We start from the raw sequence: 72,089 nt of genomic DNA on the forward strand, positions 1-72,089 counted from the left end.
CCTCAGATTACGCTAAGCATTTATCTACACATCCGTTGTATTTGCTGGAAGTGAAACCAGAACGTAACCGTTGTTGACGAGATCAAGAACATCTTGAGCGCCAAGCAACGCACACATCTGAATCATCCACCCATTCTAATTCTTGCCATCGTACACTGGAAGCTTAATACTCAGATTACTGTTTTCATTCATCTTATATCTTGTGCAATTCACTTAGATATCACTAAACATTGGTGTTTCCCAATCCCGCGGAATTAAGAAATGTGATTCTGTTACAATTCTGATAAAAAATTCAAAACGAATTCAAGAAACAAAATCAATCACACAACACCTTACCATTCACTAATGTTTCCCTATGTTTCCATATGGATTTGAATCAGGCTCTGATGTCAATTGTTGGTGCACAAGGTGATGAAGATGAAGATGGAAGAAGAGGGTAAAAGAGAGAATTAAAATAACAAACTTACACTACTCTTCTAAACGGTTACAACAAATGGTTTTGATCACCAACTATACATGCTCTACCATTGACAACTAAGCTACACTTATTTATATATACACAACAATAATGTCACGTAGACAAAAATGCTAACCTCCACTAACTAGGTTAAGGTTAACAAAACTAATACTACTAATACTAAATATGAATTACTTCTAACAATAATTACATATTCTTAAGCACAATTAAATGTGTTTATTTTAATTTATTAAGTATTTTTATATCCTTTGAGTACAATCGATTTATTTTATTGGTCTGTACATAACATAAGTACAATTATGTGTTTAATTTCCCATATTAAATCACACATGTATTTGCTTGCATAATTAGGATAGTTTAATAGTCGTTTGATTATTAAGTGATATAGATAAATATACAATTTTGACATTAAATTTATAGATAATGTTTGTGTGAATTTTAAGACATTCCCATTTAATTTATTAAATTAAAAAAGTCTAGTGATTTTGATTTGGTTGGTTGAAACAACAAGTTGCAAAAGTAACCCGTATTATGTAAATTTGATTAAATCGGAATCACAAAGAGATATAGTGTGTAATTGTTCATGCAAACTGTTATGATCGGGCAAAAGGAAAATATAGTTTAATCGAATAATTGCATACATGTGATGGTAAATATGTATTGATTATTAAGTTTATTCATGTAGCGAATGATTGATGTCAAATACGTCCATTATCTGACGAGACTTATTACTAATATTGGATCATTGCGTGAGACCTCCATTTACATTTAATTATTACAATCAAAGATCGAAAACTAATGATGTTTTTAGTATATTATTCATGTCTTAATTAATTTTCATATAAAGGATATTGTGCATATCTATATGGTTATTTGACATGCCTACTAAAGTTGTATGTTTGTTATTCTTTTCAATCTCTAGTTGTCGTTGCTACCACTCCAAAGTTTACTGCACAAATTAACTTTATCCCTACGATGAGTGGGATGAACTTCAAGCCCTGAAAATAATTTGTGGAGATCGTTCTTGGATGCATGGACTAAGACTCATCCATGAGGGAAGAACGTTCCACCACCACTAATGAGAATCCAAATGAAATTAAAATATAAAAATGAGACTGATCTAACCGAATGTGCTTCATTATGATCAAAAGAACCATACCCGAAATGCTAAGAGCAAAAGAGCCAAGAGGTTCCTCGAAACTATGGAGCATTTCTTTGTTAAAAGTAATAAGGTTGTGGAATTTTTCTCTCAAAATAAGAAGAAAAAAGAACAATCTAAGGAGTCCACTTGCTTCTTTTACAAGAAGGTTGGACACATGAATAAGGAATATTTCAAGTATGCCACATGACATGAAAAGAAGGGTAATTTTTACACTTCTGTTTGTTTTGAAATTAATTTAGTTTATGTACCTAATGATACTTGATGGGTAGATTCTGATGCTACTACTCACACAAGTATGTCTATGCATGATTTCCTGTGGAGTCATCCGTCAAATGATGCTGTAAGATTCATCTATGTGGGTGATGGAAACAAATTGCAATATAAGCTATAAGACTTTTAGATTATTACTAAAAAATGGTTTTCAATTGGATTTTGTTGAAACTTTTGTTGCATCGTCTTTTAGACAAAGTTTAGATTCTATCTCTATTTCGGACAAATGGTTTATTCTTGTTCATTTAGAAATAATAAATCTATTCTCTCATATGATTCAAATGGTGTTGGTTTCATTTCTTTAAATGATAAACTTTATATACTTTATATTGAATATCCTTATAACAAAAAAATAATACAAATAAAGTCAAATGGTGCATATTGAAAATTAAATGAGAATTCTGCCATTTTATGACATAAGCGATTAAGACATATCTCTAAACAGAGAATTCAAACGCTTATGTCAGAATGTATTCTTGGATCTCTTGATTTATTGGACTTTCAAGTCTACATTAAATGTATCAAGAATAAGTCGACAAACAAGAAAAATTTACATGCTAAAAGAGTTAAAAATGTCTTAGAACTAGTTCATACCGATATATAATCCTCATAAGGTAAAAGATAATGAGATTACATTATTTTACAATTCAACCTGCTATTTTAAGTATCATGCCTAGGAGAGGACCCATATACAATGAATGAAATAATGCATAATGAAGTGTCATGCTTATTTTAAAACACACATATGAAATGATGCATAAATATATAGTGCATCACCTATGATGAATAAGTGATAAGATCTCATTTCAATTATTTCTTCAATATCCCCTCAATGCACTCAATTCTAAGTCACACAAAAATAAATCAACTTGAAGATAGAGAGGAATTAGTTGAGTTCAATCAACTACCACCAAATCCAGGAATTATCCTAAAGTGAAGTCCAGGTAAATCCAATTGAAACGTTGAAGTTGATAATCTTGTGTCACATACTTTTACTAATTCAACATGTCAATCTCTAAAGCATAACATGTTGTTCTGCAAAGAAAAATTGCATCCACTTCTATTTGGTTTTAGGTGAGCATGATCTCTCCTCTTGATTTCTTATTTCTTCCAGCATTGTTGTTTTTGTAGAGCAATATTCTTTACTAATAAACGCATGTAGTAGGATTGATAGTGTTTGATGCGTGTTTAGTTTTTAGATAATTCAATTGAAAGGAAAAGAAATCAGATTGTAGGTATAGTATTGATTTTGTTTCTCATTAAAGTCCTAAGTTGATTATTTAACAAATATAGTTAGTATTTATATATAGCTCATCAATACATATCAATTCCCAATTTGGATATTGGATTAATGTTGGAACGAAATGGACTTGAGGCCTAAAATTAATTTCAAAATTTTAATTAAATAATAAAAAAAACTTAATTGAAGTTATTAAATAATCTCTATTAAATAATTTCCAAATAAAATAAAATAATTAATTTATTATATAAAAAATATTTAATAACAAATTATCCTAATAATTAATTCTACATTATTAAAATTATTAAAAATTAATTTTATATTTTGTCATCATATCCGCAAAATCGGAGGAAATCAATAAAATTTCATATGATATAAATTTAGGCAACAAAAAATTAATTTTTAAAATATAAAAATTAAAGATTATAAACCAGAGAAACAAAAATACATTTAAATCAATAATCTTTTATCAATATTAATTTTTTTTATCTTTTTAAAATAAAATTAAATACAAACTATATACTTCGTCTTCTCTATTTTCGATATCTATAACCAATTAAAATTATTTTTATATGTCATTGTAAAACTTATTTTAAAAAAACCAAAAATAATCTTAATACAAAGAGTAACAGGTAACCAAAAAATTAAAGAGAAATCGAGTCTTAAAAAAAAGTAGTTGGTTGAAAAAGATTTTAGACAATATGCACAAAATTAAGATAAAGACTAGTTGTTTAATTTTGGCAAAAATTAAAGATATAGGAAAAACGTGAGGCAGGGACGCTAGCTATTGAGACGTTACTGATGGCCCACGCCATCCTCACGCGCAACTTTCCCACGCGCCCACTGTTAACTCGCACGACTCACTTCGTTTTACACGTGCGGCTTCTTCCGTTTCATTTCCCTTGACTTGTTTACTCCCAAATTAATAAACAATAAATAAATCCAAAGAAAAAAATAAAAATATCGACTATAATTTTTATTTTAAGTTCTTGGTCTTATAATAATAAATAAATTAAATTTCATTTTGAAGAACATAGAGAGATGAACCAGAGAGAGAAAAAGGTAGCAGTTTAAAGCCAGCGGGGTTAGATGGATTTCGATTCTCATGTTTTTTTTTTAACATTTAAAAAAAACTTTTATTTTTCGGATTTTATGTTTATTATGTTCAGATCACACACAGAGAAAGCGAGCTGAAGAGAGAAAAGAAAAGAACAGGATTTATAAATTTGTCGCAGTAATTTAATTTAATTTAATTATTGTATTGCTTAATAAATAATTAAATAATTAGAGATAGATTGTTGAATGAGATCGAGTTTATGTAATTCGCGTGTGTATATATATAAGAAGTGCATGCTTTTTTCTCTTCATTTTTTCTGAACCCTTTGGTTTTTGAATCTTCTTCATTTTTTGCTTGTTCATCGCAGATACTTAAATTCAACAACGCAGATTTTCGCGACTCCAAATCAAATCCCCTTTGCTGAAGGTAATGCCACCGAGAGTTCATGGAATTTTATAATTAGGGTTTTTGATTTTGTTAATCCAATTTCCGTTTATTTTTTAAAAATCGATTCGTTTGTTTGTTAATTATTGAGACTGTTTTCGTTGGGTTGAGATGAATACATTGGCATACGTGATTTATTGTTCGTTTTTATAGGGTTAGGTAATTCACTGTGTTGTTGTTAGGTTAGGGTTTGATTTTCTCAGTGAAGGGGTTTTAATTTACTTGAATTAGGATTTGCAAATTTGATATTGCTGTTAGATTTTTGATTAGAGAAGTATTCCATGGATTGTTTATTGGATGATTCTATTGATGAAAATGTTAATATGGTTTGATTGTGTTGTCTGCATGTCATCAGTATTGAGGAGGAGTTTTTCCAGATGCTAATCGTTATGATGTGTGGGGTTACATGCTGAGAAAACAAGGTAATTCAATATATGTTTCTTACTGCTTTCCACTTTTTGTTTTCTTATTGTTATGAAGCTTTGAGATAATAGCTGCATTTGGTTCACATTGTTGTTTAATGAGATGGAACGATTGATTGGGAATATTAGATATGATTTTTTTCCTGACAAGTTGTCCTAATTCATTATTCTTTTAGCATTGAGCATGAATCATAGGAGTGGAAGATTGGAGGCACTGTCATAGTGTCATCTTTAAAAAAAGTTATAGGTACACTCGGATGAGTGGATTTTGTGTGCACATTGATTTTGGTAAATATTTTGGTTTGTTTGTTAATTATTTTGCGTTGTCCTAATTGAGAAGTGGCTGATCGATGCAAAGAAATTTCAGGGCTAAAATTATATTTTTATCTTTAGTATATGCGTATGCATATTGAGAATTAGGATTCCCCACAATGGAGGCATTTCACGGAAATGAAATGCTAGTCATTAGCTTAAAAGAACGGACTTTTCTCTGCAGATACAATTAACAAGCCTCCTAACAACATATCCAAGTAAGTCTGTGGTAGTTTCCACACATTATAGGAAAAATATGAACACTAGTCACTGCACTTCAAAGTAATGTTTAACGAACATACTAAAATAAATCTAGTTGCGACTTTTGTATTTGCTGTTAAGAGTCTCACATTGGATAATATGATAATAAATGGCTTGAACATATGTTTATAAGTGGCGGCAATCTCCATCTTACAAGTCGGTTTTATAAGGTTGAGTTAGGCCCAACCCAAATTCTAAGAGTTGTGATAAATTATTATTTGTATTAGTTCTATGTGATGACATGGTGAAACCTTGACATTCAAGGGATTCTAAAGAGTTGTTGAAAAGTTTAGTCAAATGTTTCATCTTTCTTTTTCAACTCATGCTTTGTATTCATTAGGTATCACTTGAATCTGGAAAGAAGTTTGTCTTACGTGATTCAGAATAGTAATATGAGGCTTGAATCAGGGACTTGTAATGTGTGTTCAGCTCCCTGTTCATCTTGCATGCATCTTAACCAGGCAGAAGAGTTTTCTGATGAAAACGGGCGCTCAGGGGAGGCTGGTCAGAGTTCTGTGAATGAGGGTAATGTACATTCTCTTAGTAGCAGAGCTTCTGAAAACTTGCAGCATGATGTCAGTGAAACCAGTAATATGCTCAGTATTAATTCAAGTCATGATTCTCTATCTGAAAATGCCGAGAGTAGACAGATCTTGATGAATAAGTATCAGGATACCAAACATTCAGAAGGTCACGATGACAACGCATCTTGTATCAGTAGAGCATCTGATGCCAATTTAGTAAATGATAGCCATCAAAGGAATGCAGACAGAATAAATATACCTTGTAGTTCAGCTTCAGCTAGTCATTTTGGGGTGGAACGGTCTGGAATTGCTCCATCTGTTGAGGAGACTCCGTCTTCTAAAGATGTAGAGACTGACCATAGTTCACCTACGATACAAAGACAGCATGGACAATCTCAAAATGATAAATCTCTTTCAGATAATCCAAGCTTAATTCACATGGAAAGGGACTCGAATTCTCAGATACCAGAAAAAATTTCAGAATGCTCTATAGAGAATTGCAATTCATCATTAACTAAAGAGAGTGCACCCATTGTTGTTTCTGGTGAGAAATGTGCTACAAACAAGGATAAACTTATTGACGACACTTCCAATGTTTCACTAAAAGTATGTCCAAAGTCACAAGCAGATCCTGATAATGATGTTTGTGATGCTAAAGTTGAAGACTGTAAATGTTCAGTCCATTATGAACATAACGAGAAAGGTGAAGAGCTGATTAAATCACCTGGCAAGCAGGAATCTCAATCTGAAAATGAGAGTGACGAATCAGATGTTGTTGAACACGATGTGAGTATCTTTTGTTTCCTTTATGTAGATCTTAGGCTGAAACTAAAATTGATTGAGATGAAACTGGGAGGAGTCGAATGTAACAGCATTTGTGGTGATGATTAACCTTAATTATATGTAATTGCGGCGATTGAAAAATAGGTGAAGGTGTGTGACATCTGTGGAGATGCTGGTCGTGAGGATCTACTTGCCATATGTTGCAGGTGCACTGATGGTGCAGAGCACACGTATGTTTAAGAAACTTTCCCCATATTTCTTATATCTATCATATTTCAAATTCATCTCAGTAAAACAAGCCTTACCATTATTCTTTCTCTGAATCAGCTACTGCATGCGAGAAATGCTTGAGAAACTCCCTGAAGGGGATTGGTTCTGTGAAGAATGCCAAGACGCAGTGGAAGCTGAAAACAAGAGGCCGGGTAAGAGTGAACTTGTATACATGGCTTTGACAAAAAATGTGTTCCGGGGTCAGACACTTTATTGTACATCATTTATGATGCCTGCTTCATGCATATGATTCTTTCTGAGTACTGAATTTGCATGCTGTGATGTTGAGGGTAACATTAGCATTTAAGCACCTATAGCTGTATCTATGGCTGTAATTGTATGCTGACATATTTTTACTACCAAACTTTTGTTTTTCAGATGCCGAAGAAAAAAAAATTGTGAAAACTACTTCCATGTCACAAGTTTCTGGCAAAAGACTTTCTGACAACATTGAAGTGGCTCCTCCAGCAGCAAAAAGGCAAACACTTGAATCAAGCAAAGGATCACCAAAGGCGTCAAGCCCCAAGAAATTGGTTCCACTGTCACGAGAATCTTCATTTAAGAGCTCAGATAAATTAAAAGGGAAGTCTGGTCTTCTGATGCCTCTCCGAAACCTCTCTGGTGGTGATGATACACATCCTGCTCGATCTTCTTCCATTGGTCCCCGGGGTCAAATTTCAAAGAGTATGTGTTTATCTTTCATCTGTTGTGCTTCACCGCAACTTTCTAGTGCATGGGTTTCATTTTTTTAAGCACAATTTTTTGTTTATATGAATAGGTATGTTGTTGAAGTCTAATTCATCCAATAACTTAAATTCCAAGCCTAGAGTCAAAATTGTTGATGAAATATTTCCACCAAGACCAAAAGGAGGTAGTGAACAAACTTCTAAGAATGTGGAGCCATCTCCTCGGATAACAAGCAGATCGACATTATTCAAATCCTCTAGTTTGGGGCGATCAAGTGCAATTGAATCAAAAGTTAAAATGCTTTCACCCAAGTCTGCAACTACTCAGGACTTGAAAGGCTCTAGACATTTAAAAGAATCAGGTGCATTGGATCGAAAGTATCTGTCTAGGAATGACCGGCATGTGGCTAGTTCTGCCGTTTCCACACCTAAGGGTGATCAGAAGCTTACACCTCGGGGTGAAGCCATTATTAAACCTTCAGCAGTTAATAATCGAGAGTTGAAGATTAACCAGGATGGAAAATTGAATGCGCCATCAAAGTCAATGAACAATATAAGCCGTAAAAGTTTAGAGCCTCAAGGTAGTTCAGGTGTGATCTCAGAGAAGCATATTATTCTTGCAATAGTATTTTCTTTTTTACTTTCTTTTTTGGGGTCAAGTAGCTGCTCTCGATATCTTATTTTCAGCATAATAAAGCCATCATCTATATTTTTCCCTTGTATTAGTTTCAGCTAGGGCATCTTTCAGTAGGGGATGTTGTGTTGGGAACTATCTTTTCTGCAAATAATATTATTTCTTGTTTTGTTTGTCTTGGAATTTTATAGAGAGAACATCATCCAGTAATGATGAAGCTGTACAGGATGCACTGCCTCGATCCCGAGAGACAGCAAATCAGGTTGAGAAATCCAGAGAGAGTCTTAGTAACCGTGTAAGACCAGTTGTTCCCACAGCACTAAAAAGTCCATTTTGTCAAAAATGTGAGGAATTTGGCCATTCTATAGAATGCTGCACAGCTGGTACTCTACAAGAATCTGGTGCTGAATTATCTCTCACCGCCTCAAGTATCTCAAAAGAGGAGGTGCATAAAGACAATAAATTGAAAGCTGCAATCCAGGCGGCTGCTTTACTTAAAAGACAAATTTACAGGAAGAAAGAAGTATCCAGTCAAATTGATGAAATTTCTACATTAGGCACAGAGTTGAATTGTGAAGTGACTTCACAAGACCAAGTGTTGGTTTCTAACACACTCAAGAATAGTATATCTACTGAAGAAACTCGTGAACAGCAGGAAGTCCTTGAAAATTCTACATCTGATTCTTCCAAATGTACATCTGCCGGCGATTTGAAGAAACTTAACTCTAGCTCAACTGATCTTTGTTCCCAACTAGGAAAGTCGGGTTTAGTTGATCTTAATGATCTAAAGCCTTTATTGAGAGACCTGTCTAATAAAGATCTGGCAATCTCAAATGTTCTTTCGAAGATGTTGGCCTTTCCTGAATACGAATACATATGGCAGTATGAAACATGATTAACTAGCTGTCTTTACTTCTGGATTTCCCTTGAATTACTTCATGTTTTGCGATGAAGTATGTTTGACATGAGCCTTTTCGTATGTATGCAGGGGTGTCTTTGAAGTGCATAGAAATGAGAAGTCTCCAGAATTATATACTGGAGTTCAGGCACATTTATCCTCTTCTGCATCTCCTAAGGTTCTTGAGGCACTGACCAAGTTTAGTTCCGAAGTTTCTCTCAACGAAGTTTCTCGCTTGAGCACATGGCCGTCACAGTTTCATCATGGTGGTGCTAGAGAAGATAATATTGCTCTTTATTTCTTTGCCAGGGATGTTGAAAGGCAAGTATATAAATACCATTCTTATATTTACCGTCCGCCATTAGATGCAAATATTTCTTTCTGTTGTATTAATCAACTTTTTTGTGATGTTTTGATACAGCTATGAGAGACACTACAGGGGACTATTGGATCACATGATTCAAAATGATTTAGCACTTAAAGGAGTTTTTGATGGTGTTGAACTTCTCATATTCCCATCCAATCAGCTTCCGGAAAGTTCACAACGTAAGGAATCATTCTATGCTTTTGCCAAACAAATCAACACTTTAAACAACTTCTGAGTGGATGGTTTTGATTTTGGGGATTGCGATAGTATATGCCTAGATAGTGTTCATGGGTTTGTCAAAATTAGTCAGTTACAAATTTGATATATCTTGAGGAAAAATGGTTTGAGATTTCACTCTTACAAAGAATGGCATGCTTCTATGTTAGTAAATGTCTTGGAGAAGGACAATTTGAGATTCCACTCTTACTAAGAGTGGCACGCTTCTATCTAAGTTCACCTGATAGTGTACTTTGTTTAAATAGTTACGCATGCCTATGTGTTAATCCCCAATGATCTTGATTCAAAATTATAGTTTATGCATTGCTTCATAAATGTCATACTTGTGAGTAAGACTAATGGTGATGAAAGGCACTGGGGTTACAAAGAAATAGAATGTTCTATGTTGAATTTGGATCTTGTTAAAAAATCAATAGTTTGACCATGGTTCTCCTTTTAACCACCAGTGGTTTTACATCGCCTATTAGCTTATTTTATTTTATTGCGGGTGTGTGGGTGGTGGTTGACAGCTCGTATAACTGCTTTTAATCACTATGTTTTGAACAAGTAAATAAATTGTTTCAATTCATTTGCTTCTACATGTGTTTAGATTGTTGACCATCCTATTATTTGGCAGGCTGGAATATGTTGTTTTTCTTATGGGGTGTATTTAGGGGGCGGAGGACCAATCATTCAGGTTCTGCAAAAAAGATCTGTATTCCAAGTTTGAATGTACTGCCAGTTGAGGAAAATTCTTCAACTGCTGATGTGATGTTGTCTGAGCATTTTTTGTCAAAGGGCATCAATGAAAAATCAATTAATTCCGACAAAGTATGCAATGCACTTCCTTCGTTCACTTCCATAGATCGATCTCCTTTTACTGTGAGTAGGAATACTGATATCAATCGCCAGACACATTTGTATTCACAACAAGTAAGCTTAGAGAAGCCAGATGGTAGAATCGATAGCAACACTATATCAAGGGTTCCAATAAGCTGTAACCATTTATGTCAATCAACGAAATCCACTGGTTCATCCCTGGTATGGTTTTATCCTCAAATGTTCAACTAAATATACTAATATATGTCTTTAGTTACAAAAATATGCTTAGATGCACTCGTGATGTCAAAATTATTAACTGATCATGCCCCTCTTCCACTATTTAAGTTAGAAACTCTAGATAGATTGTGGATATTGATTTGTACATGTTCTGTTCAACTTTGTTGGTCCAAAATTGATACTTTTCACTGCTAAGTTTAATTGCCTGAAATGAATGTAGCTTTTGCAATATTTCATGTCAATATTTCCATGTTAGCAATATCTCTACCATGGCGAAAATTAACAGGGTTGTCGAGTACATGTGTAGCAATGAAAGGGCCAGTTGAGATCAATTTGATGATTAGTTGAAAACTTGTGTGTCAGGATGAAATCCCGTTAGTGAATGCCCTTGTATGTGTATAACTTATTATTTCTTGTTAGCTGTGCTGCAAAGTGAAAAACTGTACCTGTCACGAGATTGCTATTTATAAATCAGTTTCATGAAGATTAGGCGTTATCTATACTGCAAGTTGTCTCTTGGTTTCTTGAATGATGTACTGGCTTGATGCAGGAAGCTAGTGTACTAGAGGATGAGCGGTGCAGAGAGTCTATATCTCCTGAAGAATTGGGAACAGGTGTAAGTAGCAAGATGGTGGAAGCAAAAACTGATTCTGCTATTTCTGACAAGACAGAGAAAACCCTCTGTTGGGAAATTCCTTCTGTTAGCCAACAAGAAAGAGATGCTGCCTACAATATTAGTAAGAATGAACTTATGGAGAAAACGAAATATGATGAAGATCAGCAAAGGACCAGGAGGAAACAGAAAGAAGATTGTCGCTATATTGATTTGGAGGAAACTATCGAGAATTACGAAACATGTGCTGCAAGAAATATTGTTAAGGATAAAGCTTCTGAAAGATTGAACATTGATGAAGATCAGCAAAGGCCTAAGAGGAAACAGAGAGATGGTCTTTACATTGACTTGGAGGCAGCTGTTGAAAATCAAGGAATAGATGCTGTAATCAATATAACTAAGGATAAACTTTCAGAGAAGAAGGAAGATAATGAAGATCAGCAACGGCTTAAGAGGAAAGCAAAAGATCGTCACTATATTGACTTGGAGGCTCCTCTACAGGAAGACATGTCTTCAGAAGGGGTCGAGTACCATCTACCCAATGATAAAGAAGTTCATCATGTTGATCTATCAGTAGTTGGCTGTCCAAAATTGCTTTGGAATGAGGTAAATGAGAAATTAGAAGATGGAGAAGGTTCCAGAAAGAAGTTAAGGACAAGTTTTGGCGGGACGTCTGGACTTTATAGTTCTGCAGGAAGAGACTCATTTAATGACAGTTTGACATCTCTTGGAAATGATCTTGGTTCTTGTTCTTCAGTCGAGGACAAAGGATGCGAAGTAGCTTCCAATGAAAAAATAATCCGTGAGGACTTTGGAACGATGGTAAGAACCTTCTTTCCCGTTGATACACAGAATACCAATGGCTCACAATTGGGACAGAATACCATGTCATTGAAAGGGATTCATGTCCGTGAGGGTGTGATTCCAAATCTAAATCTTGCTTTAGGGGAAGAAACAGAACTGCCATTGCCCCATCCTCCTCCTGCTGCCCCTAAGGGTATGCTGCCGCCTTTTCTAGTTGGGGCTGTAGACAAGAAAAATAACCGTCCAGATAGTTTGACAGAGGACGACGTTGCTGCTGCTTCACTTTCCCTCTCTCTATCGTTTCCATCTTCAAACAAGGAAAACACACAAACTTCTTCAAAAGCAGAGCTTTTACCTGATGGTCACAGTGTGAATCCCCCTTTTCTCCTTTTTGGGAGATACACTGACAAATAAATCGTCTGCTATATATTTCCTGTTTGTCGTGTAAATTATCTTGTTCAGCATAGCCCATCGTGTATGATAGATAATCTTCAAGCACCCGTTCAAAGGAGCCATCATCCAAACAACAAAGAGTCAATAAGTTTTCTTTTTTAATAATGTCAAATACATGTTTTTATAGTAGTAGCTTTTTGTTGTCACAATATAGTTACGGCTGTTTTTGTAAATAGGGAGAATTCAAGCCGGCATAATTACTGAATTTTACTAGGAACTTGCGGATGACTTTTTTATGGCAGGATTTCCTCTGTTCCTGGCTCCTTTTTCTGTGGTACGCCTGGTTACGCACTTTTTAAACAAGTTTGCTATCTGGTAGTATTGTATAATCTCTGGTTAGAATAGTTTGGTGAAAACGAGGTCTATGGTATGGGAGCTTGGCTGTACCTTTCGATGTATGATCAATTGATTATGATGGGCACATCGGAATGGCTGCAGCTGGTGCCTTTTCCTTGCAATGTTTTGCAGGGAATTGAAGGGGAGTGTGCCCGAATTGCACAACTGATAAATCGATGAATGTGAACAACGCACGTGAATGATTGTTAGACTAAAATCAAATCGATACAAATGGAGCCCCACCTCTTCCTTCCCTACTGCGGCAAAGAGACCTACCATATCTTTGTGGTTCATCGTTACACATTCGCTAAAAATGATTACTTCCTATATTGCAATGTGAAGGTTTATCAAACCGAAAGAGTTGGAATTGGATCCTCTGCCTCTGCTGGGCAGAACTCCATACCTCAGATATTCAATTATGTTGTGTGCATCCAAAGTCACTTCGTCGGAATCACCTATAAGTTGACCTTTTAAATTCAGATTTTAAAAACTTTTTCAACGGCGACATTAGTTTTTAAATAATTACATGAGTCACGAGTATACATTAATTATTTATGGGTATTGATGTTAAGAAATCCAGATTCGTGTTGAAAAAAATAATTAAAAAAACAATTATAAATTTTTAATAAAATCAAATGTATAAATTTCAATTATTTTAAAATATATATTTAACTTTTAACTTGTACTCCCTCGGCCTTATTTATAAGGAAAATTTTTCTAAATTTTTTGGTCTTAAATATAAAAAAGTCAATAAATTTAGGTGTTTTTATTCAAAAAATATCAATGTATTAATTATTTAATATTGTTAGTAGAAGACAATTTAATTAAGAGTATATTAGTAATTGTGTTATTTTTCTCAAATGAAATCAAAAAACTTAGAGACATTTAACTATATTTCTTAACAAGTGTAAAACTTATTTTTTTCCTTATAAATCAGACCCACATAGTATATTTAATGCACCTATTAGCATTATGTTTTATTGCAACAAAAACAAAGGTAACATGAATACAAAAGACAACATGTCAAATATCATAACTTCTTTTTCCATCTTACAAGATGAAGAAATATATGAAGTTATATATTGCTTATCTGAATATGTAAAATGCACTATTAAGGTGACGTTTTAATAATTCATAAATTTACCAAGTTTTATAATCAAATATAAACTAAAATTTATTGTAAAATCAAATCATAGGTATAACATACCAATCATCAAAGATTTTCATTTGATATATGTAAAGTCAGGATAAATTGATAATAATGTATCAAATTTAATAATATGACATTTTTGATAATTTTTAACCGCATATTCATATAATAAAATTTTTTGTTTGATTGAAAGTTTATTATCATATAGGTTATGTCTGTAAAATTTGATATCAATCAGAAATCATTTGTTATGTTAACAAGATACATAAAAATTACTGTCTTATAAAATTTCATAAAAATCGTTAATTTTTATCATTTTTTTAATATATTAAATGATTTTTGATTGATGTGAAATTTTATAAACGTTATCTATGTGATGATAGTTTTCAATCCAACAATGAATTTTTGTTATACAGACCTATGGTGAACAGTTAACGAGAATAACATTTTATTAAGTTTAACACATTTGTGTCATATGATCCTGACCTCTATCTCTCTCTCTCTATCTATATATATATATATATATATATATATATATATATATATATATATATATATATATCAATTGAATTGACTCCACAAAACATATATAAAATAATATTCCATTTATATTATAAAGTAATTAATTTTTTGATTTTTAATAATTTATAATTTTTTATGGATATAGTCATTTATGCATAATGTCAAAAATACTACTTTTAATTTTCATCTAATGTTTTATCTTTTTATATGCCATCTTAAAATAAAAATATATGAATTTAATTTTTTTCTTCTTTCTATCATGCTTTATTTAACTGTGGTAAACATGAGTTTAATGTCTTATGTATTATTTTGGTTACGATGCCAAAGTAATTTGAGGAATGGGCTTTAGAGGTGAGATTTCAATTTAAATCTTCTAGGGAAACAATTATGACGTCGACAAAATGAAGAATTTTTACTACTATGTAAGGTTTGGAAAAGTAAGTACTACCTAAATTGTTTAGTCCATGAGGCATGTTTGGTGCATGCTCCTAGTTTTTCTTGGTGCAGTGTGTGGAGCTCTAAGGAGCTGGTCATGAAGGGTTCGAGATGGAGAATCGAAGATGTTAAGAAAGTGCGTATTTGGGATGACAAATGTCTGCCAGAAAATCTAGGTTTTAAAGTTCTCAGGGGACCTAGATGGTTGGATAAAGATGCAAAAGTTAAATAATGGGTTAAATCCATTAAATTGAATATAGCATCAATGACAATGCTAGATTTGCTCGATCTAAATTTTGTAACCATTGTTGGTGTACATACTCAATCCATGTTTTTAAATTAATAAATTATTATTATATTTGGGTCATTTTGAAAATTAAAAAAGATTACATTTCCATGAGTGAGACCAATCATTGAAGTGTCAAACAAAAATAGGTGGATATGTAATATGAATTGTTGAATAATAATTTTTTTTTTTGGATTAATTGTTAAAAAAATATTTAAAAATGAATAAGCTATATGGACCATACAGAAATTTATGGTAAAGACCACACAAAAAGCTAACATATATGATTATACCAAACAAAAATACTCAAAGAGTTGTAGTGGTTATGTATACAAAAAGACAAGACATATGCATATGTGATTTCACATCATAAAATAAATAACAAAAATGTACTAATTATGTTAGGTGTATGGGTTATTCAATATCACAAGATATTTAATATCTATATATAACTACTAATTAAATTGATTATATAAAATAATATTATAATATTATAAGATAATAATATTTCATTTCTATTATACAGTAATTAATTATTTGAGATCTTTTTAAATAACTTATAATTTTGGATGGATATAGTAATTTATACATAATGTCAAAAATATTACTTTTAATTTTCATCTAATATTTTATCTTTTTATATGTCATCTTAAAATAAAAACATATCAATTTAATTTTTTATTTTATTTTCTTTCTATCATGCTTTATTTAATTGTGGTAAACATGAGTTTAATGTCTTATTTTGGTTCAAGCATGCTCTGGCAGAAAAAAATATTCATCATTATTTTTGTTATTCATTATCAAAGCTTCATAATGATTGATACTCATTGATAGTTGTTATTCCCTGAAATTGGATTCACTCATTCACTCAGAAATAACAAGGACACACCAAAAGTAATTCAACACAAGACTTTTGCTTAAGCGGTTGTTTGCAATATTTCGTTGAGTCAGTTGCTTGTACCCTGTGTCAAAGGTGATAGAATAAAAATCTTCATACCTGAAGATGAGTATCATATTGGTCTTGAAGCGTGCAAGCATAATCTTCATAGAAGAATCATCTGGCCTAAGGGTTCTACTCCACTCAATGTTGTTAGATTGCGAGCCAAACTAACTGAGCAATGGACTTCCATTGGAAAATGGGGAACAACCTCTCTTAGAAAGGGCTTCTTAGAGTTATCTTTTTCTTGTATTGAAGATGTTCGAAGCATTAGGTCAGCAACCTCTTGGAACCTGTATCCAGGAACCCTCAAGTTATTCTCTTGGACTAAAGACTTTGTTCCATCAAACATAAATCAAACTTCGGCTCAGGGTTAGATTCATATTCATGGATTGTCTCAAGAGTATTTGAGACTTAAAATTATGTTTGCAATAGCAAGTAGCTTTTAGACGGGGCTTTTGGACACTATATTAGAGTGTTAGTGGATTTGGATCTGTTGAAGGAACTTGCATACAAAGTGTTGGTGCAATGTGTGAATTTTGCCTTTTTTGGTTGATGTAGAATATGAAAGGCTACCTGACTTCTCCAACTATTGCAACTGTATAGGTCATGCCATCAAAAATTGCAAGAGAAAAGCTTTACAGGATCAGAACAATCAAAAGAACAAACCTAAAGAGGAGCAGAAAAATGTATATATGGAAAAGAAAAAGGACATTGAGGTAGTTAACCTCACTAGTAAGGAACAAACTAGTAACTTGCCTAGCAAGAATAAGAGGGAGAAAGGAGAGGCTAATGGATTGCAAAAGAAAACCATACCTGTTTTTCAAGACACTGAAAAATTGTTGTCTTCTACTGATTCAGACACAGATTTGAAGTTTGTAGATTCGTCTCACCAAAAGGAAAAAGTTAAGTAAACACAATTAGAAGATGAGCAAGTCAATGTTCAGGAATTCTCAAAAGATTTCAGGGCTAACATGGTTGAGCATGAAAAGGAACAGGACAGTGAAGGCTTCAATTTGGTTGCCTTAAGAAAGAAAACAATAAAATCTAAGAATAAATCCATAACTAGATTCAACCCTAATCTTACAAAGCCTTCTTTATGAAGTGAATTTTCTGGAATATAAGAGGTATTGTCAATAACTCTTCCAGATTGGCCCTCAAAAGGTTGATTTTTGTCAATAAACTTGACATCGTGATGATTGCTGAACCATGGATGGATTTTAGTAGTTTCCTTAAGAGGTGGCTAAAGAATTTGAATCTCAAAATGTTTGCAATGAATGATAGACAAAGTTTTCTGCCTAACATATGATGTCTTTGTAAAGTTGAGCTTAATCCAATTGTTTTGATGAGGGATGACCAACACATTAATTCAAAATTGAAAATACAATTTTTTTTTTTCTATTGTATATGTTTCCACCAACTACACCACTAGAAGAAACTTATGGAACAAGCTTTCTCCTTGTATTCCTTATTCTCCTCGGTGTTTCATTAGAGATTTCAATTCAATTATTGAAGTTGAAGAATATCAATGTGCCAATACTTCAATTGGATTTACTTGCTCTTGAACCTCCTATCATACTCTTATCAAGAATAAATCTGATCACTACCCTTGCCTTTTGAACTTCATGTTTAAGGACATTAAGTATGTCTCTCAATTCAAGTTCATGCACATGTGAACTTTGCACAAAGAGTGTAAAGATATCATTTCCCAGGGTTAGAGTACCAGCATTAATGGATTCCCCATGTTCATCCTTGACAAGAAGTTAAAAATACGAAAGGAAAAACTTAAAGAGTGGAACAAAAGATGCTTTGGTAATGTTCAGGAAAATGTGAAGAAAGCTGAGGACAATTTGATAAGTATTCAAAAATCTATTGGGATTCATGGCAACTCTAACTACCTTAAGCAACAAGAAAAGGAATCCCTACTCAATCTAGATGAAGTTCTCAATCTTGAAGAAGCTTTTTGGAGAGAGAAGGCTAGAATCAATTAGTGTATTAATGGTGACATAAACACAAAGTTCTTCCACAAATATGCATATATCAAAAGGGACACTAATTTGATCAATCCTTTAAACATTAATGATATTGTAACAACCGGAATGAACAATATTAAAAATTACATTCTTAGTCATTAAAAAAATCTATGTAACAAAATTGGTGTTTTGCAGGATAATGGGCTGGTGGAGAAGACAATTTCTAACTTGGTCTCCGAGCATTCCAATAGGATCCTCACTCTCATTCCCACTGATTTGGAAATCAAAGATGCATGCATGAACCTTAAAAGAGAAATTGTGCCTAGCCCTGATGGTTTTAGAGCATCTTTATTTCAATTGTACTAGGACATTATTGGTTATGATGTTATAAAAGTTATGACTCAATTCTTCAAAAAGGATTGGATTATGCCTCATTATAACTCCAACACCATAATGCTCATTCCAAAAATTAAAGATTTTAGAACTATAGATTATTATATGTGAAGAAGATATTCATCATCTATCTTAGCTTAGTTTTGGTGAAGACAAAGGCTAATCAATTGAAAAAATATCAAAGAATAAAAAGATTGAAATCAAGTATAAAGATTGCATAAGCTTTAGAAATCAAAGGATTGAATCATGAAGATTAAGGTACAATGGCAACCCATATGCATATAAGCTTTAGGTGCTCAAAATATTTTCATCTAAACCATTATATGTTTTATAAACATTCATGCATGATTTCCATTCAAAGAACTTTTAAAAGGCAAAATTTCAAGTTTTTAAGAAAGTCAATCGATTGCTTCTAGCACTCGATCGATTGATTGTATTTCTGTTTATGAAATTTCAAAAATGTTGAAGCATCAATCAATTGACTCATTATGTCAATCGATTGACATTGTGCAAATTTTGATATTTTTTTAACGTTGGAATTGAGTCAATCGATTGACATCCTAGGTCAATCGATTGAAATCCTGAAACATTTTGAGAATTTTGAAACATTGCATACCTCTTCGTTGCATATGTTCATGATACATTTTCCAAAGCATTACAAATTCTCATGATCATTTTTCAAGCATTTCTACTCATTCAAGAGGCATCTTGTGATATATTTAAAGTAAGAATTTTCAGATTTCAAAACACCTCTTTCATCATATTTTTTCAAATAATTCTTACTATTTTTCAAGTGTTCATACACAATGTCATATAAATTGTTTACTGCATAAATTTCATTCATGTGAAAAAAAGTTTCATAAGTTATATACTAATAATAGGAGGATTTGACATTGAAACAATAGGTTAAGGTTCCTTATTGGAAGAGATTGAATCAAAATGCTAGATTTACGCCTTTCATTTCTATGGATTATATATAACCCTATATTATCGGTCTAAATCTCTATCTTTCTCATCAAGTTCAATTTCCTCTTTCTTTCTGGTAATTCTTTGGTTTTCCTAAACCTCTACTATTTCCGAAACAATTCTTACTATTTTTCAAGTGTAATGTCATAGAAACTTTTTACTGAATAAATTTTATTCAGGTGAGAAAAAGTTTCATAAACCACTGAGCACTTAAATGTTTATATATTCTTATATTGTTCATTGAAAAAGAAGATTAAACTTTCAAGATATTAGAGAGCATACAAAGTTGTTTATATTCAATTTATCTATCTGCTGAAATTATTCACCAAGTGCGTGGTGATTTTTTTTATAAGGAAAGTGGTTGTACTTTTTACAGGTGTTTGAAAATAAGAAGTGTTGTTCTTTCTGTTTGTTGAGAAAGTTCCTTTAAATTGGGGATATTCAAAGTCTACCATAGGTTTAGTGTGTTGTGTTAGAATATTATAGGATAGTCTTGGTATGAGGTTGTATAAAGATCTAACATAGTGAAATACTTCACGGGTGTGGAGGGACTGAACTATCCTTGTTTGGAAAGGGGAACTAGGATATATATTTATGTTCTTTATTGTTTTTGCATTTTTATTTTTATGCATGTTTATTCATATGTTCATCATTGTTCTACCAGAAAAATAAAAAGAAACGAAACATCTTCAAAATAACGAGAAATATTCATAAAACCTAATTCACCCTCTCTCTCTCTCTCTCTCTCTCTCTCTCTCTCTCTCTTAGGTTGCACTCTATACTCACAAATCATTTTTATGCACTTTTATCATAACTGACATCAAATCATTGTGAATAAGATAAGTATTTTTATATATGTTGTATAATTTCCCTTATATATTATGTTTCTTTGGATTTTACTCTTTTTCTTTTTGATAATATCAAAAAGAGGGAGAAGAAAGATGGTTGTTTATTTTCTTCAGGATATCAAAGACAAAGGCATAAATTACAAAATAAAGAGGGAGATATGCAAGATAGGGGAGATATACAAGATAGGGGGAGAAATTAAGTGTCAAGCAAAAAAATTCCATAAATATATTTTGTCATCATAAAAAAGGGGGATATTGTGAATAAGATGTTCATCATCTATCTTAGCTTAGTTTTGATGAATACAAAAGCTAATTAATTGAAAAAATATAAAAGAATAAAAATATTGAAATCAAGTATCAAGATTGCACAAGCTTTGAAAATCAAATGATTGAATCGTGAAGATTAAGGTACAATGAAAATTCATATGTATATATGTTTTAGGTGCTCAAAATATTTTCATCTAAGCCATTCGATGTTTCAAAAATACTCATGCATTATGGTCACTCAAAGAAAAACTTTTTAAAGGAAAATTTTCAAGTTTGTAAGGGAGTCAATCGATTGCTCCTAGCACTCAATCAATTGATTGTATTTCTGTTTGTGAAATTTCAAAAATATTGAAGCATCAATGAATTGACTTATTATGTCAATCAATTGACATATAGCAAATTTTGATTTTTTTAACGTTAGAATTGAGTCAATCGATTGACATCCTAGGTCAATCAATTGACATCCAAAAACATTTTGAAAATTCGGAAACATTGTGTACATCTTCATTGCATATGACCATGATACATTTTCCAAAGCATTGCAAAATATCATGATCATTTTCAAGCATTTCTAGTCATTTAAGAGGCATCTTTTGATGTATTTAAGGCAAGAAGTTTGATATTTCAAAACAACTCTTTCATCACATATTTTCAAACAATTCTTACTGTTTTTCAAGTTTTCATATACAATGTCATAGAAACTTTTACTGTAGAGTTTTTATACATCAAAGAAATTTTTTAATAAACCTTTCAGCACTTAATGTTTACATATTCTTGAATTGTTTTTGGAAAGATAAGATTACATTTTCATAATATTGGAAAGCATACAAAATTATTTGTACTCAATTTATCTTTCTGCTGTAAATTATTCACCAAGTGTGTGGTGAAATTTTCTGTAAAAAAACTGTGTACTTTTTATAGGTGTTTGGAAATAGGAAGCAGTGTTTTTTCTATTTGTTAAGAAAGGTCATTTGAATCGGGGAGATTCAAAGTCCACCGTAGGTCTGGTGTATTGTGTTAGAAAATTGTAGGATAATCTTGTTATGAGACTGTACAAAGATCTAACATAGTGAGATCCCTCACTGGGTGTGAAGGGACTAGACTACTCTTGTTTAGAAAGGGGAACCAGAATATATCTTTGTGTTATTTATTGTTTATGCACTTTTATTCATACGTTCATCATTGTTCTACCGGAAAAATAAAAAATAAACATAATATCTTCAAAATAACAAGAAATGTTTATAAAACCTAATTCCCCCCACCCTCCCCCCTCAGGTTTCACTCTATACTTACATTATATGCTAATTTACCTTTCCAATTTTAAGCACAAGATAATTACAACAAAATTGGCTGACAGATTAGCTTGCTTGCTCCCCAAGATAATCTCCAAGGAGCAAAATGGTTTCATAAATGGCAGAAGAATCAATTGTTGCATTTGTCTCGCTTCTGAAGCTAAAAGTCTTATAAACAAGAAGACCTATTCAGGGAATATGGCTCTCAAAATTGATATTTCAAAGGCTTTTGACATTCTTCATTGGCCTTCTTTCTTAGGGTCCTTGAGAGGTTTGGCTTTGACTCTAAAATTTATAAGAGGATAGATACTAATCTAAACTCTACATATCTCTTTGTTGGCATCAATGGGAAGCAAGTTGGTTACTTCACTTGTAAGAATAGGGTGAGGCAGGATGATTTCCTGTCACCTCTTCTTTTTTGCTTGGTTGAGGAGGTTTTGAGTAAGGGCATATCATATTTGGTTGATTCAGGAATCATTAAGTTGATAAAGTGTGTTGGAAATTGTCAAGTTCCTTTACATAGTCTTTTTGCATATGACATTATGGATTTTTTCAAAGGTGTTGTTAAATCCATAAGGGCCATAACCAATCTCCTCAAGAGATATGTTGATTGTTCAAGGCAACTTTGCAATACATCAAAATCTCTCATTTATGCATGGGCCATGGCTTAGACCAAGCATAACTTATTGGCCTCCATCAATGGATTTATAGTTTATCATCCTCCTTTCATCTATCTTAGGGTGAAAATCTTCAGAGCTAGACCAAAAACTAAGTACCTTTAATATATAGTTGATAAGATCAAAACTAAGCTAGAAACTTGGAAGGCTTCTCTTTTATCCATGATAGGGAGACTCCAACTTGTTAAATTTATGGCCTATATAATGCTCCTTCATTCCATCCAGATTTATGATTGGCCTATGAAACTCCTCAAGGACATTGAAAAATGGTTCAGGAACATGTTTTCAAGATTACCAATAGAGAATCCCAACTTACATTTGTTTATCTTTGTCGAAGTTTGTAGCACACTGAAATGTAACAATGTTGACCCTTCCACTATTCGAATCAGGTTAGTTCCATTCTCTTTACGGGATAGAGCCTGTGAGTGGGTACAATCCCTGTTAGAAAACTCCATTATAATTTGGGGTAAGCTAAAAGTTGTATTTCTAGCGCGATATTTCCCGTCGATCAAGATGACACAAATTAGGAGTGAAATATATAAATTTAGGAAGGAAGAAGGGGAATCACTATTTTATGCTTTGGAGTGTTTTAAGGACTTACTGAGGTTGTACCCATTTCACGGGCTTTAAAAGTGTCTCGTCATCCACACCTTTTATAATGGTCTCCTTTATTCCACAAGGATGACCTTTGATGCGACTATCAGTGGCACCCTAATGAATAACTCTAAGGACATGGATTATAATATGATTGAGTACATGGGAAAAAATCACCACTCATGTGAAAGTGACTACACCCTCACTACAAAAGCCCCTCAAAAGGGTGGACTTTACGAAGTCAATCCCTTTGACCACATGAATGTCAGGGTAGTTTCCCTTTATCAAAAGATAGAAAACTTAAGTATTACCCCATCAGCTCCAGTAGCTCCCACGGTTTTCTCCTGTGAGATTTGTAGAGTCAAAGGACATATGGCCAATGATTTCCAAATAGTACTCAACGGAGGAACCATCCAAGATAGTGTTAATTATCTTAATAATAACCAGAGCAGTAATCCATACTCAAACACTTACAGTCTAGGGTGGAGAGATCACCCTAACTTTTCCTATAAGAATAACTAACCCCAATCATCTATGGGACCTTCGGGTTTCCAAAAATTTGTTGTTACCTCCCCTAAGAAATCAAACCTATAAATGTTGATGGAAAATTTTATAGCCACCCAAACTCGCCAAAATAAGGATATTAGGAAGAAAAATTCGACACTAATGAGGTTCTTCGGCAGTTATCCAATAAGGTCCATTTCTCCCCATAACAAAATGTTGATCACTCAAATCTACAAAGTTTCACAACAAAAACTTCATCATTTGTTCCTCTCAAATCCTTTTCGAATAGCCTAAACAAAGTCCCAAAAGACATATGAATGTTGTAACAACTAGAAGTGGTAAGCAAATGAAGAGTTCTAATGAGAAAAATGTAGAGGTAAAGTAGAGTGAGCGGACACCACCTTAAAAGGAGTTTATTGAAAATGAAGAGAAGGAGGAACCATATGTTGCTTAACCTCCCTATAAGCCAATAATCCCATTTCAACAAAGGTTTGCAAAAGAAAAGATAGAATCCAATTTAATAAATTTGTGGAGATACTGAAAAATCTCTACATCAATTTTCCTTTCACCAATGCCCTATCCAAAATTCTTACATATGCTATGTTCTTAAAAGGGATCCTTTATTACAAGCGGAAACTAGAGGGTAATGAGACCGTGGAAATGACTGTTGACAATAGTGCAGTGATCCAAAATAAGTTGCCACATACGCTCAAAGATCTATGGAGTTTCCCAATTCCATGTGAGATAGGTATCATGAGCTTCAAGAGAGCATTAAATGATTTAGGGGCCAACGTTAGCTAGATGCCCCTATTTGTGTGTAAAAAGCTAGACCTAGGTGAGATAAAACCCACCAACATCTCTATGTAGCTTGCAAATAGGTCAGTTAAATATCCCGTAGGCATTTTAAAGTATGTGCCCATAACGATCGGGAAACTCTATATACCTACTGACTTTGTCATTATGGAGATTGAGGAGGATTCCCAAATCCCCATACTCCTAGGTAGACCTTTTCTAGCTATGATTGGAGCCATTGTTGATGTAAAAAGGGGAAGGTTGACCTTTCAGGTGTGAGATAAGAGAATTGAGTTTATATTATCAAAAATCATGAAGAACCCTTCACTAAGGGGTTCTTGTTGTTTGGTCGATATTATAGACGATGGAAGCATGCCTGATTGGTAGCACATACACCAATAGTGAAAATATGAAGTAACGGTCTATAGGAAGGTATTGGAAGAAAGTACCACTTCTAAAGATCTAAACTTTAAAATGATTTTGACACAAAGCGACAAAACCGAACAACAAGAACCTAAAGTAGAACTAAAACAGTTACCCCAGACTCTTAGGTATGAACTTTTGGATGAAAGGTCAAACCAACCTGTTATAGTCAATGTTAGTTTAGGAGAGTTTGAAACTGTGCAACTCCTTATTGTCTTAAAAAATACTCGAAGGAATTAGGTACACTATAGATGATCTAAAGGGTATTATCCCCTTTGTATACATGCATAAGATTTTGTTAGAGGATGGCTATAAGCCCTATAGAGAACACCACAGGTGGCTAAACCCTAATATGAAAGAAGTGGTAAAGAATGTGGTGCTGAAACTCCTTGAGGTCGGCGTAGTTTATCCAATCTCAGACAGTAAGTGGGTGAGTCATGTTCATGTGGTACCCAAGAAAGGAGGGGTAATAGTGATTAAGAATGAAAAACGTGAGTTGGTAGCCACTAGGACAGGGTGGAGAATGTGCATCAATTATAGGAATCTTAAAAAAACTACTAGAAAAGATCACTTCTCACTACCATTTACTGACCAAATGTTCGAGCGTTTAGCTACACACTTCCATTTTTTCTATCTTGATGGTTATTATAGATTTTTCCAAATCCTCGTTCATCTGAGTGATCAGGAGAAAATGACCTTCACTTGCCACTACGGTACATTTACCTACCAACGAATGTCGTTTGGACTTTGTAATACGCCTGTGACTTTTCAAAGTTGCATGATGTAAATTTTCTCTGACTTCCTAGAGGATATCATGGAACTCTTTATGGACAATTTCTCGATTTATGGGTCTATTTTTTTATTATTGCTCAACCAACTTAGAAAGAGTTCTTGAAAGATGTGTAAAAGTCAACCTAGTGCTAAACTGGGAGAAATGCCACTTCATGGTGAATGAGGGCATAGTCCTTGGACCTTTAGTGTTTAAAAGAGGAATAGAGGTTTATAGAACTAACATAGAGGTTATAGAGAAGTTGGCACCTTCCACCAATGTGAGAGAGGTCAAAAGTTTCTTAGGTCATGTCGTCTTTTAATGTCACTTTATTAAAGACTTGTCTAAAATTTATATGCCTCTAACTGGGATGTTGGTGAAAGATGTGGAATTTAACTTTAATGAAGAATTCCTTAAATATTTCTTAACGTTGAAAAGGGCACTGATCTTTACACCTGTTATGCAACCTCTTGGTTGGAGTATATCTTTTGAGATCATGTGTAATGTCAGCGACTACGTAGTAGGCGCTGTGCTGGGGCAAAAGATGAATAAGAAAATGCATGTCATTTATAATGCTAGTAAGACTCTATATGAGGCAAAAATTGATTATGCGACAATAGAGAAAGAGCTTGTGGTCGTGGTCTTTGCTATTGAGCAGCTTCGTTCCTACTCGGTAGGTTAAAAAATAATTGTGTATACTGACCATGCAACCATTAGATACCTCTCGAGTAAAAGGGAAACTAAGCCTAGATTGATTCTTTGTATTATTTTGTTACATGAATTTGACATTGAAGTAAGGGATACGAAAGGGATAGAAAATGTGGTTGTTGACCATTTATATAAATTTATTGATGTTAGGAAGGAAAAGTTATCCCTTTATAACTCTTTTCCAGATGATAAGTTGTTTGCATTAATTCAAACTAAAATGCCATGGTATGGTGACTTTATCAACTACCTAGATGTCATCTTACCTCCGGATATGAATTACCAACGTAAGAAAAAATTCTTTTTAGATCTTAGGCATTACTGTTGGGATGATCCTCTGCTTTTCAAGATACGCACCAACGAAATTATCTAAAGGTGTATCTTGGAGGAAGAGTTTGAAAGTGTTATGGCTCATTGTCATGCTTCGCCATACGGTGGACATACGAGTACCGATAAAACTATAGCAAAGATTCTCTAGGATGGCCTTTACTGACCTTACCTCTTCAGATACATGATTACCATCAGATTCTGGATCATCATCAAAATTTGGATCAGAATCAGATTCACCTTCAGAGTCATACTCGCCTTCAGACTCTTCATTAGAATCAGAGTCACCTTCAGATTCTGAGTCATATTCAAACTCAGAATCTCCTTCAGAGACTAAAATGTCTTCAGAAGTTAACTCAGGTGTTAACACTACACCAGAGTTGGATTGAAATTTGTTCCAATCCCACGCTTCTGATTCTTTCAGAATGACAACTCTGCTAAATTCAACTTTGTTAGTGACAGGACAATAGAGTTTATAAGCACATATATTGTGGTACCCTAGAAGAGACATAAGTTTGCTTCTGTCATCCAACTTATTTCTCCTAGCATCTGGGACATGTGATGGGTGTATTCTACAAGTGTACGAAATCAGCTGTAGTTTTAAAAAATATTGAACCCACAGGGACTAATAATCAACCTTATCGTTATCTATTGATGCTGTGTTTATCTAAGTCTAAAAATTAAGAATGAAATAGATCTCAGAAAATAATTAGATAAGAGATACTGGAAGATGGTTTCCAGTGTACCTCTAGGACTCAATAAATTCTTGGTATTTGTTATGTTTAAAATACTTTTTGGGAGAAAATAATAGTTTTAAAAACACTAGACTCACAGCGTCGTGCTATTGGCTTGTGTTATACTTCGGAACCATAAATGTCATGTTGTCACTCCACACTTACTACTTTCGAACTACTTTTTGAAAACTATTAAGTCCTAATAATAGTCTAAAGCGTTGTCGTTGTTTTTAGAAATTAAAGATCCATTTTTAATTGATTGGATACCAATCTCACATTGTCGGTCTATTGATCAGTACTGGGGTGTTTTGAAATCGCAGGTGTAGAAAATTTATCGGTCTCACTGTCGTTCTATTGATCGGTATTAAAACGTTTTCACTTTCATGCAAAACACTTTGAATATTAAATCTTAAAAACCAGAACTAGAAAAATATCATAGGTTAAAACTTAATGCCATAACAACTCACCGAGTCCCGTCGGAATGACGATCCTCACATCCCAGACTCTAGAAATTTAGTCAGACATGATTGCAGAAATAAATAAGCAATTCTGGATTTTCAAATTAAATAAAGGCATAATAATTTAAGGCAATGTTCAAAGAAAAAGGTAAAAGCTTAAGATTATAACAATGGCAGAAAAATAGAGCATAAATATAAAGGTTGCGGAAATAAAAAAGGCGGAAAATAAAGGTTGCGAAAATAATATGCGGAAAATAAAGGTTGTGGAAATAAAAGGCAAGAAAATAAATGCGTAAAGGTAAATAAATCTGAAGATAAAAGATGGAATATAAAATTGAATTAAAACTTCAAATGATGGCGAGATTGATCCAAGCGTTACATAAATTGTAGGCCTAAACACTAATGATGTAGTAGTTCCCCAATGTGAAAAATCTACTACTTTTAGAATGGTGATTTATGCCTAAAACTATGAAAGAATAAACTGCAGAAAAATCGTAAAAAACGTGGACACATAAATCTTATAAAAACTAATAATTTATAGTGTAATAGGTTTTCAACTGAGTCCTGGTCGTGTAAACTTCGTGGGAGAAAAATATGAGGGAATAGGGAAAGACTGATTCTTTTTGTTGCAGTTTTTCAGGGGCCGAACTACATGGCGGACGCCATGAAGCTTGTGGCGGTCGCCACAAGTGCAAAGTTTTGATTTTGGCCTTTTTGATGTGCATGGCGATTGCCATGATGCTTGTGGCGGTCTCCACGAGCCTTTGACTATGTTTTCTGCATTGTTATTTCCTCTCTAGTGGGCTCCATGACTACCTAGTCATGGCAGGGGCCATGGCGGGTGCCATGGAGGTGACCATCATTGTATTTTTGCCATTTTTCTCCATTTTTTGCCGTTTTCGTATGGTTTCTTCATAGATCGACTCTTACTCGTAAAGTACCTGAAACATGTATAAACTACCAGTATAACACTACAAAATGCAACAAAATGATACTAAAACATGTGCAAATCGAGTCAAAATAAACTATGTGTTTTGGTGTTATCAAACTCTCCCACACTTAAACATTTTCTTGTCCTCAAGAAAATGCTACACATATGAAAAAGACTTTTGAAAATTATGCAACATGTAGAAATCTTGACTCATGAAAATAGTTGCAATTGTATACTCATTCTAGGCTAAAACTTAATTTAGGTTAGAATTAATAGGTACTAACTTCTTCACTAAGGATATTGTGCGAATACAAATTCGCATGGTGCAGACATAAGTCTCCCCGTATACAAACCAATCCAAATCATGTCGTCATGTCTAAGCCTAATTTACTCATTCTTCTCTCTATCCTTTTTCATTCAGTGCAATCATATTAAACTCGTTATCCTTCCACACTCATAGCAAGATAATCTATTAGTGACTATGATCCATATATATATATATATATATATATATATATATATATATATATATATATATATATATATATATATATATATATATATATATATATATATATATATATATATATATATATATATATATATATATATATATATATATATATATATATATATATATATATATATTCTTTTCACACTTTGGCTTGATTAATATAATCAAAAGAGGGTTGTACCATTGGGTTAAATGACCAGGTTAGGGTCACCTAACTTAGAAGGAACATCCTTATTAATTTGGTCTTTCTTTTTCTCTTTTAAGCTTAAGATCATACACTTATTTAAATCGACTTCTTACGTAGTGTGTGTTTGTGATGATGCTGACTGCTGAATAAACTACTTAAGGAAAATTAAAGGATGAGAGTTTAAGGTTATGACATGACAAGTACTCAAATTGATATCCATATTCGGGAGATTCAAGGTGTAAAAACAATACTGATCTTGTAAAGTTTTCCCAAGTTTCTACAATCTATCCTAAATATTGCCTATAGCCTAAAACTTTCAAAATATGCATTGTTATTCTAAGTCGAAAAAACTTGTATGGCTCAACAAAGTGGGGGAATCAATAAGCAACAGAAAACCACACATAAAGATTCGATAATACATGCAATGACTCTACTAACAGTACTAAAAAGTAAAAACAGATAAAATCCTAAAATCATGAAATAGACTAAAAAACTAATAAATATAACTAGAAGGCAATAAAAATGAAAGGATAAAGTTCCTCTCTCACACTTAAACCAAACATTATCCTCAATGTTTTGATTAAAGTGAGAAAAAAGAATGAAAAACCTGGACGATAGGAATCAATATCCGCCTTGGCCTTGGCCTTGCCACCAACCGCCTTGTCCACCTCGACCATATCCACCTCAACCATGATCTCCGTATCTGGACCTCTATGTTATCCAAACACTCAGATAAAGAGTCTAATTGGTTGTTATGGTGATCCTTGGCTGCTTGTGAAAACTAGAGATGCTCTAGCATCTCTTGGTGGAAGTGGTCCATGGAAGTCTAAAAGGCTTGCAACTGTTGGGCCTGATCTACCATGGCGATTTTTGATGTCTGAATCTGCATGATATTACCGGTCATGGTGTCTTGTGTGTGCCCTTATGTGACGTAGACGCCCTAGAAGTGAAGCTTGGGTGGCTTGGATCATTTGCACACCATTTGTCATATTTGTCTGAAAGGCTTGCATCTGACCCATATGCTCCACCATTGTTGATTTTCATCATACCCGTTTTTTGTTGATGCATAGCATAAATCAGGATATCTCTCTCAGCATCAGTGGCGTTCCAGGAACGCATCTCATTGAGTATATCATCAAGTCTAGCATGCGTAGCTCTGGAGGAAGTACCTACAAAATGGTTAGAAAAATGTGTGGTGTGTGCTGGTGAAGCAGGAATATATGGTGACTGATGTGGTGGAGACTGGTGTACATAAGAGAATCACTATATCTGATCATACTCATCATCAGTAGCGCCATCAGCAGGGACATTCTCGTGAATGTCCATGGGTTCCGGTCCGGCTTCAACACCGACATTCAGGTTATAGATCCAATTTTCCCCCACTCGCACATCGATGCAGTTTGGACAAGGTAAGATAATACTAGACACGTCCCTGTTGGCTATCATCAGTGAATACCTTTCATCCCTCTTATTCTTAATTAACCACATATGGCGACATACATCAATATCTAGGGAGAGCATGGGTAGAGGGTCAAGCATAGCAAGCTCCCTGTGTAGGCCTAGGGCATGATCTATGGAGGTAATAAGTCCTCCAAAGGAAATGTTCCCCTTTTTAGCGGTGCAAACCTCTTGCATGTGGGCCAACAAAAACGGGGTTGAATTAACTCGTATATGCTCAAAAATAGAGTGTATGTAAAACAAATCCTTAGCATTAGTTCTACTTTTATTTTCCCAGCCAAAAATGGTGTGCGCCAACATTTGACAAAAATAATATATGGTCGGGTTATGGATTTGTGTCGCATTGTTGCCCTCAAAACTATTAGCTTGGTTTTCAGTTAGTTGTTCCCATAATGGACCAACTTCATGTGGCCAATCAGTATCTGGTGTTTCACAAATAACACCCTCTTCGTTAGGAAACTGTAGCAAGTCAGCCATTTGGTCAAGATTAAACTCATATTCTTTGTTGAACATACGGAATTTAATAGTGCATACTGTGCTGGTAGTCCAACTTTGTGTAGTGTATGCTAAAGAGCTAAGAAACTCTAAGGTTAAACTAACATAAGTGGGATCTCTGTGTGCATAAAAATGTGTCAAACTTAATCTATCTAGCATCCAATATACATTGTCATATAATCCTAGACTACGCAGGCAAGAGTCATCCACATACCTTGTTGGAAAATATCCCGGTTTAGCGGAGCTTCGTAGTAATTTTGCTGCTTCCGACCATCTCTTCCTTCCCGGAAGATTATTCCATTGAAACCATCTTCTCCTCTTTGAGCCATTGTTAGAGTTTGTAGATGAGATATGGTGAAGATAAAAACATGTAAGAGTGAGAGTGGTAAAAATGGTGATGGTAGGTGTTGGTTTAAATAGTAATGAAAGTGGAAGGTGAAAAAGTGAAGAAATAATGAGGGATTTTGGGGAATATGGAGGAATTGAATATGCTAGATGAAATGGGTTAATGGATGGAGGGAATGGGATAGTTTAAAAATTGAGAGGATGAAGTGGAAAAGACAACAATTGAGTTTAAAACTGGTTTTCTCGTTTCTGGAGTTCGTGGCGACTGACATATGGTGTGTGGCGAACGTCATGCTATATAAATTTGGATTCTCTAGATTTAGTGTCTGTGGAGAACACCATAATGGGTGTCGCGAATGCCATGCCCTCTAGTGCATTATGGCTTGCTCTTTTGGGCTTCTTGACTATTTTTGGCTTGCATCATTATTAGTGGTGCAAATTTTTCTTTTTGAAAAGTAATGGATTTATGAATAATTGAAATGCATAAAAACATAATGGAAAAATATCATAACATAACATGAAATAGAAAATGGAAATTGTGGGTTGCCTCTCATGCAGTGCTACGTTTAATGTCGGTAGCTCGACTAACAAATTATCAGTTAACATATAAAATGAAATCCTAAGTACGGGAGCAGAACAAAAAATGAGAACAAAACAAAAAATTATGAATGATAAAAACGGGAAATAGTTCCCCTCTACACTTACACAAAGCATTGTCCTCAATGCTTAAGAGTAAAGATGAAAGGTAATAAACTAGAGAAAAGATCAATCTCAAATGGGCTCCATATCTGGCCTTAGGAATCTAATAATGGTGTAGATTTCCTGGTATATATGATCCATCTGTTCGACCATCACATCAGTATAGTCCATGAAATTGCGGTGGAGAGTGGTCAGGTCAGTCTGAAGTGTAGTAAGATCTGTTTGGATGGTCTGTATCTTTGTACGACGCTCTCCAAGAAGAGGTGAACCATTTGAGGAGGAAGAAGAAGAATCAATAAATGGAGTAGGGTGGTACTCAGGGGCAGGTGGTGTCAGAGGTGGTGTTGAAGACTCATCCTAAATATCGAGAGGGTAACGCCAGTTGTCACGATTGTGCACACTAGTCCTCTCAGGATTAAGAAGGGAAAACTGGTGAACCACGTCACTCACGATTACTATTTTATACTCACTCAGTCCCTCATGTCTTACTAATATCGAATTTAGGCAATGGTCTATGTGACTCAAATCGTTCCCACATCAAGGGGTCAAGAGATCTATCCGGTTACGTAGGCCTAAGGTTATAGTTATGCGGGTCACGGTATCACCTACGTAGATATTCTCTATTACTTGATTTTCTACCCTGTCTAAACCAGCAAGCAAGAAAGCAGCAAAGTTGATAGGTCTGGATTGTAAGATACTAAACATGAATAATAACTCTTCCCTACTTACTGGCCATATGTTCCTAGCTTTCCCAAAAAAGTTATGGGCTGCAACCATCTGGAAGTACCTAATGGTTGGGTTATGAATCAGGTCCTTGTTCATTCTGAGGTGGTCTGGTGGGTAATCTTCTATAATCCCACCCCAAAAATAGTCAAGATCGAACTGTAAGTCATCATCGGTGGGTACCTCATAATAGACATGGGGGCCATGTCAGAATGCCAGGATCCAGGATAACTCGCCGTTGTTAAGGAGGTACCTTCTCCCAAATAGTCTAAAGGAAACTATGCCTCTAGCTGGCCTTAACCCTAGGTTAGGTCAGTAGTCAAAAGAGCTAAGGAATTCTAAGGTTATGTTCTTGTAGGTGGGGTGTTTCGCAACAGAGAAACGGTCCCAGCTAATATGTGTAAACATAAATCGCACATTATTTGTGAGGCCTAAGGCTACCAACATGGGAAAATCAGGGTAGCAGGTAGGTGAGATGATCCTTTCAGCTAGGACTTCGAAACACCTTCTTTGGGCGTCGTTTTTGAAAATGACTCGCATATTATCCTTGCGTTTCATTCTCTAGTTAATTAGTAAAAGTTAGTCTATGAGTCTGACCTGAAAGAAAATAAAATAAGTTAGTACCTATCAATAAGTTAGTATACCAGTTTAATATATCGAGGGGAAAATGAGAGTAATATGAATTAAAAATGTGTGGGTTGCCTCCTACGCAATGCTATGTTTAACATCGGTAGCTCGACAAAATTTCAGGTGCATCTAATTTTGCAAGGTGACATGCAACTCTTCTAAATTTAAGCTAGTATAATAATTCGCTTCTTCGGCATAATGATAGTGCTTGAGTCGCTGCCCGTTTACAATGAAAGGCTCGTTGAACTTGCCTAATATTTCAACAACACCATTATGGAGAACTTTAGTTACTTTGGAGGGTCCTGACCATCGAGAGCGGAGTTTTCTAGGAAAAAGTCTTAGTCGGGAATTGAAAAGGTGAACTAATTCCCCTTGTTTGAATTCTCTCATTGTTATCCGCTTATTGTGCCATTTCTTAGTTATTTCTTTATATATTTGGGCATTTTCATAAGCGCCTAACCTTAGGTCTTCCAACTCGTGTATGTCAAGAATTTTCTTATTGCTGACAGCCTCGTAGTCCATATTCAAAGTCTTTATGGCCCAATAGGCCTTGTGCTCGAGTTCTAAGGAAAATGGAATGACTTACCATAAACAAGTTTAAATGGTGTAGTTCCAATTGGTGTCTTGAAAGCTATCATATAGGCCCACAAAGCCTCTTGCAGCTTTGATGACCAATCTTTCCTATATATAACAACTTTCTTCTCTAAGATTTGCTTTATCTCCCTATTGGAGACTTCGACCTGTCCACTAGTTTGTGGATGGTATGGGGTTGCAATGCGGTGTTTTACTTCATACTTAAGTAACAATTTTTCAAATATTCTCGATATAAAATGAGATCCACCTTCACTAATGGCTAGTCTCGGAATACCAAATCTAGGGAAAATTGTGTTTTTAAACATCTTTACCATAACTTGTGCATCATTTGTAGGTGAAGTTATTGCTTCGATCCAATTTGATACATAATCTACTACGACGAGTATGAACTTATTTCCAAATGATGATGGGAAATTCCCCATGAAATTGATCCCCCATACGTTAAATATTTCTACTTCTAAGACGTTCTTTAGAGGCATCTCATCGCGTCGAGAGATATTACCAGTGCGTTGACACCGATCACATTTAGGAATGTGAAATGGAAATCTTTCCATAGGTGAGGCCAATAAAGGCCTTCTTGAAGAATTTTTGCACAAGTCTTAGAGGTGCTAGTGTGCCCTCCATATGGAGCAGCGTGGCAGTGGGTTATGATGTCATATATCTCTTCTTCAAGGACACAACAACAGAAAATACCATTGGTGCCTCATTTGAATAGGAGTGGTTCATCCTAATAATATTGTTTAAGTTCATGGAAAAACTTCTTTTTCTGTTGATATGTTAGGTTGGGGATAATACTTTGGCTGCTAGGTAGTTGATGAAGTCAGCATACCATGAGATTGTGGACTGTAGTAATATGGTTTCAACATCTCCAATGTTTTCATCACGAGAGACGTCCCCTTCAGAAGAATTATCCAGTTGAGAACAACTGGGTGTGTCATTTCCTAAGCATGCTACAAGTCTTTCATATGGGAAGTCATCGTCAATCGGCACTTGTTCGGTCTTGACATTTTCCAGCCTAGAAAGGTGATCTGCCACCATATTCTTTGTTTCCTTTTTGTGTTTTATTTCCAAAATCGAATTCTTGTAGCAGCACGATCCACCTAACGAGTCTTGGTTTGGCATCTTTCTTACTCAGTAGATACCTAATATCCACATGATTTGTGTAAACGATGATTTGAGCTCCTACTAAATAGGAATGAAATTTGTCAATCGCGAAGACCACATCTAGGAGTTATTTTTTAGTTGTGGCGTAGTTCATTTAAGTTGTGTCCAAAGTTCGACTAGCATAGTAAATGACGTGTAACTTCTTTTCCTTTCTTTGGTGTAGGACAGCTCCTACCGCATAGTCACTTAGGTCGCACATGATTTCAAACGGCTGACTCCAATCTGGACTTTGTCAATCAACTCAATTTTAGCTTTGCCCACTTCTATCCCCCTGTCGGACACTATATGTCCAAGAATTATTCCTTGTCTTATCATAAAATGGCACTTCTACCAATTCAGCACTAGGTTTACCTTTATTCATCTTTCTAAAACCATCTCCAAATTAATGAGACAACTCTCGAAACTCAGTCCGCACACTGAGAAGTCATCCATGAAAGCTTCCATGATGTCATCTATAAAATCTGTAAATACTGCCATCATGCATCTCTAAAAAATAGTGAGAGCGTTGCATAATGTGAATGACATTCGTCGGTAGGCGAATGTTCCATAGGGACAAGTGAAAGTGGTTTTTTCTTGGTCGTTAGGATGGATTAAGATTTGAAAGAATCCTGAGTATCCGTCTAGGTAACAAAAATGGGAGTGCCGAGCTAAACGTTCAAGCATTTGGTCAATGAAGGGCAGAGAAAAATGGTCTTTATGGGTAGCTTTTTAATTTTCTATAGTCTATGCACATTCTCCACCCTGTTTCTACACGTTTGGCTATAACTTTGCCTTTCTCATTTTTTACAAATGTAACACCTCCTTTCTTAGGTACGACGTGTACGGGGCTAACCCATTGGCTATCGGATATCGGGTATATGATGCCAACTTCTATTAGTTTTAGCACTTCCTTCCTGACAACATCACTCATGATAGGGTTGACCCTCCTTTGATGCTCTCTAGAGGTTTTGGAATCCTCTTCTAACATAATTCGGTGCATACAAATGGAAGGATTGATTCCTTTTAGGCCAAAGATGTTATATCCCAGGGTTGTGGGATATTTCCTTAAAACAATCAATAGTCGGTCGGTCTCATCTGGGCCAAGGTCTGCATTGACTATCATTGGGCGATCAAGTTCCTTATCTAGAAATTCGTACCTCAGGTCCTTAGGCAATACTTTTAGTTATAAATATGGTTATTTTGGGCTAGGCATATGATTAGGGGTAAGTGTGAGACATTCTCTCAGGTTTTCATCCACATATGGTTCACGCCATTGATCATCTTCTAATATAGGTGGTGTCGGAATTTTTAGGACTTCAGTGTCTAGAGGTGTTTCTTTCTTAAATTCCTTTATACACTTGTCAATTATGTCTATAAAACAACAAATGTCATCTATATCAGGTGCTTTCATAAACTTAGAAAGAATGAACTCAATTTTCTCCTCTCCTACCTCAAAAGTTAGTTTCCCTCGCTTAACATATATTATTGCCCATGCAGTAGCTAAAAATGCTCTTCCTAGCAAAATTGGGATACTTGAATCTTCTTTAATGTCCATTACTATAAAATCTGTAGGAATATACAATTGACCAACTCTTACGGGGACATTCTCCAAGATGTCTATACGGTATTTGACTTAGCGATCGACTAATTGTAATGACATTCTAATAGGTTTAAGGTTTCCAAGGTTCAGTCTTTCACTAATTGATAGGGGCATTAGACTCACACTACCTCCTAAACCACACAGTGCTTTATCAGTAACAAATTTTCCTATAACGCATGGAATTGAAAAACTTTCTGGGTCTTTAAGTTTTGGTGGAATCTTGTTTTGTATTATGGCATTGCATTCTTCAGTAAGCTCTACTGTACTATAATCATCTAACTTCCTTTTATTGGACAAGATTTATTTAAGAAACTTAGCATAATTGGGCATATGGGTTATGGCTCCTAATATAGGTATAGTTATGTCGATTTGTTTCAACAACTTAACAAATTTCTTGAATTGACCTTCAATTTTTGATTTTGTTAGCCGTTGTGGAAACGAAATGGGTGGATGATATGGAGGTGGTGGAACATAGGGTTTCTCTTGGACCTCTTTCTCTTTAGGTTCAGATTAATTTGTCTTCTTTGGCTTCCCTATAGGGTCATTTTCAACCTCTCTCTCTCTGGATCCTTGTCTGTCTCATCATCTTTCCTAACCATCATCAGATCTTTATCTCTTGGATCGACTGGGCCCTCCAATTCTGTCCCACTTCGCATTGTGATTGTGTTGGCATGCCCTTTTAGGTTTGGTTGTGGTTGGACAGGAAAAACGCCAGGTGGGGCTGCTTGTTGTTGTGCCCCTTGGGAGATCTATGTCTCTAGCATTTTGTTATGCGTGGCTCAAATGTCCACCTTATTTGCCAATTTTTTCACCAACTCATTGTTATGAATGTTTTGATTCATGAATTCTTTATTCTGTTGATTCTGGGATGCAACAAAGTTTTCCATCATTATTTTTAGATTTGACTTCTTAGGTGCTTGAGGAACAATGGGTGCGGATATTTGATAACTAAGAGGATTAATAGTTGATGGGCTATGAGCAAGCAACGTATTATTGTTCTTATAGGAAAAGTTATGATGCTCATCCAACCAGGATTGTAGGTATTGGAGTACGGGTTTCCTTGGGCATAATTCAATTGGTCGGACGAAATTCCATCCAATAATTGACAATCGGGGGTGTTGTGCCCAGGCGCTCCACATAGCTCGCAATTAGGTGCCACAACAGCCACGACGACTGCTGGAGTTACGACCAAACTTTCGATCTTTTGCGTAAGGGAGTCTACCTTGGCATTGGCATAGTTTATGCCATTAACTTCATACATACCTCCCCTTGTCTGAGGTGTTTCTACTGGAGTTCGCTCACCTCCCCATTGGTAATGATTTTGCGCCATTTTTTCTATGGGTTGATAGGCGTCTTGATAGGGTTTGTCCATTAGAGTGCCGCCAACTGCAACATCCAAGGTTAGCTTAGTGTTATACACTAGACCATTGTAGAAGGTATGGATAATTAGCCATTGTTCAAGTCCATGATGAGGAAAAAGTCTCATCATATTCTTGTATCTTTCCCATGCTTCAAAAAGTGATTCTCCATCTTTTTGTTTGAATTAGTTGATTTGACTTCTTAGTGTCGCTATTTTACTAGGTGGGAAATATCCAGCTAAGAAGGCTTTCTTCAATTCATTCCATGTCGTGATAAAGTTTGATGGTAGAGACTGGATCCAAGCTCTAGATCTATCTCTCAAAGAAAAGGGAAAAAGACGTAGTCGTATGACTTAAGGATTTACACCATTAGCTTTCAATGTGTCTATGTACTGTAGAAACACTGACAAATGAAAGTTCGGGTTATCTCTGGAATTACCAAAGAACTGGTTTTGTTGCACAATTTGCAACAAAGCAGATTTCAACTCGAAATTGTTTGCCTCGATGGCAGGGGGTGCAATACTCGAGTGTGGTTCCTCTTGAGATGGAGCAACATAGTTCTTGAGAGGACGATTTTGGTTTGCAGCCATATCAGGAGTTGGGATATTGTATTTTAAACAAAGTTATCTAACTCGACGTCTTGGGATAAAACGCGTGATTTCGTTAACGGGTTGTACTAGCTCGTCCTCTGAGGAACGAGTGTTTGACATACAATCAATTAACTTGTATGGAAATATAACTAAATTTCTCCTTAGCCTATACGGTGCAACAACGGAGTTACGATATTGACTAAATTAGTCCCCGACAACGATGCCAAAAACTTGATGGGTGTATTCCGCAAGTGTACGAAATCAATTGTAACTTTAAAAGACATCGAATCCACATGGACTAATAATCAACCTTATCATTATCTATTGATGCTATGTTTATCTAAGGCAATAAAATTATAAAATAAGGGGGAACTAAAAATTAAGAATGAAATAGATCTTGGGAAATAATCAGATAAGAGAGACCGAAATGTGGTTTCCAGTGTACCTCCGGGACTCAATAAATTCTTGTCATTTGTTATGTTTAAAATACTTTTCGGGATAAAATAATAGTTTTAAAAACACTAGACTCACACTGTCGTGTTATTGGCTCGTGTTATACTTTGCAACCATAAATGTCATGTTGCCGCTCTACACTTATAACTTTCGAACTACTTTTTGAAAACTATTAAGTTCTAATTAATGTCTAAAGAGATGTCACTATTTTTAGAAATTAAAGATCCAGTTTTTATTGGTCGGGTACCGATCTCACACTGTCGTGCTATTGATCAGTACTGAAGTGTTTTGAAATCACAAACGCAGAAAATTTATCGGTCTCATCGTCCCGCTATTGACCGGTATTAAAACGTTTTCACTTTCATGCAAAAAAATTTGAATATTAAATCTTAAAAACCAGAACTAGAAAAATATCAAAGGTTAAAATTTAATGCCATAACAATTCACCGAGTTCCGTCGGAACAACGATCCTCACATCCCAGACTCTAGGAGTTTAGACGAACATGATTGCAGAAATAAATAAGCAATTTTGGGTTTTCAAATTAAATAAAGGCATAATAATTTAAGGCAATGTTCAAAGGAAAAGGTAAAAGCTTGAGATTATAACAATGGCGGAAAAATAAAGCATAAATATAAAGGTTGCGGAAATAAAAATGGCGGAAAATAAAGATCGCAGAAATAAAAGGCGGAAAATAAAAGTTGCAGAAATAAAAGGCAAGAAAATAAATGCGTAAAGGTAAATAAACCTGAAGATAAAAGCTGAAATATAAAATTGAATTAAAACTTCAAATGACGTCGAGATTGATTCAATCGTTACATATATTGCATACATAGACACTAATGGTGTAGTAGTTCCTCGATGTGAGAAATCTACTACTTTTACAATGATGATTTATGCCTAAAACTATGAAAGAATAAACTGCAGAAAAAGCGTATAAAACTTGGACACCTAAATCTTCTAAAAATTAACAATTTATAGTGTAATAGGTGCTGAACTTAGTCATGTTCATGTAAACTTCGTGGGAGAAAAATATGGGGGAATAGGGAAAGACTGATTCTTTCTGTTGCAGTTTTTCAGGGGCCAAACTGCATGGTGAACACAATGAAGCTTGTGACGGTCGCCACAAGTGTAAAGTTGTGATTTTGGTCTTTTTTATATACATGACGGTCGCCATGATGCTTGTGGAGGTTGCCACGAGCCTTTGACTGTGTTTTCTATATTCCTATTTCTTCTATGGTGGGCTCTATGACTGTCTAGTCATGGAAGAGGCAACAGAGGGCGCCGTGTAGGTGGCCATCAATGTATTTTTGTCATTTTCTCTGTTTTTCGCCGTTTTCATTCGGTTTTTTCATAAATTGACTCTTACTCGTAAAGTACCTGAAACATGTATAAACTATCAGCATAACACTACAAAATGATACTAGAACATGTGCAAATTGAATCAAAATAAACTAGGTGTTTAAGTGTTATCAACATGTTTATGACAAACAAAATCAAACACCTTCATATGGCTCACACTTTGCTTGTCTCCATTCCACTTCTCAAAAGGAACAATTTTCTTCAGCTTCTTAGTTGGACATCTATTGAGCATATATCCTGCAGTAGCAAGAACCTCTCCCCATAAGGTGTGAGGGAGTTTCTTCTCTTTCAGCATGCTCCTTGTCATATCAAGCAAAATTATGTTTCTTCTTTTAGCAAGACCATTGAGGAGTGTATGAAGCAGTTACCTCATGCTCAATTCCATTCTCCTCACAGAATCTTCTGAACTATGTAGAGTTGTACTCATCTTCACCACCAGTTTTGAGAATTTTTAGCTTCTGACCACTTTGTTTTTCCGCCTTCACCTTGAACTTCTGAAACTCAGTAAACACCTCATTCTTAAACTTGATGAGTGCTACCTATGTAATTCTTGTGAACTCGTTCAAAAATGACACAAAGTACTTGTTTCCTCCAAGTGAAGGTACTTCAAACGGTCCACATACATCATAATGCACTACTCCCAAAGCATGTTTTGCTCTTGTAGCCACTTCTGATGCAAATGGAAATCTAGGTTGCTTACCTTTCATGCATATCTCACTTGACTTCTTAGGCTTCAAAATCTTAGGAATACCATGAGACAGCTTCTTAGAACTTAGATGCCCTAAGCTTTTGAAGTTCATATGCCCTAATCTCTTATGCCACAACTCGTTGTCACCTTCAACACTTTCTGCACTAAGGCATTTAGTGTCAGTTGTTTCCACATTCACCTTGAATGTTCTATTTCTTCCCAGTTCAAACTACATAATCGACTTCTAATCATAATCATACAACTTCAAGAGATTGTCCTTCATAGTAAATGAGAAATCTTTCTCAATTAGATGACCTGCACTCATCAGACTGCTCTTCATGCCATGAACATCCTTGATTAGAATAGTTTTTCCATTCTTCACTCTGACCTTGACATTTTTCATTCCTTCAGCATTCAGATATATATCATCAGCACATCTGATATTTGTCCTCTTTCTAGAGTCAAAATTAATCAGCCATTCTTTGTTTCAATTAGGTGATTTGAGCAGCCAGTGTCCATATACCACCAGTCTACCAAATATCCACCATCAAATTTAGAAGCCATCAATAACACATGTTCATCATCCGACTCTCCTCTGGCTATGTTTGGTTATATTGATTTCCTTTCCTTGTTTGACCAGCAATCAACAGCAAAGTGACCAAACTTCTTACAACAGTAGCATTAAACCTTCTTCTTGTCAAATTTCTCCTTTCCCTTCTGATGTTTCTTCTCATCATAGTTGGAGACTTCTGACTTCTGATAACTGCCACCATGTCTCTTATTGACCTCTAACCAAGATTGCTTTTGATTCTTCTTACCAGAAGACGCCTTCAGAGCCTACTCTACCTCTCTTTAAGAGGTTCCCTCAATCAGGCACAACTCTCGTGCCTCTAGACTGCTATGCAACTCTTCATTTCTCATGGTGCTCAGATCCTTAGAATGTTCAATTGCTACAACAATGTAATCAAACTAAGGAGTAAGTGATCCCGATACCTTTTCAATGATTACTTGTTCAGAAAGAGTCTATCCACAAGATTTCATGTCATTTATGATCCGAATCACTTTGGAGATGTAATCTGATACATTCTCATTGTTCTTCAAGTTGAGGTTCTCATACTGCTTACATAGATATTGAAGCTTCACCTTCTTCACTAATGCATCACCTTCATAACAACGTATTGGTATGTCCCACGCAGCCTTCAGCGTCATTGAATCAGTGATTTTCTCAAACAGATTCACATCCACACACTGATGGATGTAGAACAGAGCTTTCTGATTCTTCTTCCTCAACTCTCTATACATGTTCCTTTGCCCTTCAGTTGCATCTGCTGCAACTACTGCATAACCGTCATTGACGAGATCAAGAACATCTTAAACGTCAAGCAATATCCATTGATTCCAATTATTTCCATAAAAAATCGGAAGTTTTGTATTCAAGCTACCGTTTTCACCGTTCATCTTCGATCTTGTGCAAGAATTCACTCAGATCTTACCAAACGCTCGTGTTTCCTAATTCCTCTTAATAAAAAAATGTGATTCTGTTACGATTCTGATTGTAAATTCAATGTGAATTCAAGAAACAAAATCAACCACACACGCATCTCTAAATATTTTCCGTGGATCTAAACTGGATCTCTAAATATCAATTATTGGTGCACAAGAGAAAGAAAATGAAGATGATAAAGATGGAAGAGATAAGAGAGAAAAATTATAACTAACTCTAGAAAAAAAATAGAATTTTGTTAGGGATCAATTTAGTAAAACCACAATTGATTTATATATTAATCAAAACAAATTAAAATGCAAGTTAAATTAAATTCAAATATAAGCTGAAACGAATTATATTTAACATAAATTTAGTACTTTATTTATACATTAAAATTTTAAAAACATATTACAGAAAAGTAAAGCAAATGAAAAAAAAAACATGAGTTTTCTTTTGTTAAAAGTGTTATATAATTTTTGTCTAATAAAATTATGATAATTAAAAAATAAAAGAATTAATAAAAATAATTAACGGAAGTAAATTTAGTTTTTTTTACTAATTAACTTTTTAAAATATATCTACTTTTAATATATAAAAGTTAATTACCACCATAATTACTTAATTACCCTAATTACAATCCATAATACAGCTACTTTCATGTTCCTATAAGTAATTTCGTACTAAACTCTATTTATACTACTAAAAAATATTACCCTTATTTTATTGTTGTTGCAATCTTATCATTCCAAAATGAAATCAATATTCTGAAATCAAATTAATTATTATTGTAGTTTTTTTGCCAAATATTATCGTTACTTGATTTTCTTTAAATGACAAAATGAATATTTAATTGTATAATTATATGTTATTAAATTATAACTTTAAAATTAAAAATAACTATTTAATATAGTTGATTAATATTAATTGAGTAATTTAATATTATTGTTATCTTTCCACTAACATATTTTATCCTTTCAACAGAATAACTATAGTAAATACGTACATTATGTATACCGAATTATAATAAAAATGTATTAAAATCAAAAGCAATAAAACTGTTTACAGTAAATAAAAATATAGAATAACATCTTAAAATTCTATTCTATTTGATTATTTATTTACTTATTACTAATTTATTTATTATATAAAAATATATCAAATAAAATTTTAAATATATGTTCTGTCATTAGCATTTATTTCAACTTTTGATTTATTATTGATTTTTTATTTCAATGAATTTTTCTTTAAATATTTATGATCATGAAGAAATTAGACTATATTTTTATTTACTGTAAACAGTTTTATTGTTGAGTAGAAGATAACAGCGGTATAAGATTCAATATGCCAGCGTGTTATTGCAAAATTACATCTATGTAAATTTCAATTAATAATAGATTGACATTGGAATGACCCTATATTATTGTTCATAATAAGTAACCGATTTTAATTTATAGAGTTTGGATCTCAATTAAATTAAATCAAATCAAATAATAAGTATACTGTTTAAATTTTACAAATATTCTTATCATATATGGCGGGTAAATATCAATAATAATAATAACAATAATAATAATTAATTGGTAGGTAAATTAACAATAATATTAAATTACTCAATTAATATTAATCAACTATATTAAATAGTTATTTTTAATTTTAAAGTTATAATTTAATAACATATAATTATACATGTGTAACATCAAAGGTTGGATCCTTTTCAGCATTTTGTCACACACCTCTATCAAATTTATATACTCTTTTTTTTCCAGGTTATTAGGTTTGTAATTTTATAGTCATCTAAATTTGCAGTTACATTAATTTTTGAATTTTTTTCCAGTGAAAATGAGTAGAAAGGTTGATTATGTGAAAGACATCAATGACTCAAAAGAAACTTGGCGTCTTGTTGTTCGAATAATGGATGTTTGGAGTGTTGTGAATAATAAGGGTATTGAACATTTGGAGATGATTGTTATGGATTCCTTAGTAAATTGCTTTTCTTTTTTTAAGTATAGATTTTTGTATGATAGTTAGTAATTACACCAAAATGCTTTTTTGTATAACATATAAAAAGAAGATTATTTTCATTTTGTTAGGGTGGTCGAATTCATGTCCTTATTCGTCATGACCATTTACTGAAATGGAAAGAGGTCATTAAGGAGAATATGACCTGCATTATAAACAATGGCAGTGTCTATAACAATGATTTTCAGTGGAAGGTATGTGATCATTCAAAAAAAATTGTGTTTCTTGGTGGTACCACAATGAAGGCAATCGAACTTCAAAATATTCCACCTAAAGGATATTTCTTTAAAGATTTTGGTGAGATACTTCAAGGTAAATGCAAAACCGATAGACTGGAAGGTAATTTAAATTCTATTATAACTTATATAACTTATATATTTGCAAACACATTCAATAATGAAACCTTACTTTAATGTAGATATTATTGGTGCTGTTAGTGAGATAAACCATATCCGATCCAACACTCCGGGGAAGAAAGTTGTTGTTTTTGTTGTGCTGAAAGATTTGAAGTAATGCGCATTGTTTTCATAACTTATGTGTTTGATAAATTTATATATTTTGCATCACTGAATCCCATCATATAATATTGTTTATTTATATTGCAAAATAGGGGTAATTGCATAAATTGCAATTTATGGGAAATCTATGGATCAAAATTTTTGGCTTACTACAATGATCCTAAAAACAATGGAGCTATTGTAATTCTGCTCACTCATGCAATGGTAAAAGATGGTCAAGGTATTACACTATCAGACTTTATAAATACATAGCTGATTTGTATTTTTCATTATACGTTCAATAATTTTTATATTAATTATACAATTTACAGTGTCAAATGCATGGAGTGGTTCCAAATTGTTGATAAATGAAGATATCCCTGAAATTCAAGATTTTATGTCTAAGTATGGATTTTAATTATACAATTTTTAATTTTTAATTTTAATAATTATGATATTAACAAATCTTATTTACTATACATATAATTGAAATATTTGGTATAAATGAGACAATTATCATAGATAAATACATAAACTTTTTTTTTAATGAAAAACAAAAATTATGATTGATAAATACATAAAAAAATCATGCTAAAAAACATGAGACAATCACGAAAAAATATATAAGACAATCACGAAAAAATACTACAAATATCTATTTTATAAAAAAAAATATAAGACGATTATGATTGATAAATACACAAATTTCTTCTGAAGAACAAAAATTTCTCATTGAAAAACCAAACATCAATAAATATATTATATGATTGGATCAACGTACACAAATTTATTGCATAAGAGTTTTTTTTAATGTAATGGATGTTAAATGATCAATAAATGGGTTCAAAAAATTTCCACAAATAACTTTTTCCACTTTGGGACATAATAAAGTAAAACATTATTAATTTATAGTAATATAATTTGCTTAATTTTTTTTGCATAAGAGTTAATTACCACCATAATTACTTAATTACCCTAATTACAATCCATAATACAACTAATTTCATGTTCCTATAAGTAATTTCGTACTAAACTCTATTTAATACTCTATAATTTTGATTTGGGATAAAAAGAGAATTTTGAAATCTTGAATTATGGTGTGGATTTGGAATAAGAGGTGGATTTCCAAAATATGGGGTGTTTTGTTGATTTGGGATACAAAGAGGACTTCCATCATTTTGCATAAAATTGGATCATGTGTTATGTTGATTGAAGTTCATTTTCAAATGAAATGTGTACACAAAAAAATTAAAATTAAATAAAATAAATTGGTCAAATTTAGACTAGATGTGAGTGAAAAATGTGATAAAATAAATTACCTATTTATACTACTAAAAAATATTACCGTTATTTTATTGTTGTTGTAATCTTATCATTCCAAAATGAAATAAATATCCTGAAATCAAATTAGTTATTATTGTAGTTTTTTTGCCAAATATTATCGTTGCTTGATTTTCTTTAAATGACAAAATGATTTTTTTTTAATAATAAATATTACCGTTATTTTATTGTTGTTGCAATCTTATCATTCCAAAATGAAATCAATATTCTGAAATCAAATTAATTATTATTGTAGTTTTTTTGCCAAATATTATCGTTACTTGATTTTCTTTAAATGACAAAATGAATTTTTTTAATAATAAATATACTGATTTTTTAAGTGGTCTTTCTGAGATGTCAAACCGAGAATATGAAAAGAGGGAGAAGTAATATGAAACGGTTTGATGAAAATTAGGATTTTATTTAATTGAATAAATTGATGTTATTATTATTATTAATATTGTTATTTATTAATATTTATTATCATCGTTATTAATCCCATTTACCCAATTAATAATCCAAAACCACTGACAATATTATACCATTTTAACTAACTCTACCATTTTACAATTTAATAAATTTGTCTCGACAACATAAAAAAACGCCTTTTCCTATTACTTGCACGCCGACAATTTCCTTGGGAACACAACAGTCTTCACGCCTTCTTCTTCAAGAATGCTGCTAATCAATTCGATGTTATATATGTGTAACATCAAAGGTTGGATCCTTTTCAGCATTTTGCCACACACCTCTATCAAATTTATATACTTTTTTTTCCAGGTTATTAGGTTTGTAATTTTATAGTCATCTAAATTTGCAGTTACATTAATTTTTGATTTTTTTTTAAGTGAAAATGAGTAGAAAGGTTGATTCTGTGAAAGACATCAATGACTCAAAAGAAACTTGGCGTCTTGCTGTTCGAATAATGGATGTTTGGAGTGTTGTGAATAATAAGGGTATTGCACATTTGGAGATGATTGTTATGGATTCCTTGGTAAATTGCTTTTCTTTTTTTAAGTATAGATTTTTGTATGATAGTTAGTAATTACAACAAAATGCTTTTTTGTATAACATATAAAAAGAAGATTATGTTTATTTTGTTAGGGTGATCGGATTCAGGTCCTTATTCGTCATGACCATTTACTGAAATGGAAAGAGGTCATTAAGGAGAATATGACCTGCATTATAAACAATGGCAGTGTCTATAACAATGATTTTCAGTGGAAGGTATGTGATCATTCAAAAAAATTTGTGTTTCTTGGTGGTACCACAATGAAGGCAGTCGAACTTCAAAATATTCCACCTAAAGGATATTTCTTTAAAGATTTTGGTGAGATACTTCAAGGTAAATGCAAAACCGATAGACTGGAAGGTAATTTAAATTCTATTATAACTTATATAACTTATATATTTGCAAACACATTCAATAATGAACCTTACTTTAATGTAGATATTATTGGTGCTGTTAGTGAGATAAACCATATCCAATCCAACACTCCGGGGAAGAAAGTTGTTGTTTTTGTTGTGCTGAAAGATTTGAAGTAATGCGCATTGTTTTCATAACTTATGTGTTTGATAAATTTATATATTTTGCATCACTGAATCCCATCATATAATATTGTTTATTTATATTTCAAAATAGGGGTAATTGCATAAATTGCAATTTATGGGAAATCTATGGATCAAAATTTTTGGCTTACTACAATTATCCTAAAAACAATGGAGCTATTGTAATTCTGCTCACTCATGCAATGGTAAAAGATAGCCAATGTATTACACTATCAGACTTTATAAATACATAGCTGATTTGTATTTTTCATTATACGTTCAATAATTTTTATATTAATTATACAATTTAAAGTGTCAAATGCATGGAGTGGTTCCAAATTGTTGATAAATGAAGACATCCCTGAAATTCAAGATTTTATGTCTAAGTATGGATTTTATTTATTTATTTATATTCAGATTATTATACATAATTTTTAATTTCAAAAACAATCTTATTTCTATAGGTTGCCTACTAATGAACAGAAGGAGAAGCCTACTCAATCTGCAAAAGCCAGAATTTATAGAAAGAGTGTTATTGATGACAAGAAATCTAAGAGGTTGAAAATTGCTCTAAAAGAAAACGGTACATTTGATAAAAGACGCGGCAATGACTTAACAGCTTTGAGGATACCACTATCAGAACTTTCGCCAAACATACTAAATGACGGTCGTGGTATAGCCAACGTTGAAGTAAGTCGTCAACTTCATTCGTCCTTAAAGACTAAGCCAAGTACCAATAATAATATCAGATAAAAAAGGATATCAAGCAGAAACATTACCAAATTAGGAGTTAACTTATCTAAGAGGTTTGACAATACATTTGCTGCAACAACATCAAACCAAGATCCAATACCAGAATTGCAACTCAATGAGCTTTTTGCATCTGATAGTGGAGACGATAATATGAATGATGAATCTGACGGTATATTCTTAATTATTTTTCATTTGAGTTAATTTGTTTATGATATGTCATAGAATATTACAATATTCTTAACACAATAAATGTTATGTCAAAAGGTTACAGTTCAGCAACAAATTCAAGTTTTGATGAAGATGAAATGTCTAATGGAACAGATGCTATGGAAACTTTTGAAATTACATCAGGTATTTTAAAATGATTTACTATAAATAATATTTTATTATTATGAAATACAACTCATTTAACATATGAATTAAATACTATTGATGATCAAGAGGGTATTATGATATAGGGGATCCTGTCATTGAATGTCAATATTGTGGTGCAAATATGTGGTATTCGGAAAGGAAAAACAAATGTCGTCATGCGTCCAATCCTAAATTTTCCATGTGTTGTGGATCAGGAAAAGTTCAGTTACCTTTGTTAAAACCCGCTCCTAAAGTTCTACAACATCTGTTGTTTGACAACGAATCATGTGAATCAAAAAAATTCCAACAACAAATTCGAATGTACAACGTTATGTTTGCATTTACATCTCCCGGTGCGAAAGTGGACAATCGATTTAACAACGGTAGATGCCCTCCCAATTTTCGTATCCAAGGTCAATCATGTCACCGAATAGGAAGCATGTTACCGATGCCAGGTCAAAATCCACGATTTGCACAACTATATGTTTATGACACTGAGAATGAAATTGAAAACAGAATGCATGGATTCAGGTTAGATATCTATTATTTTCCAAACTTCAAATTTATTTATTTAAGAAACTTGCAATAAACTGTTTCAACTCTTTTCATTATAGTTCAAAAAGTGGAGTTGATGTTAATATTGTGAGAAAAATATCTGAAATGTTATATGAACATAATGTTCATGCACAATCATTTCGCATGGCAAGGGACAGACTTTGTGAAGAAGGTGTTTCTGATTTAAAACTTCGTTTAATATCTGAACGAAGAAATGATGGAAGGATATATAATCAACCAACTGTAGCCGAAGTAGCTGCTTTAATTGTTGGAGATGTCGACACTGCAGAAAAAAGAGACATTATAGTGCAAAAACAATGTGGCGAACTTCAAAGGATAGATGAGTATCATACCAGTTATTTAGGATATCAGTACCCATTATTATTTCCATATGGTGAGGATGGATATAGACCTAATGTGAGGCACCGTGATAAAGGGACAAATATTCGCCACTTCACAGACATAACACAGTCAGAACAGAACAATAAAGATATTTCTTGGGAAGAAGCAACAAAGCGAAATCGACTTACAATAAGAGAGTAGTTGGCCTTTAGAATTCAACCAAGATCTAATGAAGCACAAACATTGTTGCGATCAAGGAGACTTTATCAACAATTTTTGGTAGATGGTTTTACAATGATGGAATCAGAAAGACTTAGGTGGCTTCGAAAGAATCAGTCAAAACTGAGGGTTCGAAGCAAATTGCAAGTATCCTGAAGCACAAAATTTAACTTACAGCAAATTTGTTTCAAAATTTGTTTATGTTAAGAAAAAAAGAGAATGGAAACCCCGTCAAAAAGGTTACACAATTGGTAGGCTTATATGGGTTCCTCCAACAACTGGCGAATTGTACTATCTTAGATTGATGCTCACACATGTCAAAGGCCCCCGCAGTTATAATGATATAAAAACAGTGAATAACGTAAAATATGATACTTTCTGGGATGCCTGTTTTGCTATGGGTTTTATCGGCGATGATAGAGAATTCATTGCAGCTATTAAAGAGGCAAATCATTGGGGTTCAGGTCAATATTTGAGATTACTATTTGTTCACATGTTATTATCAGGCAGCATTAACAGGCCAAGACATGTATGGAGTAAAACATGTCATCTCTTAGCTGATGGAATACTATATGCTCAAAAGCGAATTGCAAACAATAGAGGTATTATTTTTCCTATATTGTGAATTTTTATTATATTTATTTGTTCGATTCTTAAAAGTAAATTTGTTTTATAGTTTACACTTATAATTACTATTGTATAAAGGTTTGAGGTTGTCGGATGAAGAGATAATGAATTTAACATTAATTGAGATTGAACGAAATCTTCAAAGGAAGAGCCGAAGTCTAAAGGAATTTGCTGGAATGCCTTATCCAAGTGGATATGTGGTTGAGCAGTTGGGAAATAAGCTCATATACGAAGAGCGGAGTTACAATCCAGCCGAACAATTGCAAGAATACAATAATTTGTTCTTAAATCTTACAGGTAAATATGTTAAATGTTTGTAAGTTTTGTCATAATTTTATAAAGTTAACTTTTAAAGTATGATTTTATCTTACAATTTTTTTTAATGTATAATTAATTTATTCACTGCATGTTTGCTATGTATTTTTTTTTAAATTAGATGAGCAAAGAGGTGTATTCAAGCGAATAATGGAAGCAGTAAACAATCAACAAGGAGGCGTATTTTTTTTTGTATGGATACGGTGGCACAGGGAAAACCTACATGTGGAGAACTCTAGCTTCCTACATAAGATCAAAGAAACAAATTTGTTTAAGTGTTGCTTCATCGGGCATAGCTTCACTACTACTTCCAGGAGGTCGAACGGCTCATTCAATGTTCAAGATTCCAATACCTACAATGGAGTCTTCTACATGTAATATCGACAAAGGTAGTGATCGTGCAGAGCTACTAAAAATGGCAAAGTTGATAATTTGGGATGAAGCTCCAATGTCACACAGATTTTGTTTTGAAGCGTTTGATAAAACCCTTAAAGACATAATGGGGCGTTCCAATTGTTCTGACAAATTATTCGGAGGGAAAGTAATTGTATTTGGTGGAGATTTTCGGCAAATATTACCAGTTGTACTAAGGGGCAACCGTTCAGATATAATACATTCTACAATAAATTCATCATACATCTGGGATCATTGTGTTGTGCTGAAGCTTACAAAGAACATGCGACTCAACAAGCCGACAATACTTCAAGTACATCTGAATTAGAATTGTTTTCTAATTGGATATTAAAAGTTGGCGATGGGAAATTGGAAGAACCTAACGATGGTTACACGGATATTCCTATTCCAAATGATTTCTTAATTTCTAACTATGATGATCCACTAGAAGCCATTGTTAGTGAAACATATCCGAATTTTCTTAACAATTACAAGAATCCAAAATTTTTGCAATCAAGAGCTATATTGGCAGGAACAATTGAAACAGTTGACATCATAAATCAATACGTTTTGGGATTCATACCAGGTATGCGTTATCCATTGTAAACATATTTATAGATACATTCATATATTTATATGTACTAACATAGATTTATAATAATAAAATTTCAAAAAATTTCCTAAAGGTGAAGAAAAGGAATATTTAAGTTCATATTTTGTAGACACTTTTGACGGTGAAGGAAATGAAGCTTTTGATGTTTTGACCCCGGAATTTTTGAATACACTTACAACTTCCGGTCTACCTAACCACAAGATTAAATTGAAGATTGGGACCCCTATTATGTTGCTTCGAAACATTGATCAACCTGAAGGTCTCTGCAATGGAACAAGGCTTATAGTTACAAGATTGGCAAACCACGTTATCGAGGCAAAGATTATATCTGGAAATAATATCGGAGGGGTTATCTATATTCCAAGAATGGATATGACTCCAACACAATCTCCGTGGCCATTCAAAATGACTAGAAGGCAATTTCCCATAACTATATGTTATGCTATGACAATTAACAAATCTCAAGGTCAGTCATTGGATTATGTTGGATTGTATTTGCCTAGAAGTGTATTTAGTCATGGTCAACTATATGTTGCAATATCAAGGGTCAAAAGCAAAAAAGGGCTTAAGATATTAATCCATGACAAGGATAACCATCCATTAAATTCTACAACAAACGTCGTGTTCAAAGAAGTTTTTGAAAACTTATAGAACGTAAGTTTTTCATTAGTTATATTATATCAAGAAATGTCGTTGTTTATTATTAGAATTTTATTGAATAAGTTGTATAAAATATACATTATGTTTTAACATTTGTTTATATGGATGTAATTGTTTTTTACAGGGTAATGAATCATCACTTCCTAAAAGGTTGCGGGCAGGTTTTGTATAAACCCAGTTTTTTAAGGACCAAAGAATTGTACGAAGTTAAATCATTTTTTGTTGCTGGACTTATTTCTCACAATTTTAACTAAAATTGTGAACCTTTTGCTTCAATATCTTTTGTTGCATTAAACCTTACTGTATCAATTGCAATTAATTTCAACATTTGGTAGTATTCATTACTATATTTTAAAACAAATGAGGTTCTGGTATTTCTTTTACATGGTTTATGTATTTTGGTTAAATAATCATTTATTATGAAGGTTAATATTTGCGCTTTTATACCTCAAATTAGTAACAGATTGGAGAATTTCATCCATTACTAAATAAATATATTTTTATTTCTTATGTCCAAAATCTCAATGATAAATGGAATGTTTATTCATAACATTAACAATGAAATGTTTATTATATATCAATATATCAATAAATTGTAAAAATATTTTTGTATTATATTTTTTGATTATTTCCTTAATATAGTATACAAAAAAATTAAGCAAATTATATTATTATAAATTAATAATGTTTTACTTTATTATGTTCCAAATTGGAAAAAGTTATTTGTGGAAATTTTTTGAACCCATTTATTGATCATTTAACATCCATTACATTAAAAAAAACTCTTATGCAATAAATTTGTGTACGTTGATCAAACTATATATATATATATATATATATATATATATATATATATATATATATATATATATATATATATATATATATAATATATATATATATGTATTATATTAAAAAAATTTTAAAATAAATTATTGCACTTGCGCGACCCGTGCGTTCGCACGGGTCCTTTACTAGTTATTAAGAAAAAAACACATTGAATATAAAAAAAACTGCGGGCTACATTATGTTAAAAACTTTTATATATTTTTTCTATTAAAAACATAATAATTAAAATATAGGATAAAACACAGGAAACCAATAAAAAATAAATTAATCAAATATGAATTCAATAATTTAACCACTTTTATATATAGGATTTTATGAAAACATTGTGTAATAGGAAAATCTGAAATTGAGAGAATCTTTCTACTATGAATAAAATAAAGTAAATAAAATAAAATTATATACTAATAATAGGTGGATTTAACATTTGAAACAATGGGTTAAGGTTCCTGATTGGAAGAGATTGAATCAAAATGCTAGATTTACTCCTTTCATTTCCGTGGACTATATATAACCCTACATTGTCGGTCTAAATCTCTATCTTTCTCTTCAATTTCAATTTCCTCTTTCTTTCCGGTAATTCTTCTGTTTTTGCTCTTTCATGTAATGTTATGTATTGGGTCGTTTTGAAAATTGAAAAAGATTACTTTTTTTCATTCTTTTTTCTGAATTATCAAATGGGTGTGTGTTTGATTTGATATCCTTATTACATGGATTAATTGTTGTTGTTTTTTTACAGAGATGAGTTTGAACAATGAGAAGAATCACTCTTCATTACCAACTAGTAATGGTAATGGAATAGCTGTTGCTGCTGCTGAGAATGAGAATGAGAATTCAAAGAAACCCTTCAAGATCTTTGTAGGTTATGATCCACGTGAAGACATTGCATTTCAGGTATGTCGTCATTCAATCATCAAAAGGTCTTCAATTCCTGTTGAGATCATACCAATTAAGCAATCAGATCTGAGAAAAGCTGGTCTTTATTGGCGTGAAAGAGGTCAATTTGAGAGCACTGAGTTCTCTTTTACAAGATTCTTAACACCTTATTTAGCTAATTATCAAGGTTGGGCTTTGTTTGTGGATTGTGATTTTCTCTATTTAGCTGATTTTAAGGAATTGGTAGATTTGATTCAAGATGAATATGCTATTATGTGTGTTCAACATGATTATGCTCCAAAAGAGACAACAAAAATGGATGGTGCAGTTCAAACTGTTTATCCTAGAAAGAATTGGTCTTCAATGGTTTTGTATAACTGCGGTCATCCTAAGAACAAGATTCTTACTCCTGATACTGTGAATTCTCAGACTGGTGCTTACCTTCATAGGTTTCAATGGCTTGAGGATGATGAAATTGGTTCTATACCTTTTGTTTGGAATTTTCTTGAAGGGCATAATAGGGTTGTTGAAAATGATTCCACTACTTTACCTAAGGCTGTTCATTATACTCGTGGAGGGCCCTGGTTTGAGGCTTGGAAGAATTGCGAATTTGCTGATCTATGGCTTAATGAGATGGAAGAGTACATGAAACAGGCCAAAAAAGAATCTGCATGAATCATGATGCGTTTTCGATGTTATAGGATTGGTATCTACATGAATATGAAGCATTTCGATGTTATAGGATTGGTATCTGCATGAATATGAAGCATTTCGATGTTATAGGATTGATATTTGTATTATTCTTAATTTCAAATTTGTTATTGTGTAAGTCTGTGTATCTGATGATGCAATTATGAGAATAGGAGGAGTATGAATGTTGCTAGTTCATATCATCTTATGTAGTTAGTGTTCTATTACAATGGCATTTTAGAGTGAGTAAAAAGCCGTTCATGATGTATTTGATTTTTTATTTGTTTTTAATGACCTCTATAGGCTTTAATAAGAGGTCTAAGTATAACTTTGTATCGAGTATTTTAATCAAGAAAGTTTTAATGTTACGATTATGCATTGTTCTTGGTTTTTAATCATGATATAAGATGAGCTTTAATATTGTTTTGTGCATGTTCAGCTCATAGTATGTCTCTTATGTAGAAATTTGTATGAATGATAGTGAGGTTGCAAAAAATCCATGATGGAGCATGATTTGAATTGATTTGAAACACATGTGATCAAGTCATGCCACGAGTGCGATGTTTGTTTTTTAATAAGTCGATATTCAGAGTATCTCAGAGTTTACAATACTTACACACGCTGTGCAACAAAACTTGTGCTAAACGCCGGTGATCCGCGAGTGTGATAGTTAAATGATATGACAAGAAAGTGCAATACCTTGTTAAATGCCAAAACAAGATCTTTATTTTGTTTTGATCTGTTACAACTTACAATTGTTAAATTATGATTTGCAGCACACCAGAACATAGACTAAGTCAGTAATGAGTGCTTGTTTTGAATCGAATCAGTATTATTTTCTATACAGCTTTTTATGAGTAAGAAACAAAAAATAGGAGAGTATAAGCTGTTTGTGATGATGATACATATATCAACACTTAATAAATGGCTAAAGGCCTAACAATTGTTTCTTTTTAAATTTTGATATCAAATCTTCTTCAGATGGAATCTCAACACCTGCTTCTGAGGTGTTAGACCACCATTCCATGATTTCTTCCTGCACAAAAGGAAACAAGAGCATCATCATACCCACTTGAAAGTTTCACTAGAGTTTATGGAGTCAAAATGGCATGGAAACGAATAGCTTCAATTACAGTAGTCCTTGATAATTGATTATTACCTCAAGAAAATCTTGATTGGATATATAATGACTTTCTACCATACACTCTATTCCTTTTACTTTCACTGACACAGATTTTCTGGTATGCTGCTCCAAACTATGTCTCCCGGTGTCTGTCATACACCAGAATAATAGAATGTTTAAATATAAAAACATGTTACCTCAAAAAAATAGATTTAGGTATAATTCTACAGTATACCAATTATATAAGCTACATGGTATCCAGTTCCTCCAAGCCCGTCTTCCCACTTCCCAAGCCGCAGTCGCAAGAAAAAACCATCGAGTTGAGATATCGATCCATGAGAAGTTATCCATCTGATACAATCATACAGAGAAATTCTGTTAAGTTGTTTATAGTTAATGCAGTATAATACATAATGTGACAGTATGTGGGTGTTAGTTAATTGGCTTGCATTACTTACTTCAGGATATCGGAGCGGGACAATTGAAGCTTCTTCACTGCATTGAAGATTTCCTCAGGTACATGTGAAATCTTCCTTTCAGTCAATCTTAATGGAGATGTTATAGTAGCCTTATCTTTGGATTTGTTTTCCTTTGAAGAAGTAGAACCGCAGTTTTTCTTGCATGATGATGCATTGCATTCTATCTTGACAGTTACAAAATCATTTGATTTCTGCATCAAACTTATATTCTGATCTGTTTCGTTATCGATTCTATCATGGACCGAGGTTTTAACTTCCGATTCATGTTTCCTTGTTGAGATTGAACTGGAACATGAAACTGCCCAGTGGTTGAGCTGAAAACATTTGATGCACATAAAAGGAAAATTTTCCTGACCTTCATATGAATTTACATTCTTCTGAAGATCTTCGAGCTCACTTTCTAAAACAGCTGAGCAATCACGAAGTTCGTGACCTCTTGTTCCGCAAAACATGCAAAACATATTTACTTGTGAGGTACATTTTGCTTTGATTGTCGGCATGCTATGTTCGATAATAACTGGTCTCCTTGCAAACTTCGAAGGTATTTGCTCTGGGTTTGCGAATCCTGGTGATGATGAAAGGTCGTTGAACAAGGAGGAAGTTGACTTCGAAGAAAATCGAGTTATCCACAGACTCCCTGGATTGTCTCTTCTGTGATCGTTATTCTCCGCTTCCTTTCTTTCAGATGGTGCATCGGAATCCACATTATCCGTTTTATTTGTATTTTGTCTGGCTGAAGATGAATTTGATGCCATTTCTTCCTTGTCCTTACTAAGATCCATGGTTGAACAATTTTCATTCCCTACTGGCTTATTTTTTCTACTTTCCTTACTGTTGAAATAATTTAGCGGTTCAACGTTATTCTGCGGCGGACCAGCATTATATCTACCTGTAGATGCTTCAAACTTGTTTGATTGAAAATGCCGTTGGACAAGGCCATTATTATCTGGAAAACAGGTTATTGGAGTAGCGTTTATTCCATGTACCATGTTACTTGGCTCTAAATCCTCGTTACTTTCTCCTTCTCGATGAAACATCCGTGTTCCTACATTCTTCGAAGTTGGACAGTACATGGACTGAAAAATGGACCTGAATCCTGTATTTTTCGGCTCACGATCTTGATTCGTTCTGCATGCGATAAATTTCTCTTCAGACCGTGCATTACGATGATCTGCATTTGCAATTCTAAGAGCTAAAGGGCTTGAATCATTTTGAATTGTTTGCGAGAGCCCTTTCACCATGCTTGAAATCCAATTATTGAATGAGCTTTCCTGTTTAATGTAGGATTTGGAACCAGAAGTTTCTTCGACGATGTTTTTCACTCTTTTACTTCCGATTATCAACTGCTGTTGTTGAAAGTTACGCCGCTTTTTACCTGTGGAAAAAAACCTAGCACTGTTACAGCTTTCAACACTTGAATTGCTGTCACTATCCATTGATAATCTTACATTTGCATCCCTGTCTGATAAGAACTTTTCCTTGCCTTTGTTTTCCGCCACGCGAATCCCACTGTTACATGGAGAATGTGAAACCGGAAGAACCTTTTCGGAAAGTAGTATCATTTCATTGTCCCGAGTTTCGTTTTTAATCTCCTTAACAATAACTCCACATGTTGCAGCACAAGTAGCTTCAGCGTCAACAATTCTTAAATCATTTTCGGCACTAGATTCCAATTTTCCTAAGGGGTTTCGGCTGGAGGACGCTAAATTAGTTTGCAGATCACCAGAGCCTCGACATTCAAATATAGGCTCAGCTACGGTATGTAAATCATCATCCTCTATTCCGACTACCTTTTTTCCTTTACCGATATTATTTTCTTGTTCGACTTTAGAATCTGGCTTGACATCTGCATCACTCATTGTATCTGCATTACCTCTATCGACACACGCGACAGCTATAGGTTCATGAGTGATAGAGTTGCAATAAGTAACACTTTGCGGCGGAGAAAGAACCATACAACAGCTTGGTCCAGCAACGCGAAAAAGAGAACTATTTTTATCGGCACATTTAAGACTTAAACCTTTTTCTGGAGACCAAACTATTTCAGACAGAGGATCAGTTGTAGCTAATTTCATGTCAGCTCTGGAAGCTGCATTTGCACCTGCACATGATTCATTTTTCAAAATCTTCCAATTGCATTCGTTAGCATTATTCAGAAAGAGTTCACTATCAGTCTTTGATTTTACATTCTTGTTTTCTTCTCGACTCATCTTCAGAAAGATAAACTCTTCACATATAGGTCCTGAAATATTATTCGGGTCGAAATTACCTGTCATGTTGAACCTTGAAATGAAAATAGGAGGCAACTAATTTCTTAATAACAGCAACATTAAGCATAGCACCAAATTACTTGACTGAAATATGCGTTACTCGGTTCCCGAGTAAAATTCTCTGTATGGACTAGTCCAACACAGAAATTATTAGCGTCTAGTGAGATTTGAACCTCGATATTTAAGGGAACACATTCTTAAGTCTCAAGTATTCACCAACTGTTCAACCCGGGTTATTATTCTTACTTCTTTATGCATCATTCTTAATTCAACTATTTTAGATTTAGATTATGTATAAATTATTTCTATAACACAAGATAAAATAAATGTTTTCATATGCTCGCATGGAGAGCTTATGTAAATAAGCTAAAAAGAGCTTATAAACATGGTCATAAGGTGTTTCTATAAATTTTCTAAGATAATCTTCCAAGTGTTTATGCCAAAAGTTCTGATTGAAATCAACCAAGTGTTTATCTTATAAGTGCTTATGTATAAATTATTTCAATAACACAAGACAAAATAACTGTTTCCATGACCTATCTTGAAGATAAGTTCAATAACACAAGACAAAAACAGCTTATAAAATAAGTTATTTTCATAAGTTTTCTTCTCAGATAATCTCACAAGTGTTTATATCAAAAGATAAGTTCAAATAAGTCAATTTAAACTCCACTCAGTAGTTAACTAACAAAGACGGCCAAATTGTTTCACAAAAGCATTATAAGTTGTTTGTTTTTTTTTGACACAAAAGGCATTATAAGTTAGGTTGTCATGAAGTTAAAAATAATCTGTTGCCATGGATAATGTGAAGGAGAATTCATTCATACCATATACTCAAACTGTTAGAGAAGAAGCTCATGAATGGATTTCATCTCAAAGATGCATCCTTGTTCATGAAAAATCTTCATAACAAGAATCAAGTGCTGAAATAGAATTTAACTGTGCTGAAAAATCTTCATGTCCATCACAAAACACTGCACTAAGAAAATACTATTATTGATACTATTATTAATAAAAAAACCCTACAAAATAGTAGTAGTATTATTATATTGAAGTTAGAATCTACTAGATTAAATTAATGGATAAGATAAAGTGGATAATATGATGTAAAGAAAGTAGAATCCATAAAGTGAGGAAGCAATGGAAAGAAACATACCAGTTATGTTAGTTTGATTGAGAGAAGAAGAGAGGAGAAGATAGAAGGGAAAGTGAAGTTGCAAAGTTTTGAGTGACAGTTAATGTGAAGCTGCCTTGTCTTTAATTTCTGAGTTATATGAGGTTGAGGTTCTGCCACATGGATATGTTCTATGCCAGTGACCACTTATATACGGTCGTGATATTTATTCAATACAGACATTTTGTCATATCTCTGAATTCTATGATTTAACACACAAATCAATGAGATCTCTAACACACTTATTCAAAATATTCTATTGGTTAATCTTTCCGTTTTAAAATTAAGGCTTAATTCGGAGTTATTATAGTTTTTTAATTTTGATTCTTTAATTTTTCAAAACTGATTCATTTTAATTTTTCGATATTTTTTTAAAATAATCAATTTTTTTTAAAAAAATTCTGAAATAATCAATTTTTCAAAAAAATAAATAAATAATTAAATTTGATAAAGAATGCGCCAGATGAATTGGCGCACTCCAATACCAATAAGAGGAGACGTCAGTAGCATTGGGCCTCATGAGGAGGCGACAATGCTTGTGGCGCCTGTATTAGCCCTCATGAGGAGGCGCCAATGCTTGTGGCGCCTGTATTAGCCCTCATGAGGAGGCGCCAATGCATCTGACACCTGAGTGTGTTTTTAAATGTGGGTGTATGCACCAATTCATTTTGGCGCATACACCCCTTCCTATTTATTTATTTTATTTAATTTTTTTAGTTATTCAATTTTTTAAATTCTTTTTATTTTTAATATTTAATATTTATTATTTAATACATAAAAAATAATAACGAAAATAAATAAATTCATTAAATATGTAATAATTGGTTACATTGGACAAACAAAAAACTAATGACCCGCCCGATTATAACGTCCCCCGGATCCACATCCTGGTGCGTTAGTTTATCTCCGAGGTCTCCCACGATTTTCTTGAGGTGTTTGTGGTCTTTGGATGCTGACCTGATCGAGCGATGACTGGTTGGAAGTTCCGGCGGAAGTTCCGACGGTATTTGACAGATGTGTCATCATTTGCTCCCAATATCCGGAGGGGCTCTGGCCAACGGCGCTTCCGTAATGGAGTTCGGTGCCCATGTCATCGTAGTTAGGGCGTTGAGGTTGGGTGAATTGGGGACGATATAGTTGCCCAAATTGGGCCATTGAGTCATTTTGAAAACGAAGCAATGGTTCCTGGGGCGTACTATAGTTAAACAGTGGTTGAGTGTACATTGGTAGGGGGCTACGATGACGTGACCCATATGAATCATCTGGGCTATAGACGGTTGTGGTTGCGGGGTTTGATTCTTGGTTTTGTGTTTGGGTGGGTGGTATGAATGGATTACGACGTTGAATGGTTGGTTGTTGGGTGGTTGGCATGAACGAGTTGCGATGTTGGATGTGTGGTTGTTATACAAATTGATGGTACATGGTTGTATGAAAAATACAAAGGAACGTTACTGATGGCAGTGGCACAAGATGGGAACAACAATATTTTTCCAATCGCCTTTGCTCTAGTTGAAGGGGAGACTGCTGAGGGATGGAGTTTTTTCCTAAGAAATCTCAGATTGCACGTTGCACCTCAGCCTAACTTGTGTTTAATCTCTGATAGACACCCCTCAATCATCAGTGCATATAATAACATTGACAATGACTGGCAAAATCCTCCTTCGACGCATGTGTTTTGTATTAGACATATTGCTCAGAATTTCATGCGGGAAATCAAAGATAAGACGTTGTGTAAGAAGGTTGTCAATGTAGGTTACGCATTATCAGAACCTTCTTTCAAACACTACCGCGAGGAAATAAGATTGTCGAACGAAGATGCGGTTCGGTGGATCGATAGTATTCCGTTGGAGAAGTGGACTAGGGCATACGACAACGGTCAGCGTTGGGGCCACATGACAACAAATCTTGTGGAATCAATGAACCATGTCTTCAAAGACATCCGTAACCTACCAATAACCGCTTTGGTGCAAGCTACATATTTCAGGCTAGGGGCGTTGTTTGAAACCAGACGCTCAAAATGGAGTTCAGTGTTGCAATCTGGACAGTTGTTCAGTGATGCTTCAATGATATTCATCAGACATGAAGCTGCCAAAGCAAACACACACGTGGTTACAGTATTTGACCGAACTAAAGGTTGGTTTAGTGTTGCCGAGTCCATGGATTACAATGAGGGCATGGCCATGGGACAATACAGAGTCGAACTAGATAGAGGTTAGTGCGACTGCGGAAGGTTCCAAGCCTTTCGTACCCCCTGCTCCCATGTCATTGCGGCGTGCTCAAAGGTTCGAAGGGATCCATCCTACTTGCTATCTGAAGTTTACAAAGTCGCCAGCCTTTCAAATGTTTATAAAATTAGTTTTTCGGTAGTGGAAAAAGAGGATTATTGTCCAGAATATCAAGGGGACATCGTCTGACACAACAAAGTTATGCGAAGGAAGAAAAAGGGCCGTCCTAACAGCACCCGGATTTGAACCGAAATGGATACGACGAACAAAATGGTTAGACTATGTAGTTCATGCCGTCAACCAGGTCATAATCGTAATAACTGTCCTAGTGTTGAAACGAGCACAACCAGATAAATTCAAATGTACCTCTGTTGCTATATATGGAAAACTAAATTTATTTCAAAGTACCTCTGTTGCAATATATGGAAAACTAAATTTACTTCATAGTAGACGTCTGTGACGAAAAGACAGTTTTTCATAAAAAATAACACAAACAATTAAAACAACTAGAATACAAAAACTATGCGATAACAACCATCAAAACAATTTTGAACATGTAATGCATCATCCTACGAACGTCTTGGTCGGTCTTAATATCCATCCATTGGCGCACTTCTCCGTGTTGGTTGAACGTGGACACAAGCCATTGTATTCTTCTAATCCGTTCACCCTCTCCAATTTCTCCCTCTAACCAACTGTACAACGTCCGATTAAGACGTTCAAATGTATCTGTGTTCCAAAGTCGAACTTGTATCGGAGCCGCAACGACAGAAAATATTACATCAGCATTTTGTTTCTGAATGTATGCAGACATTGTTGAAACAAAGAAAATTGAAATTGATGGTTAAACTAGACTAGGAGATGAATTTGAGTGAAAATAATTGTATGCAAGGCGTGGTATTTATAGAGACGAAACATCTATTGGACAAAACACGTGGGCGCCAGTTGAATTGGCGCCCACATGACCAGTATAAGCAGGCGCCACATGAATTGGCGCCCACCTTTAAAAACACACTCAAGCGCCAGAGGCATTGGCGCCTCCTCATGAGGGCCAATACAGGCGCCACAAGCATTGGCGCCTCCTCATGAGGCTCAATGCATGTGCGTCAATGCTACTGGCGCCTCCTCTTATTGGTATGGGGATGTGCCAATTCATCTGACATATCCTCTACCAAACTTGGTTATTTTGGTATTTTTTTTGAAAAATTGGTTATTTTAGATTTTTTTTTGAAAAATTTGGTTATTTTGAAAAAAAAATCTAATCTTTCTTGTCTACTTATATTAATCTTTCTGATTTTTTTAAAATAACCATTATTTAAAAAAAAATCCAAAAATAACCAATATTTTAATTTTTTTTCTCCAAAATAACCACCTTTAAAAACAGATGTGTAAGATGAAGCGGCACATCCATTTATGAACAAGGGGAGGCGTCAGCATCACTGGCGCATGCTTTGGATATATTTAATGTTGGCGTCAAGTGAGCTAGCACATGCATGTAGACTTTGGTGTATGCCGCCACTTCATCTGGTGCATACACCTTTGTATTATTATTATTTTTTATTTTATTTTTAAATTTTATTGTTTTTTGAATAAATAATAAAATAAAATATTTAAAAAAAATTATTCATGATATAATAAAAGTTACATGGGATTGACAAAAATTTAATGACCAGCCCGATCGAAACGTTCCTTTGTTCCACATCCAGGTGTGTTAGTTTGTCTTCTAGGTGAGGTGTTTGGGGTATTTGCGTGCTGACCTGATCCAATGATAGCTGATGTGAAGGTCCGACGGAAGTTCCAGCGATATTTGATAGATGTGTCATCATTTGTTCCCAATAGTCGGGGGGCTCTGGCCAACAGCGCTTCCGTAATGGAGTTCGATGTCCATGTCACCGTAGTTAGGTCAATGTGGTTGGGTGGATTATGGACGGTATAGTTGCCCGAATTGGAACATTGAATCGTTTTGGAAACTAAGCAATGGTTCCTGGGGTGTACTATAGTTAAACAATGGTTGGGCGTTTTGGTGATGGGATATTTGAGTGGTCATTGGTTGGGGGCTACGATGAAGTGACTCATATGAATCATCTGGGCTATAGACGATTGTGGTTTATGTGTATGGTTGTTGGTGGGTAGGGTTTGATTCTTCATTTTGTGATTGGGTGGGTGACATGAATGGACTGCAACGTTGGATGTTTGGTTGTTGGGTGGATGGCATGAATGGATTCCTTTCATCGCATTGTCTTGCAGATGAATTGTGTGATCAATGCATTCAACGTTTACCCTATTTAAGTGCATGTGAATAACCTATCAATGCATTCACCTTCAATAATCATACAAATCAAAAGAAATACTAAAGTGATATTTAAAAAAATGTCTTCCTCACAACATTACATGATCAATGCTCATATCGAAGGTGAAATATTTGAGCATCAATTATTCGGTTTTTATTTTCGTAACACATAGGTAACTCGGTTTACAATAAATCGACGATCAAATTTTTCACATCTGAAACAAAGAATAGAAAAGAAATTGCAGTGCAGTCATGTGGGTCAAATCATCTATAAAAATCCGGTTTGGTTTTTAGAAAACCAGGTGAAGTTTTATCAGAAGAAGATTCGAGATGATGACGATGTTCAACATATATTTTTCAGTCACGAACAATCTGGGTACAACGATATAGAGTTGTATATATTACCACAACAACAACAAGTGTCTCAGTTCATTAATCAGTCACAGGTGTTTTGTGAAACTGATAACGATGAACAAGCTGAGGTGAATGTTGTAGATGATGACGAAGAAGAAGAAGCCAAGATTTTGGTTGATTCAATGGTGAACGCTGATGAAAAAGAGGAGCCATTACCAGCTAGTCGTGTATATTGTCCACCTCAATACATGACAAGGTTGAATTTGGGTTATGATGAACCTTCATCAGATATATGGTACAATCCTTATGTGCAAATGCAAGGATCTTTGAAACAAGGAGACACATTTCACACAAAAGAAGATTGTGTAAAAGCCATTAAAAAGTTTCACATGGAACTATCAACTTATTTCAGAGTTGATAGAACTAATGCATTGAGGTAAAAAATTTATTGTCCGAATAAGCACTGTCTTTTCAGGTTGTCAGTTTTGTACCGGAAGAGGAGCGATTCTTGGGAGATTGGATCCATGGGTCCAGTTCACACATGCATGCTCACAAACCCAATGCAAGATCATCGGAAAATAAGCTCTTAACTAATATTTGGTGAAATATTGTCTGTCGTTGGCGAAAATCCGTTGTTAAAGGTGAGTACAATAATCTCACATATTGTAGCACAATACCACTACACTTCATCATATAGGAAGACATGGATAGTTAGGACAAAGATTGTTGAAAAAGTGTATGGCAATTGGGAGGAGACTTACAAATAACTTCCAAAATACATGTTGGCTCTAAAACAGTATGCTCTAGGGACTATTGTCAAGTTGGAAACATTGCCCGCGTATACACCAGACGGGACGTGTGCTATTGGAAATGGAATATTCCACCGTCTCTTCTGGGCGTATTATACAAATTTATGGTACATGGTTGGACGGGAAATACAAAGGAACGTTACTTATGGCAGTGGCACAAGATGACAACAACAATATTTTTCCAATCGCCTTTACCCTTGTTGAAGGGGAGACTGTTGAGGGATGAATTTTTTTCCTAAGAAATCTTCGATTGTATGTTGCACCTCAATCTAACTTATGTTTGATCTCTGACAGACACCCTTAAATCATCATTGCATATAATAACATTGATAATGGCTGGCAAGATCCTCTTTCGGTGCATGTCTTCTATATTAGACATGTTGCTCAGAATTTTATGCGGGAGATCAAAGACAAAACGTTGCGGAAGAAGGTTGTCAACGCAGGTTACACATTATCATAACCTTCTTTCAAGCACTACCGCAAAGAAATAAGATTATCAAACGCAGATGCAGTACGGTGGATCGACAGTATTCCATTGGAGAAGTGGACTAGGGCATACGACAACGGTCAACGTTGGGGCCACATGACAACAAATCTTGGGAATCAATGAACTTTGTCTTCAAAGGCATCTGTAACCTGCCTATAACCGCTTTGGTGCAAACAACATATTTCAAGCTAGGGGAGTTGTTTGAGACCAGACGTTCCAAATGGAGTTTAGTGTTGCAATATGGGCAGTTGTCCAGTGATGCTTTAATGAAATTCATTAGACATGAAGCTGCCAAAGCAAACACACACGTGGTCACGGTGTTTGACCGTACTAAAAGTTGGTATAGTATTGTCGAGTCCATGGATCACAATGAGGGCATGCTGATGGGACAGTACCGAGTCGAACTAGATAGATGTTTGTGTGACTGCAGAAAGTTCCAAGCCTTTTGTACGTCCTGCTTCCATGTCATTGCGGCATGTTCAAAGGTTTGAAGGGATCCATCCTACTTGCTATCTGACGTTTACAAAATCACCAGCCTATCAAATATTTATGAAATTAGTTATTCCGTAGTGGCAAAAGAGGATTACTGGTCAGAATATCAAGGGAACATCGTCTGGCACAACGAAGTTATGCGAAGGAAGAAAAATGGTCTCCCAAACAGCACCCGCATTCGAACCGAAATGGATACGGCGAACAAAATGGTTAGATTATGTAGTTCATGTCGTCATCCAGGTCACAATCATACTAACTGTCCTAGTGTTGGTACGAGCACAACCAGATAAATTCACATGTACCTCTGTTGCAATATATAAAAAATTAAATTTATTTCACATTATAAGTTTGTGAGAAAATACCATTACATAAACAACAACACAAAAAACTAAAACAATCAAAATACAATAACTAAGCGATTACAACCATCAAAACAATTTTGAACATGTAATGCATCATCCTATGAACGTCTCGGTCAGTCTTGATATCCACCCATTCACGCACTTCTCCATTTTGGTTGAGCGTGGACACAAGTCATTGGATTCTTCTAATCCTTTCACCATCTTCAATTTCTCCATCTAACCAACTGTTCAACGTCCGATTAAGACGTTCAAACAAATCTATATTCCAAAGTCGAATCTTTATCAGAGACGCAACGGCGGAAAAGATTAAATCGGCATTTCTTTTGTGAATGTATTCAGACATGGTTAAAACTCACAAACTTGAAGGATAGTGAAGTTGAATGAAAGAAAATGTGGTTGTAGGGTAAGAGTTGTGTGAAAAATAGAGTTATGTGAAAAATGTTGCATGCAGAGCGAGGTATTTATAGAGGAGTAAGAAAATGCATGTGCCAAAGGGCTAGGCGCCTCACATGTCAAGACATGTAGGCGCCAGAAGCATTGACACCACCTAATGGGCCAAAATGCATGCGCCAGCTCACTTGGCGTCAACATTCAATGCTTCCAAAGCATGCATCAGTGATGCTGACGCCTCCTTCTAATGCCAAATGGATGCGCCAGTTTATCTGGCGCATCCGTTTTCAAAGGTGGTTTGGAAAAAAAATTGACATATTGGTTATTTTATAACTTTTTTTTAAAATAATAGTTATTTAAAAAAAACAATCTTTGTCTACGTAGTAATGGAAAATTTTAGAAATTAATTGTTAATTTATTATTAATTAAATAAAAATGATTAATATAATACGTTTTAAAAAATTAAAAGATATAACCTGTAGAAAAAAAAAGATATTAAATCTAAAATTAATGTTGCTTAAGATTTTTTTCTTTTAAACGTAATAAGAAATACAATGATGTAGATAAAAATTATGACACTTTTACATATATTCTTATTAATTATTGATGAATTTCTATCATTATAAATACAAAATAAATATTTTATTATTAATTAGAAGTCAAGATTTTAAATGAATTATTTATATTTTACGATATTTATTTCAAAACAAATTTCTTTTATTAAACGTCATTTATTATAAAAGTGATGGAGTATTTGTTAACCTCTCAATTTCTACTGCAAGAGCTATGTCATTGTGAATTAAATTATTTTGCATACAATCTATTGAATGTAAATTGGGATTAAACTAAGCCTGAGTCAGTTTTGTATGACTATCACCTATCACCTGCTACCGGGTCAGTTAATTCAGTCTATAAATCAGTTTGTAATAAACTTTGAGAGAAATAGAAAAGAGTTATGATCAAATTAAATTTTTTCTTATAGTTTTCTAATATGGTATCAGATAGTTAGGTCGATCCATGGCAGAAACCTTTCCATTAGCGTCGCCTCCATTAGAAACCTCATTTGTGCACATTACCACTTCTCTGGTGTCGGAGATTTTCGTGTCAACTTGAGGAAACACTTCGTCTTCACTTTTCTCTCAAGATCGCGCAAAAGCTAGATGAAAAGAGCTTTCATCTATGGCGCCAGCAAGTGGAACCGTACATTAATGCATATGATCTCACCGATCTCGTGGTATGTGCTCGCGTTCCACCTAAATTTATTAACGATGAAGCTCATCACACTGGTACAGTAAATCTAGTGTACTCCACTCAGATTCAGAAAGACTAGATGTTGCTTTCGTGGCTTCAATCCATGTTATCTAGCAAAATTCTCTCGCGTGTTCTTGGTTGCTCCCATCCTCTTCAGCTATGGGATCGTCTATTTTTGTACTTTTAGAAGTAAACACGAGCTCGTGCTCTTCATCTCTGTGTTAAACTCCACGCCATCACACTTGATTCTCTTTGTGTTAAGGATTATCTACTCAAGATTCACACGATTGTAGATGCGTTAACTTCCATTGGAGATCCCATTCCACAATCTCATTACATTTATGTGACTCTTAAGGGACTCACTGTTGAGTATGCACATGTTGTATTAGTAGTTAAAAGTAAGTTTGACTTATGGAAATTGATGAAGTTGAGATTCTTTTCCTTGCACATAAACTCAGGCTTAATAAATTTCAGAAACGGCTTATTCCAGATCTTATTTATCTCAATCTCACACATGTGACACCTCCATCTGCTCCTGTTGAGGACTCTCAGGCTCCTAGTACTGATTCTTCCTCATCTCAGGCTAGTTATCCTCATGTGGAACCAGATACAATTCTTTTCGTGGTGGTAGGTCTAATCGTGGTGGCAGATTTGGAAAAGATCGTGGAGGCAGGTCCCCTGGAAATAGCAGTATTAAGTGTCAAGTATGCTCAAAGTTTGGCCACTCTGCTTTAACATTTTGGCATAGATTCAATTCTCAATTTAAACCTACAAATGGTGGAACTCATTTCAACTAAAGTCCCTGGTATAGAGCATCAAACCTCTACAATCAAGGCGCTTTTAATGTGTGGTCTAGATCTTCCAGGCCTCCAGCTATGCTTTCCCCACCACCAAGCACTTTTATAGCCAACACACTACCTTCGCCCTCCACTTCCTCACACTGGTTTCCTAACTCAAGAGCATCCTTCCATGTTACAAATGATGCTACAAGTCTCGCCTTGTGTTAAGTCACTTCTCCTCTAGGATTCAACTTCACCTTGTATACCCACTTCACATCGATTGCCTTCTTGTCTTGTGGCAATTCAACAAGTAATCAAGTGTTGTTGACTTCGATTGACTTCAGCTCTTCGTCCATTGCTTTCATCCACTTCGAATCTTTCAATGCCTCGGCTGCATTAACAAGTTCGACATCTGCGTAGAAAGCATAATGTACCAGCTCACCTTCTTCATTGACCACATCATCTGATGTAATCACACATTCTTGCAACCTTGCAAGCATGTGTCTTGTTCTTTGAGGTCTGCTTGTGCTTGCTTCACCTTTGACTTTTTCATGTTGAACTTATCTTTTGACTTCACTAGCTGTGGAGAAGAAGAATTAAAATTCTGCAGAGTTTCTCTCTGCCCACAAATTGTGGAAAACTTCTTATTCACTTTGCAACTGCAAAATACTTTGAATACAATGTTATGAATACTCTATTCACTTCATTACAAGAATAAGGATTACTCCCTCTATTTATAGATTTAGGTTAACTTGGACCCCAAGGCAAAGTCCAAAACTATAAAAGCCCAAAATAGTTAACATTACTAAAATAGGTCTAAGTCGAAATCCTGTGTGAAGCAACATGCTTCGACACTTCGACACACTAACACAACTCAATATACCGGGTGGTTCAACACTTCCTTGTTCTTGTCGAGCAACCTGCTTCGACACAAGGAATTACAATTTAGCATTAATTCTGAAAAGTGATAGTTCATAGTCATATTAACGTTTGAACTAAATAAAATTACAAAATAAATTTGATGTGAAGAGGAAAAGCCATGGAGTTATTATGATTAGGGATGGCAATGGGCAGGGTACTATAATACCCATCCCCATCCCCACGATTTGAAAAAATTCCCGTGCCCGAGCCCGAGCCCATACCCGCTTGGGTACCAAAGTTAGCACCCGTACCCGTGCCCTATGGGTATGCAAGTACCCATACTCGTATCCGTGATCCTCATTCCTATTAAAAATAAATAGATCAATTATAAAATATCATATAATTTTAAGTTTTTAAAAACATTAAAAAATGTCAAATAATTTATTATTGAAATAAACGAACACTTATATTAAATATGTAATGACTTAACATTGATATACGTTTTATAATTGATAGACATACAT

General features: G+C 34.2%; 4 protein-coding genes and 1 non-coding gene across 15 annotated transcripts; 3 read left to right on the plus strand and 2 right to left on the minus strand.

Moving 5' to 3' along the window:
- Positions 1–4,123: 4,123 nt before the first annotated feature.
- LOC127120913 (uncharacterized) lies at positions 4,124–13,216 on the plus strand. 6 transcript variants are annotated; one of them, XM_051051516.1, is made up of 13 exons: positions 4,124–4,212; positions 4,575–4,633; positions 5,007–5,073; positions 6,055–6,956; positions 7,098–7,183; positions 7,281–7,375; positions 7,602–7,907; positions 8,002–8,499; positions 8,735–9,425; positions 9,532–9,762; positions 9,863–9,987; positions 10,662–11,065; positions 11,634–13,216. In XM_051051516.1, the coding sequence occupies exons 3-13, from the start codon at positions 5,058–5,060 to the stop codon at positions 12,912–12,914; spliced, it is 4,635 nt and encodes a 1,544-aa protein (XP_050907473.1). In that variant the 5' UTR covers positions 4,124–4,212; positions 4,575–4,633; positions 5,007–5,057; the 3' UTR covers positions 12,915–13,216. The 6 variants fall into 6 exon arrangements, with proteins under 6 accessions (XP_050907473.1, XP_050907471.1, XP_050907469.1 ...); XM_051051514.1 differs by having other exon boundaries at positions 4,144–4,234; XM_051051512.1 differs by lacking the exon at positions 4,124–4,212 and adding an exon at positions 4,238–4,384 and having other exon boundaries at positions 5,987–6,956.
- A 21,233-nt stretch (positions 13,217–34,449) lies between these two features.
- Positions 34,450–35,468, minus strand: LOC127123932 (uncharacterized). Its single transcript, XM_051054108.1, has 2 exons — positions 34,907–35,468; positions 34,450–34,571 (listed from the first exon to the last, which is right to left on the minus strand). Exons 1-2 carry the CDS (start codon positions 35,466–35,468, stop codon positions 34,450–34,452), a joined length of 684 nt encoding a protein of 227 aa, XP_050910065.1.
- Positions 35,469–39,117: 3,649 nt separating this feature from the next.
- LOC127124820 (small nucleolar RNA R71) lies at positions 39,118–39,224 on the plus strand. Its single transcript, XR_007804294.1, has one exon. It is a non-coding gene; the product is annotated as a small nucleolar RNA R71 (small nucleolar RNA).
- A 15,805-nt stretch (positions 39,225–55,029) lies between these two features.
- LOC127120916 (protein CDI) lies at positions 55,030–56,593 on the plus strand. The gene is made up of 2 exons (XM_051051525.1): positions 55,030–55,229; positions 55,393–56,593. Exon 2 carries the CDS (start codon positions 55,395–55,397, stop codon positions 56,202–56,204), a length of 810 nt encoding a protein of 269 aa, XP_050907482.1. The 5' UTR covers positions 55,030–55,229; positions 55,393–55,394; the 3' UTR covers positions 56,205–56,593.
- A 326-nt stretch (positions 56,594–56,919) lies between these two features.
- Positions 56,920–61,402, minus strand: LOC127120915 (uncharacterized). Of its 6 annotated transcripts, none has more exons than XM_051051522.1 (7): positions 61,248–61,402; positions 60,919–61,065; positions 60,008–60,063; positions 57,801–59,922; positions 57,578–57,693; positions 57,379–57,491; positions 56,920–57,255 (listed from the first exon to the last, which is right to left on the minus strand). In XM_051051522.1, exons 4-7 carry the CDS (start codon positions 59,894–59,896, stop codon positions 57,148–57,150), a joined length of 2,433 nt encoding a protein of 810 aa, XP_050907479.1. In that variant the 5' UTR covers positions 59,897–59,922; positions 60,008–60,063; positions 60,919–61,065; positions 61,248–61,402; the 3' UTR covers positions 56,920–57,147. The 6 variants fall into 6 exon arrangements, with proteins under 6 accessions (XP_050907479.1, XP_050907480.1, XP_050907481.1 ...); XM_051051523.1 differs by having other exon boundaries at positions 60,008–60,090; XM_051051524.1 differs by lacking the exon at positions 60,008–60,063.
- Positions 61,403–72,089: the final 10,687 nt, after the last annotated feature.

The sequence above is a fragment of the Lathyrus oleraceus genome, chromosome 2 (genome assembly GCF_024323335.1).
Source record: "Lathyrus oleraceus cultivar Zhongwan6 chromosome 2, CAAS_Psat_ZW6_1.0, whole genome shotgun sequence".
NCBI lineage: Eukaryota > Viridiplantae > Streptophyta > Magnoliopsida > Fabales > Fabaceae > Lathyrus > Lathyrus oleraceus.

Excerpts from the sequence above, each read along its gene's own strand:
- LOC127120913 (XM_051051516.1), top strand. Across the intron at positions 9,426-9,531 it reads GAATACGAATACATATGGCA|GGGTGTCTTTGAAGTGCATA; the intron begins GTATGAAACATG and ends GTATGTATGCAG. Across the intron at positions 9,763-9,862 it reads TTTGCCAGGGATGTTGAAAG|CTATGAGAGACACTACAGGG; the intron begins GCAAGTATATAA and ends GTTTTGATACAG.
- LOC127123932 (XM_051054108.1), bottom strand. The coding sequence starts at position 35,468 with ATGGAAAGATTTCCATTTCACATTCCTAAATGTGATCGGTGTCAACGC. Across the intron at positions 34,572-34,906 it reads ACCATTTAAACTTGTTTATG|GCAAGTTCAACGAGCCTTTC; the intron begins GTAAGTCATTCC and ends TTGAAATATTAG.
- LOC127120916 (XM_051051525.1), top strand. The coding sequence starts at position 55,395 with ATGAGTTTGAACAATGAGAAGAATCACTCTTCATTACCAACTAGTAAT.
- LOC127120915 (XM_051051518.1), bottom strand. The coding sequence starts at position 60,031 with ATGAGTCGAGAAGAAAACAAGAATGTAAAATCAAAGACTGATAGTGAA. Across the intron at positions 57,694-57,800 it reads TCCCGCTCCGATATCCTGAA|ATGGATAACTTCTCATGGAT; the intron begins GTAAGTAATGCA and ends TGATTGTATCAG. Across the intron at positions 57,492-57,577 it reads CCATGTAGCTTATATAATTG|ACACCGGGAGACATAGTTTG; the intron begins GTATACTGTAGA and ends GGTGTATGACAG.